Source organism: Amblyomma americanum, chromosome 8, assembly GCF_052857255.1.
Source record: "Amblyomma americanum isolate KBUSLIRL-KWMA chromosome 8, ASM5285725v1, whole genome shotgun sequence".
In the NCBI taxonomy this organism is placed as follows: domain Eukaryota; kingdom Metazoa; phylum Arthropoda; class Arachnida; order Ixodida; family Ixodidae; genus Amblyomma; species Amblyomma americanum.
Window position 1 is genome coordinate 21,351,689 of NC_135504.1, and position 71,227 is coordinate 21,422,915.

General features: G+C 48.3%; 3 protein-coding genes across 3 annotated transcripts in view; all 3 read left to right on the forward strand.

The window, feature by feature from the left end:
* The first annotated feature begins 3,471 nt into the window (after positions 1 to 3,471).
* LOC144100132 (protein argonaute-2-like) lies at positions 3,472 to 11,532 on the forward strand. Its single transcript, XM_077633165.1, has 3 exons — positions 3,472 to 5,270; positions 9,991 to 10,218; positions 11,192 to 11,532. Exons 1-3 carry the CDS (start codon positions 3,477 to 3,479, stop codon positions 11,504 to 11,506), a joined length of 2,337 nt encoding a protein of 778 aa, XP_077489291.1. The 5' UTR covers positions 3,472 to 3,476; the 3' UTR covers positions 11,507 to 11,532.
* A 9,857-nt stretch (positions 11,533 to 21,389) lies between these two features.
* LOC144102211 (protein argonaute-2-like) lies at positions 21,390 to 52,893 on the forward strand. Its single transcript, XM_077635523.1, has 6 exons — positions 21,390 to 22,714; positions 36,099 to 36,592; positions 44,196 to 46,226; positions 49,265 to 49,492; positions 50,469 to 50,821; positions 52,791 to 52,893. The coding sequence occupies exons 1-5, from the start codon at positions 21,463 to 21,465 to the stop codon at positions 50,781 to 50,783; spliced, it is 4,320 nt and encodes a 1,439-aa protein (XP_077491649.1). The 5' UTR covers positions 21,390 to 21,462; the 3' UTR covers positions 50,784 to 50,821; positions 52,791 to 52,893.
* Positions 52,894 to 70,583: 17,690 nt separating this feature from the next.
* LOC144101066 (TNF receptor-associated factor 6-like) overlaps positions 70,584 to 71,227 on the forward strand; it is a 1,715-nt gene continuing 1,071 nt past the window's right edge. The window contains exon 1 of the mRNA XM_077634075.1: positions 70,584 to 71,227. This exon is cut by the window's right edge and continues 1,071 nt beyond it. Within this exon, the coding sequence (XP_077490201.1) occupies positions 70,637 to 71,227 (591 nt within the window). The 5' untranslated portion in view covers positions 70,584 to 70,636.

Sequence of the window (71,227 nt, forward strand, 5' to 3'; positions counted from 1 at the left end):
GCCGCAGTTCAGGTCGTCCAGGCCTGTCAGGATGGCTTCGTGGCTTACGTTGTGAAAAGCTCCTTTGATATCCTGTGCCACTATACGTTCTCTCCGTCCCTAAGGACGTTACTTAGAACTCTTTCTTTGATTTGTAGAAGTACGTCTTGGGTCGACAGCTTCGCCCTGAATCCGAACATACGGTTGGGATAGAGTTCGTGATCCTCCATGTATTGCTGTAGCCTTAATGTTACCACTCTCTCGTACAGCTTGTCGAGGCACGATGTGAGGGAGATGGGTCTTAGGTTTTCGATCTGTAGCTTTTTACCCGGCTCTGGAATCATAACCACCTCTGCATGCTTCCAATCCTCGGGAACGGTCTCCGCTGCCCAGTGCTTGTTGAGGAAATCGGTTAATTCTGCGACTAGCTCGTCACTGAGGTTGCGGATGAGTGCGTTGTTGATTTTGTCCGCACCCGCTGCCGTATTCCTGGTTGTGGTCCGAATTGCTGCATAGACTTCTTCTCGTATGATGGGTCTATCTAGATTTGGATTTTCTTCCCCCCGATAATCTCTTGCATAGGTTATCGGGTTTGTGTCCCCGAAGCACTTGATGCGCACTTTGTCCAGGAGTTCCTCATCGGTTCCTTCAAACTGGTGGATTAATCGGTATATTGCTTTATTGTTTTCTCCTTTGGTTTTGGTCGGATAGATGAGCGCTTTCAGGATATGCCATGTCCTAGATGTGCTCAGAGTTCCGTTGAGGGAGTCATTGAATTGCTGCCAGTTCGTTTTCGCCAACTGTACTGCGTTCTCCTCTGCTTTCGTTACAACTTCTGCTATTTTAAGTTTGAGCTTCCTGTTGTGTTTCTGTTTCTTCCACCTCTTAATTAGAGCACGTCTGGCTTCCCATAGCCTAACGAGCCTGGCGTCTACTCCACTAGGGAACCTCTCTTCCTTTCTTCTTTCAGTACCTCGTTTATGCCTTCTCTTACGGCGCGGTTAAGGTGTCCAACAGTATAAGAGACAGATACGGTGCCATTTCATTTCCCCAAAAACCGATTATTATTATTATTATTATGGGGCCAATCCGCAACATTTTTTTTGGTGGGTGGAGGAAGAAATTGGCGCAGTAGCTGTCTCTCATATCGGCGGACACCCGTACCCCGCCGTAAGGAAGGAATAAAGGAGAGACTGAAAGAAGAAAGGAAGAAAGAGGTGCCGTAGTGGAGGGCTCCGGAATGATTTCGACCACCTGAGGATCTTTAACGTCCACTGACATCGAACAGCACATGGGCGCCTTAGCGTTTCGGCTCCATCGAAACGCAGCCGCAGCGGTCGGGTTCGAACCTGGGAACACCGGATCAGTGGCCGAGCACACTAACCACCGAGCCACCGCGGTGAGTGTATTGTCTTTTTTATTCACGCAGTAAATGCGCTTTTACTCCAAGCGAAATAGTGCACCGTCGAGCCCAAACATCCACTGTGGAAAACTGATGTTTCCTTGGGCTGCAGCTGTTGATTCTTATAAATTACGCGTCTGCACATTCTCAATTCACAGAAAAACTCGTGTGAATGTTGTTCACCTTTCGCTGTTAATGGGCAGCTGCGACGTCTTTTTTTGGCCTCCACGAATGCCGAAATTTCCACGGTAGTCCCTTGTGCCGAGCTTCGCCGCCGGGCGACGGATTGTTTCAGCACGAATAATTAAATTTTTCCAATTTTGTCGCCCCAATCGGGACGATTTCTGCGGGCGACCTTGCACGTGTGACGTCACCAGCTGCATGCCGTTCGATATTTGCTTGGAGTTTGCGCAAGAAGAAAATGAAGACCTTTGTTTTTGGTCATTTCAGACAAACAGTGGTCTGTCGCTTAGTCTCCAGTTCAGTCAGTCAACGCGCCGAACGTTTTTGTGACAGTATGCATGACGACAAGCTTCTGTCTTGACATCATTCTTTGGGAGAAACCCAGTTTTAGTTTCGGCGTTCTTTGCTTTTGCTGGTTTAAAGGGCTTCTACTCAGGATTTTGAAAAACGTTTTTAAAGGCACACAGAATTGACTCCCAAGAAACTTTATGCGAATAGGAACACAATACCACGTCTAAAACATTCAAACTCGCCCACAGTTGCCCTTTGAGTGGTTCAGAAACCTTGGAGGAAATACTTGAGCTCTTGGGCTATCATGGGCTCGGTTCGCTGAATAAATAAATTAAGGCACAGAAAGAACTAGCACTTACTGTCTCGCTTTTGATGTACACCACAACCACGCTGTCCGTTTCCTTGATTTTGCAATCGACCCGATTGTCCCTGTCATATGTGCTCAAGATAGAACAAGGCTTTGAAATACCTTCCGAGGAAAGTACAGGGTAGATCAAAAGTTCCCAGGCCATAGGGTCTGCTTTTGAGCTGTATAATCAGGCAGACATGACATACCCAAAGACTAAATATATCCGCAGAGGGCGGAAGAGGTATCGTTCTATACTCTGCGAACCTTGATAGCTTTAATCGCACCTTAAATGCCACGATATACCGATGAAGGAAGCAAGCCCTGTGGCCCCGGAACTTTTCACCAACCGCGTACATAACCTCGCTCAAGTACTACGAGCTTTCGTCATAAACACCTGAACCATATATTCCTACATTGAGCACAGAACCCACAATCCCGAGTGAAGGTTGGCGAGCTCTTTCCAGCGACTTTTTCACGCCCGCGCGTTTCTCCGCCTCGCGCTCCTGCGTATTTTTGTTGAGATGTGTCTGTCGGTTAGATTCAGAAGTATGGCAGCTATTGTGGCCGCTGCCAATAATAAGTGTCGTTTCGGCGGTTCAGGAAGCCCTCCCCCCCCTCCCCCCCCCCCCCATTACCGGGAAAATTCCCGAACGCGTCTGCAGCCGGCTGTGGGGCCGAGTGGGTAGGGCTGGCTGAAGAGCGCCGACCTGTGAGCATGAAAAGAGTGATGAAAGGAGATAGAAAGGCTAGAAGACGCTGAAATTTAGATATTAACTGCAGATAACTTCGCTTGCACAAAAAATTTAAAACATTCTCAGGAGAGGATATTAATGTTCAAGCGCCGTCCTTTAATAGGCTCGCTACAACACACGGGGTGCAGGAGGCTTTCCCCGTTAAGACTACCTGAACCGGTCCTCCACTATAGTGTAGATCTGAGACCATTCGGGCAAACTTGTGTGAAGCTCAACACACGAAACAGTGCGTGCATACTTACTTCTTCATGCCCTGCTCTAATTACCACCAATCACGGCGCAGGAGCTCGAGCGAACCATGCCCTCTCACTTCCCGCGGCGGCCCGCCCACGGCCAGCTGGGCCGGACCATACAACTTCTTGCCAACCACTTCAGCATTGAGATACCGACCGGCAGCGTCTACCACTACGACGTCGACATCTCATCGGAGACTGCCCAGGAGACCAAGGTTCCTGAGCAGAAAAAGTACCGATGCCTCAGTACAAAGATCAACAGGATAGTCATTGATCTCCTAGTAAAGATGTACCGGCAAGACTTGGCCAACTGCATCCCGGCTTTCGATGGCCGCAAGAACCTGTACACGCGCCGCCAGCTCAACTTCCGCGAGCGGACATTCACAGTCGACCTCGAGGAAGACCAGAGAAGCCAGAAGTTCATCATCAAGATCCAGTATGCAGCCACCGTGAACCTGGATGCCCTGCATGGCGTCTTCCAAAAGCGCGTGCAAACTGTGCCCCAGGAAGTCCTCCAGGCCATCGACATCGTCTTGAGGCACAGCCCCTCGATCAACCTTGCGCCGGTTGGACGCTCGTTTTTCAGACCGCCGGGACCCAACGAGCACAATGACCTCGGAGGAGGCCGGGAGGTGTGGTTTGGCTACTACACGAGTGTTCGACCCGCCCAATGGAAGCCCATGCTTAACGTCGACATGTCAGCAACAGCATTCTACGAGTCGCTTCCACTAGTAGACTTCATGTGCAGGTTCTTCGACAGCCGGCGTGTGTTGACACCCGCGGACTTACGGTCATTGCGCGACAACCAGTACGTGCGGCTGAATAGGGAGCTCAAAGGACTCCGCGTAAAAGTGACGCACCTTCCGTACCCGCGCAAGTACAAAGTGGTCAAGATCACGAGGGAAGCTGCGAAGGACATCTATTTTGAATCAGAAGGTAGTCAGATCTCCGTCGCTGACTACTTCCAGAGCCGCTACAGGCGCTTGTCGTACCCGAACTTCCCTTGCGTGCAGAGTGGCAGCCCGACGCATCCGGTCTACATTCCTCTGGAGGTGTGCGAGCTGGCCGAAGGCCAGCACTGTCGGAAGAAACTCGACGAGAGTCAGACCGCCGAGATGATCAAGCGCACGGCCAAGCCGCCAGCCAAGCGCTTCCTGAAGATTCGTCAGTCTGTGCGCGACATGGTCAGCACCTCGGAGAAGTACCTGCGAGAGTTCGGCGTCAAGATCAACACCGAACCCACTCAGGTTGTGGGCAGAGTGCTCGACCCGCCATCTCTGGTTTTTGAGAACAACACCATGTGCAAGCCACGCGACGGTACGTGGGATCTCCGAGGGCAGCGCTTCTACAAGGCGAGGTCCATGACACAGTGGATTGTTCTCAACGTGAGTCGCTTCGCGCACAAAGACTGCCTGGACAACTTCATCAAGATGCTGATCCGCATCGGCCAAGAACTGGGCATGCGCATTGCGCAGCCGCTCGCGGTCATCACGTTCGACACAAACCGCCAGCCCATGAGGGCCGTTCTCACGGAGCAGCGCCAGCAGTACCCGAAGTTGGAGATGGTTGTGGCTGTGATAACAAAAGCCACAAACTACGCTGAGATCAAGCAGGTGGCAGAGACTGAGCTCTCCCTGCGCACACAATGCATCTTGGACAACAACGTGGTCCAAAAGTGTAACGCAGCGCTCATCCAAAACCTGTGCCAAAAGATCAACGCCAAGATGGGCGGCATCAACAATAGTCTCCTGATGCAGGAGAAGCCAAAGCTATTACATTGTCCCGTGATTGTCATCGGAGCAGACGTGTCGCACCCATCGCCTGGAGACAAGGTCAGGCCATCCATCGCCGCGTGCGTCGGAAGTCTAGACCCTGTACCGTCCAAGTTTCACGCCACCATTCGGGTACAGATTGAAGACTCCAAGGCTAAGGCGCGAGTGGAAATTATCAAGGACCTGAAGGACATGGTCAAGGAATTGCTACTGGTTTTCTACCGCACCACCAGGTACAAGCCCCAGCGGATCGTCTTCTACAGAGACGGAGTGAGCGAGGGGCAGTTCTTGGAAGTCCGTAACCATGAGGTAAGCAACTGCGCCTACTACAATACTGTGCCCACTAAACGCTCATCTTGTTAAGACAGCTATACCGCATTCAATGCCGCTAGCGTCATTGGATAACCTTTTGTCTTATGACAAGCGGACTTGCTGTGCATATACGTAACGGCACCGAATAGATCTCCACAGCGCTATAATTTCAGGACATTCGGGACATTCATTTCTGGAGACGTCTTCTCGGTGTTAGTTGACGTCAGCTTGATCGTTTCTCTTCAAAAAGTGGTAAACATCCAAGACTGAGGCTTGTGGTTGGGTTTTGTCCTTGCCCGCTCCGTGTCTCACCACTTTTACGCACGGGCGATATTAATGGCTGTGCAGTTGACCGTCCGTTGAACTGAACGACAGTTATAGGTGCTATACCAGTGCCACAAGAACATGTTTAATGTCATTAATTACTTAGTGATCAAGTTTTAACGCCATCGGAACAGTGTCACGCACTCGTATTGAATGGCATTAGACAGACTAACTGCCGTTTGCGACCTACTGAGTTCGCCACAACTCATTCGCCCGAGCAGTGTATACTCTTGTCCCCATTCCGCATGCAGAAAGATATGCAACTTTTTTGTGAGAAGTTACTATCCTGTGGGTAATGGTTTATTCATAAAGAGCACCATTTTTACCAGCAATTCCGAAGTACTGTTAGCCTGTGAGCTGGCACGCGAGTTCTACTTTTGCAAGTTGTCAAGCAAGAACAGTGGCATTTTCTACAAATTTATTTTTATATTATATTTGAATGACATTCTGAGATACTGGCTCATTGACACTGTTTATTTTCAGGTGATTTTTTTTACTCCCTTGAAGGTGTTATCATCACCGTGAATTTATTTATTTATTTATTTATTTATTTATTTATTTATTTATTCATTTACAGATACCTTACAGTCCTGTGTAGAGGCATTGTGTGTGTGTGAGGGGGGGGGGGGTCAAATACTGAAATTTGTACAACATAGCTTAGAAATAAAAAAATCATATAGTAAAAGTACAGCAAAACACACAAAAAAACAGGTGAGTTCAGATAAGATATCGCAATTCACAAAGAGGGATAAAAGTGAAAACAACTCTGTGTCATGGAACAAAAACAGGGGAAATTCACAAAGAGGGATACAAAAGCATAAGAAAACATATCAGGCATAAATGAGCAAAGCTGTGCATCGACAGAACCAAAGAGGCAATAGTCCCAAAGCTGCTGAAAGCAAATTTATACGACCCGTGAGTATATAAATGACGTGCTAAGCGTTATCAGCGAATTGTTTGGGTAGATCTTCACAAAAGGTGTCATGATTAGCCTGCAGGGCGATGCAGTCCGGAAGATCGTTCCATAGACGGATGGCACGCGGGAGTGACGAGAAGTTGGAAGCATGTGTGTTGCCATAAATGCGGCATAGCTGTAGTTATTATGTAATCTATGTTATAAGTAGGAGGGAGGTTGCAGATGTGCTGGCGGTGAATCAGTGGCATGGACGTATTTGTGAAAGATAGATAGTAGTAGTAGCAGAAAACATTTGCTTCAAAAAGGTAGGATAGAGATAAAAGGGCAATATCGCGACGAATTTGCAACGGATGAAGCGAAAGTTCGGTCTTTAATTGGGGTTACACTGGATAACTGCAGTTTTGCGAAATGAGACGACAAGCCCCATTGTGGACAGCTTCCAACTTGTCTATTAGATATTTCCGATGAGGTGACCAGATGGATGAAGCGTACTCTAGCTGCGGTGTTACAAAAGTAATGTAGGCTTGTTCACGCATATCAGGGGTAGTGCATTGCAGGTTACGGCGAAGGAAAACTAGTGACCGGGAAGAATTAGCGAAAGTGGTGGTTATGTGTTTAGCTCAAGAAAGGTTTGGTGAAATATGGATGCCTAGATGCTTATACTGAGTAATCCGAGCCAATGTATCGTTATTATTGTGGTATGGAAAATTCGAAGTGACTGATTTTCGGATAAAAAAATTATCTTACTCTTCGAAGTGTTTAAAGTCATTAGACACGTTTTACACCAGTCGTTTATGCGATCGAGGTCACTTTGAAGTGTAAGGTGGCTATTAGTAATTTTTATTGGTCAATAAATAATGGAGTCGTCAGCAAATATGCGCACCCAAGATGAGATGTTTACTGCAGGTCATTAATGTAAATTAAGAATAGTAATGGACCCAGGAGGCTTCCTTGCACCATGCCCGATGCAACGTCGGAAAGACGAAAGGAACAGTTGTTAACAACGATGAACTGCTTTCGATTAGAAAGAAAATTACGGACCCATGACAATAATAATAATAATAATAATAATAATAATAATAATAATAATAATAATAATAATAATAATAATAATAATAATAATAATAATAATAATAATAATAATAATAATAATAATAATAATAATAATAATAATAATAATAATAACAATTGATTGGGGGAAAGGAAATGGCGCAGTATCTGTCTTATATATCTTTCGAAACCTGAACTGCGCGGTAAGGGAAGGGTAAAGGAGGGAGTGAAAGAAGAAAGGAAGAGAGAGTTGCCGTAGTGGAGGGCTCCGGAATAATTTCGACCACCTGGGGATCTGTAACGCGCACTGACATTGCACAGCACATGGGCGCCTTAGCGTTTTTCCTCCATAAAAACGCAGCCGCCGCGGTCGGGTTCGAACCCGGCAACTCCGGATGAGTAGTCGAGCGCCCTAACCACTGAGCCACCGCGGCGGGGCAATGACAGAATTAAAGAATTTAATTTGAGCGCACTAAGCTTAGATATTAGTGGGCAATGTGGTATGCAATCAAATGCTTTGGCAAAGTACAAGAAAGTGCAAGTCGGTAGTTTTCGTGCGAGTGTTTGTTGCCACTTTTGAAAACCGGTTCAACCTTTCCTGTTTCCCAACCGGTGGAAAGCTCACCTGTAGATATTATCTGCTTAAAGATATGAAGTAAGATGATGCTGGAGACAGAAATGACATTTTTTAGTAATTTTGAATTAATTTCATCAACACCAAAGGAAGAGGATACTAGGTTATTTATGAGGTGTACTAAGCCATCAAGTGTAATGTCAACTGGTGTCACGTAGGGGTGACAAAATCTGGTACATACGGGATGTCAGAATTGTCTTCTTGGGTGAAAACTTACGCGATAAATGAGTTAAATTCTTTAGGACCGTCAGCATCGGATTAGGTGGTGCTTTTTATGTCGTGTATTGAAATATCATTACTGACACTATTCTGACGTATTGTTTTCCAGGACTTGCTTCGATTTTTCTTAACTTGCGCAGGAAGGGCTTTTGAAAGATATTTATTTTATTTTGCGTCACAAAGGGCGGAACAATACAGTTTTAGGCAGGTTTTATATTTACTCCCCGCGCAGGGCGTACATTCGTGCTTTGCATTTTTGTACAACCGTTTTTTTCTTACTTCTCATGCGTTGATGCTTTCTTGTAAAGCAAGGGTTAGATTTATGATTTGATAGCTTGATGAGCGGGGCATGTTTGGTTACAAGTTCTGTGAGCTTGTCTCTAAATTGAACCCGCGGTTAACTTCTACGGACCTACATTGAAAAGAAGGCATCAGGATATTATCAGAAAACACTTGAAGTTCGTCATTTATTCGATTGTAATCTCCTCTTTTATAGTCGCATATCTGTGTTGTCAATACATCTGTCAATAATAATGTCATTTAATCTGGATGTGTAGCGCCAGCGCCGAAAATAGTGCCATAGGCAAACTTAAGGCTACAAACATCTGCGGTTATTTTTTGTGCGCATGTGGCACAGGTAATAAAAGGCAGCGCCACCTGCTGTCGAGATCTCAGCTCAGTAGGGGGTTGCAGTTAGACCAGTCTACTGACCCGCTGCATCGACCGAGTCGGAGGCATTTCCGGCTGCCACATCTTGCTATCCTGGCTAATATAAGTGCAACTAAAACTTCCATTATAGTCGGATACAACTCAAGAACCAAGCGGCTTTTCCCCCTGAAAGGACTCTCTTGCAGCCAATGGCGTAGACAAATTCTCATGAGCATGCTTGGGTAACCATGGAGGGAGCGGCAGATGAAATGGGTTTGTCTCTCCCCTCAGAAGGGAGACTATTTTCATTGTCACGCGCCGCTCGCTGCATTGTCAACCTTGAGGGTTTGTGAGAATAAGCCGACGCCATTGGCTGGAAGGGAATCCTTTTACGAGAAAAAAGCAGCTTCATCCTTGAGTTGCGTCCGACTTTTTCGAATTAGTTTTGCCAGAAAAAAATCCCGCAAAATGGCACCAGGAAAACAACGGCTGAGCGGTGAAACCGGACGTTCCTCTACTGAATTTTCTTGGCTCTCTGTGGTTGTCTACTGGCGGCCTACTCAAACGCCAAGCTTGCAAAGAAATTGCATAGGGAATCAATGCTTCGAGTTATGTATAAACCGATCACGTGATTAAGAATGTGAACCGCGTGAACTCAATTTAGCGGAGTGTGCTGTCTAAATGCCGCCAGCTGCTATTCATTTCAGCGTCAGTTCGAAAACCTTCACTTCCGTTGAACTGAATGGTAGCTGAAACTGCTAGTTTAACCAGAGTGTTACCTATAACAGCATTGCTAAAAAGTAAACGCTGCGTGAAGGTCCAAAGTTCTTTGTTTACATTATGAACCAGGTATATATCGTGATTTGTAGAATGGCCTTTAAACCCGGAGCATGTTTTTTTTTTGTTTCCGCTGTCGAATCTCTCAGGTGAGCGCTATCCGGCTAGCGTGTGCGGAAATGTGTCCCACCGAGACCTACGAGCCACCACTGACGTTCATTGTGGTCCAGAAGCGGCACCACACGAGGTTCATGCCCGCCCACGACCGCGACGGCGTGGGCAAGTGTCGCAACGTCCCACCAGGCACGACCGTAGACTCGGTTGTCACGCACCCGCTGGACTTCGACTTCTTCCTCTGCAGCCACTTCGGCATCCAGGTAGGCGACCTCTTCTCCGCTCTTGTTGCTATTGTCAGCGGGAAGAAATGGTCTGCGGTGTTTTCGTTTATGAATTTGCGGAGGAAATAGTCCGGGCGCCGGCGTCACCACAGTCGCGTCGCGTCTTCAGTGCGCTACAAATACCAGGAACTCCTGCGTTGGAGGCCTTCCGCAGCTTGAGAAAATGGAAGCATCGCCTCCGAGGTCACCGCGACACCGTGACGGAAGCATTCCACTTCACGTTAAGGCTACCAGGAGCGCAGTGAGTGACTGTAACGTCATCGTTCGACCTTGAGGAAGCGGTATCGGAAGTTGCGCACGGGGGGCCTTATGTCCAGTGCGGATTGATGCTGTCATATGGATGTGGTCAATAGTTTTTCTTTTAAGGATGGCGTCTGCTGTGACAATGAATGCATGGGGTTGGGTGATAAGAGAAGCGCTTGATGCTCGGCTGGGCCTGGTTGCTCGTACGTTAAAGCGGGACGCGGCTCTGCAGTCTCAAAAAAAGGGCCAAAAAACTGATTTTTTTAAGTAGTCCTGTCGGCTTGTATGCCTCGTTTTTTTTATGCTGTACCGAAGTCCGGACTGCGACATAGATGGAGATGACCGACCAATGCGCTGATCACAGCCAGCCAAGAAATAGTAGTTATTCACGGTATTTATCGGCGCGAGGGCATCTAAGGCCAAATAAAGAGAGAAACATATTGTGCATGCAGCATTAAGAGCAAGGCGAGCACGTGCTGTGCTCATAGGCACTGCCAGTTTTTGTATATTGCGTTTAAACACTCTCCTTCCCACGTAATGTGTGCTAATAAAATAAGTGTATTCAAACCGCACACACCACCCCACGTCACATCGCACCACAAGAAGGACCACACCGCACCACCACATACCACGATGCGAAGCGACCCAGCCCGACATGGCACTCGGAATCTGGGCATGTGATTAACTTTACTCCTGTGCGCACCCGCAGGGCACCAGCCGACCGGCCCACTACTATATCGTGTGGGATGACTCCAAGTTCAGCGCGGACGACCTGCAGAAGCTCAGCTTCTACCTGTGCCACACATACTCCCGTTGTGCAAGGAGCGTGAGCATCCCGGCCCCTGTGTACTACGCGCACCTGGCCGCCTTCCGCGCAAAACACCACATCGCCAGCAAGCTGGAGACGTCTGGCGTGGTCAGCCAGTCGTCTGAGGGCGGCGGGGACGCAGTGTTGACCACTGCCCAATACGTGGAGGCTGTCAAGGTGCTGCAGGAACTGCAGGCGTCCATGTACTTCGTCTAATGAAGGAGGTTCTCCGCTGCCCCTGCATTCCGGTTACGGTGAGCCTGGAGGCGTACCACTGACGTCATACCAAACAGTTCTGGAGAGAAGCATTTTCCAACAGGAAAGCGTTTAAAGGCATTAGCAGGGAGGGTGTTACATAGGTTATAGGGAGGGTGTTATGAGCGCAGTGTTCCTCATATATTGTAAGATTCTACTACAACGATCAATATATCCCCAACCTCCCGCCTGCAGGCTTGCATTTTTTGCTATTAACGCTTTTGCTACCGTCCAAAGTGTTCCTCATTGGTTTTCTATTACAGTCTTAACTGCTCGACGCGAGCAATGGAAACAGTATAAAAGGAAGGTTCTTCCAGATATCGGAAGAATGGACCTTGAATATTTCAATACCAGAATCTTACAGTTTCCCAAATTTCATTTTTTTTTGTCCAAGAATGTTGGACATGTGCGCAACACGTAGAGGACAAGATATACGTGACACGAAGTGGACATCTTCTCCCGTCCCTCTTGGCGTATAGCAACAATTTTTAATGCGTTTTGTCGGAGTGAGAGACGACTTAACTGTGAAGTGCTGCTCTGCTCACAGTCAGGACTGCTGCTTCGAATTCCTCCACGAGGAAAAAAAATTAGTCGGTTGTAAATTCTTTTTGTGTTACCTAAACAAGAAGTTTACCAGCAGACGAAATTAAAAACGAGAGAATTTGGATCCAAATTCTATGATCGAAGTTTAAAGTGTTTCAGTTTGGTTCATTGTAAGCTACACGTACATCGCAGAGGCGCAACTGAACAGGGATATGAACACACAGCGCCTGCCCTGTGTTGTGTGGCTTTCACGTGTTTGTTTAATTGCGCTTAGTTCGTCTGTACATCTTTTATGAGCGCACAACTAAAATTTTGCGTAAAATGTAAATGCGCCTAATATGCTTTTTTTTTGTCTTGTCCTAACAAAATGTTATTGACCACTGTCCGGCGATATTTTCTCTCTTTCTCGCTGCCTGCGCCCCGACTTGCTATACTCATATATGCTGTATGTATTGAAGGCAGAGAAGAACCTGAAATAAATTTAACCGGATTTCTGCTGCTTGAGAGCATATCGTAGCTGCACAAAAATGCGATCCAACTTTAAAAAACCGCAGCCTTCGCGACGTTCAACTGCATAGCCGTCAGCTAGTTGTCAAGCCCCGCGTGTGTCCCTTTGCGATAGAGAGAGGGAGAAGCCCTTTAATTTAAACAAGAAATTTTAGCTCGCATGCTACACTCTAAACACAGATATACGCCCATATGGGAGTAAATAAGAGTGTAAGCTGCCTTCTAGCGGATAGGACAGCTTACTCCCCTTTCTTACTCCCTTTTTACTCCTTTCTTTTTAGAGCATACTCTGCGTGGGAAAGGGAATTGGGGCGATAATGTCTCAAGGAGAGAAGCCCAGAAAATGTCTTTAAAGAAGTAAAAGAATAAAATACAATAAATATGAACAAGGCATAAATGGGCAGTTAATTTGGACTGAGGTGCATGGACAAGTAACGCTACAAGATATTAAATGGTGATGCGCAGTGTGTCCCACGAAGGGGCTGACAGTGTTCACTGCCTGAATAGAGCATAATGGTGAGAGTTCAATTCATAGCGGTGATTTGTTTGCTATTTGCCTATTTAGATGTCATTGGCCTTTTCGAGCGGAAGCATGGATCTCGGAGTCCGTTCTGTGAGATTGCTGTATGTGCCACTTGTCACTGTTTTGCAGCATTCTCTATAGACACCAATCTGACGAACATAGAGATAAAAAACCGTTCTTTGCGATCGGAAACAGTCTCAAACAATCGGAGACGATGAAATAAGGGGTTTATTTTCTTGGAACAAATGCATGATCAGTATATTTCAGTTGTAGTTTCTCGAGCCTGGTATGAGCAACTACTAATCGGTGGTTTTCGTGTTTAGAGGTTCGGGCTTGCTTTGATTCAAATTCGACGGAACAATTTCGAGGTTAGCGTGAGTCAGCCACGCCGACACTAATTGCACCTTTTGTTTTCTTGCAGGCCCCCAAGGCGAAGGATTTCCTTGGTTATGTTGTTTCATGGGCTGTCCGAAAGGTGCGGGTGCCAACATTGTTGTTTGTTGTTTCTGTGCCTTGAAATTTATAATTTGCAATAAAAAAAATTGGACAATAAAGTTGGCCATTACATGAGGTTTCCTTGCTTTGCAGTCACTGGCGCTTGCATTGGCCATGCGTTGGCCGAAGCCGGTTTGTTCTGCTACAACACATGCTGAAAAAGTGATCGGGTTTCGAGACGTAGCTAAACCGAGTAGACGTGTGAAAGCATGTGTTTAGCTTGGTTGGCTCATGGTTTTGCTTTCCTGGATGGGTTGGTTTTTGGCCTCGGACGCCGAGGCGTGCGGACGTGTCTTGCGTGCGCTCCCCGGTTTTTCGATGTTCCTGGCGGATTTATGCTTGTGCTCAAGCCAACTTCGATTGGAATCATCAGCGGAAGTCGCCAGGATCAACTGGATACCAAAATTGCGGAGAGTGGATCTAATTTTGGGCTATTTTTCGACTTCCACGCGTCGTCCCGGCGGCTGCCTTCGACCTGGCGTCGACTTCGACCACTGCCCGCCGGCCAACCGCCGGGGCGCGTCGCCGCCGACCCCTGGGGCTTAGCATGGCCGGATATTTTCGGCGAAAATGCAGGTTGTTGTTCAAGGGGAGGATATTTCTCCGGAAGAATTTCCCGAAAAGGTCGGTTGGTTCACGATCAACACAAACCAGCAACGCGACAGCCAAGATGGCGGCCGCGAGGGAGAAGGCCAAGGTGTCGGCTCGGACCGAGGAAGGAGACAAGATGGCGGCCACGTGAGCACCAAATCAATCAAGATGGCGGGGAGGAAGTTGGCTCTGCGTTCTTATAGAGGAAAAACGCTGAGGCGCCCGTGTGTTGTGCGATGTCAGTGCACGTTAAAGATCCCCAGGTGGTCGAAATTATTCCGGAGCCATCCACTACGGCAACTTCCTCTTCCTTTCTTCTTTCACTCCCTCATTTATCCCTTCCTTTAGAGCGCGGTTCAGGTGTCCAACGATATATGAGACAGATACTGAGCTATTTCCTTTCCCCCAAAACCAATTATTATTATTATTACTTTGATTTTTATTTTGGTGTGAACTTATAGCACATTTAGTTTACTGGTCCACCGCCACATTACATTTACCTAAGAGCATTTATTCGTTCATCTGCATTGCGACTTAAGTATGTTCACCCTGGCAGTTTGTGTAACATATTGAGCACTTGCTTTGATGTTCTTCCTGGTTGTTTACTTCCCCATCTGTTCTTAATAATTAAACATTAGCCAGTTTGTTTTGGTTGCAGTTTATTTGGTTTCGTGAGTGTTGCAGTTTTTGCGAAAGAGCCAACGGTATCCATTATTTTTGATGAAGTCAGGCCTATAATATTTGGCTGGGATCTTTTTTTTTTCGAAGGATAAGCGTGAAAGTTTCTTTGCCCGTTCCTCGCGGTGGGCTGAATCCCAATATTTCTAGTCGACAAGATTCCAGCACTGATGGGAGTCTCCGTAAAGGGCGCTGGTTAAAGGTGTTCCTAATGCGAACTGTTGCGAGTGTATTACACGGCATGTGTCGTTGAGGTTCAGGGTGCGTGTACTGGGTGGGAATTGACTGATACAATCCCATATTCATGTCGTCCGCTTCCATGTAACTGTTATTTGTATCCAGAAAACGTGCAATCTCAATCATTTGTGTAGGCACATTGCGGGGCCGTATAGTAATTGCCTGCGCTCCCAGCGTTAGAATCGTCTAGGGTAGTTCGGCTGCCTTGCTCTCTAGCGTAAAGCCTCTATTCTTGCATGCAGGGGATGGTGCTTGGAGCAATTACAGAAACTGGTGCATATTCAATGCGGTTGTTTTTGCAGTAAAACAGGCTTTGCTGCGAACAACGTTTCATCACAGTGAATGAGCTAGGCTATTTCTAGTGGGCTGTCTTGACCAAAGGTTGTGTGAAATAAATCCCTGTGAAAATCTCGGCGTGTGCAGTGTGGTGGTTAATTAGAAAAACGTGCAACACGTATTAGAGAGAGAATCGAGATGACGGACGCATTTGGCACCTTCCGACTGTTTACTGGCAGCATCGAGACACGTATGCTGATAGCGACAAGGTCAAGAGCACCTGCAAGATCCGACAGATTACTCGAATAGGGGGACCGAGCGCCAGTTTTGGGCACATTAAAATGTTTTCATCATCATCACGCCCCAGCATCCTCTTGGCGAACTGTTCTTTTTCTCTCGCCCTCTTTGGAAGCCATAAGATCCGAGGATGTGCGCATCCACGGCCAGGCCTTGCCGTAGGCGTAGAAGGTGTGTCACGACGTCAACTCAGGATCGTGGCTATAGCAGACGCAAGGTACCATTGGTTTTCTCATCACCAAACAAGGTGTACATTACTTTGCCGTCGTATATATTGCGAAAATGCAGGTGGTTGCAAGACAAGGCGAGACATCGCTCATGTGTGTCACTATAGAGAAGTGGTTCGTGCTATCGCCCGCACTTAGGCGATATATTCTGTGCAGGACAAAGAGCGGTGCTTAAACGACCGCCTAAGGGCGCCGACCAGAAAGTAGATGAAAATTCTCTTATAGTGATGTTTTAACGGAGTTAGGATGGTGACAATGCATATAATCTCAGTGTATAATAGGTCTAATAGTGATGCCGTAACGGAGTTAAGATTGTGACAATGGACATAGGCTTAGCGTACCAAGGCTATTGCTAGTCGTCTTTGTCTGGAAACCATCAGTTGTGGTGGCCTGGTGATGGGGATGGTGTTGGTCCAAATGGATGCTAGAGGGTAGCTGTTGCTAGAGCTGGTGGTTAAAGACCGAGCGAACACATCTTCATTGACGATAAAGTTTTTTGGTTACCCTGAGTGGGACGCCTAGTCCAGCAGTCCCGCGGTGGCTGCTGTGACGTGGGATGTTTGGACTAGTCCCTATTTTGGGCCAGGGTCCTCGCTGAGCAGAAAGGCCTGACACTGCTCCTCTGAGGGATTTGAAATAGGCTAGAAGGTGGTGTTGAATTGGAACGCCCACACTGTGTGAAATTATGTGGCTTTTGCGCCACAGCGTGGGCATTCTGGGCCCTAATTAAGGCATATCGTTCTACTGGTGTGATCCGGCTGTTGTATAAAAGTGAGTTCATAATCTGCGGAGAATACATTCCTCCTCCTGGGCGAGCGATTCATGAGGCTCTGGGTGTACCTGTCTTGACTTCCTGTGGGAATGAAGGTATTCAGCGTGAGAGGTTGTCGGCAGCGTTGTATAAGTCTCTTCCTCCTTTTATAGGGGTGTTACTCGGTGCAAGAGAGCACGGGCATGCCCAGGGGCGGCACTGTTCCCCCGTGTGTTGGTCCCATGCGACTTGGGAACCCGAGTACTGAGGCTTGTCATCAAGACTTTTTTTAATATTTAAAAATCTTTAAATAAATTGTAAATGATCGGTCCGCTTTTGAGGTCGTGTACGCGGCATGAACACTCGGTGGCCTGTACTGTACATAATGCAAACGTATTATAGCCAACCTCAAGCGCCTTTTTCACGGACCCTGAAAACGGAGCGGTCGATTGCAAATATGACTGTGACCTACGTTATTGAACATTGAATATATTTTTGCTACGCTGCGGCGGACTGCAAGCGTTTCCCGTTTGATCGTGTTCTGTAAAGCGCGGTGATGTTATTGTTATCATGATATATTAAGAGTTTCTTACGAATCGTGCTGCATTATTTCGGGTGGATTCCAACATGTTAGCAGGGTGAGTCAGAGTACTACGCCGCAGCTACATACTCTCAAAATAAAACACACTTCTGAAACGTGTAGTACCTCTGTGACCATTCCATGTCCAGCTTTCTCGGGGAAAAGTTTGAAAATATCGAAGGCATTCTTCTGATATGTAGTAAAATATTTCCTTTACAGTGTGTCAATCGATCACATCGAAAAGGTAAGACTGCAATAGAATACAATGGGGAATGCTCTTGACGATAAGAAAAAAACGTGAATAGAAAAAAAAGAGACTGCCGTCGGCTGATCTGCAGATATATTGATCGTTGTAGTGAAATCTTGCATTATATGAAAAAATTTCTGTGTTAAACGGTTTCCCCTTCAAATATGCTTTTGTTCGGAATTGCTGGGTATGATCATGGTTGATCTCTTTTATCACCACATACTCACCCATGACGACCCTCTTTCTTCTCCTCTTTCCCTTCCCCGGGGCAGATTAGCAGGCCTAATATTCATCTTTCCTGCCGAACTCTCTAGGCGTTTAATCAGTAGACACTTATCTCTCTCTTGGTTTCCTGAAGTTTATATAAATCAATAATTATACTGGGCCAGCTTTCTGTTGTTATGTTGTCTGCATTACTATTTCAGTTTAGTTATGTTCCGCCTGTTATATTTGTCTACGTACTCTCGCTTCCCACAAGCCCGCATGTGAAAAAACTCGCACTACTTACTGTCACATGCCAATTTTGACAGAGCGCAAAAGTGCGGCTTAGCTGACTGCTATACAGTGGCGTCTTCGTGATTATCAAAATCCTTATAATGCATTGCGATCGCCAGCATGTAATTCATTCTGTCCTGTCATATCGAAGCTTATGTTTAAATATTTGATAAAACTGAAATTCGATACAAACCCCGACGGGGCACCTGACAGGTTCGACATTACTTCTGATTGTATTCGATTTATTACAATTTTATTGTTTAATTTTGCCAAATGAACTTGAAGCTATGCCAGTATACCATTCGGCAAGCCAAGCTAGGAGAGTTTTAAAAGAAAAAGAAATGAACCCAGAACCGCGCCAAGGCCATTCAGAAAGTCTACCAACATGCTGTCGCCTTGTCTGTCGGAGAAAAATGTAATGTAAAGAAATGTAATAGGTAAACTGAAATCAGTTGTGTCGCGCTGGAGTGGCATGCCCTGAAGCCGTGGTGCGAATTCGGGTGAGAAATAATTTTCCGTTTTGTGGAGTAAATGCTGGAAGATATTACGTATTCCGACAACATAGCGAAGAATGCGCTCTGGCCATCAAATGATGTCTTCACCTTCATGCATGCTTCCATGTCCCATAGAGTTCTAGAGTCTTGAGAGTCCATTGAGTCGTCTTTGGGTTGAGCCTTCGCTTTTCTTGAGCTATGCAGAATTCAGTCATGCACTTGGTAGCGAAATGCCGGGAGTGTAATTTGAAAGGAGATATTGAGAACCATTGTGTTTTGTACTGGAACAATGTAATGTGTTTTACAATCTGACTGCAGTTCTTATTTCTGGGACAGTTCGAATGAGACAACACGAAATTTTACAACAGTAGGCGTACAGGATTTGAACACATGAAACGCAATGCCATCAGGGCCGGAGACAGAGTTTCACTTTCATCTCAGACAATAGTTTGTGTTCACAATTCTACAATAAAGCTGGCTTTGTAGGAAAATCATAGCTAACCACTCCTAAAGCCGGATTAGTGTCGGGGGTGCAGGAACTGATCTGAAAGAGGATTTTACAACACCTCGCCTATTCCACGCCATCAGGAATAAAGAGCTTTAGTAAATGTTAATTAGCTGAAGGCAGAGTGCGTTAATATCTTCGCGCTAACTTACAATATTATTTACAATAAATTAGTTCGTTACAGTATATTCCTTACAACTTACATTATATTATTACAAGTTCCTTACAACTTACAATATAATAGTTCCTACAGTAATAATACAATATTTTCAACCTGGTTACGGCAGAACAATTTATATCAGTTTTACAGAACCTTAATAACAGCAATGACTGCGACATTGGTGGCATTCAAGTCAGGCCTTTCAAGCATATTGTAGCAGTTATTTCCCCTCTTCTTGCGAATATATTTAATTCGCCTTTACTACCGGTACATTTCCTGACAAAATGCAAACAGCCAAAGTAACGGTTCTGTATAAGAAAGGTGACCGTGACGTTTTGGGAAATTGTAGACCAATATCTATAATCCCTATCTTTTCGAAGGCTCTTGAAAAAGTGCTACATACAAGGTTGTCTCATTTCATTTACAAGCATAACCTTTTGTCTCCAAATCAATTTGGATTTTTTAAAAATAAATCAACCGAATTAGCGCTACTCGAGCAAAGTGAATATATGCTAACATCGTTTCAAAATAAGGCCTTCGTGATTGGTGTCTTCGTAGACTTTTCGAAGGCATTTGATGTAGTCAACCACTGTATACTCCTAAAAAAACTAGAGTGTTATGGTATTCGAGGAGAGACCCCGACGCTTCTGAAATTATATCTATCGCGCAGAAAACAAGCTGTATGCATAGATAATATGAAATGTGAACTGAAACGGATTAGTTCTGGTCTCCCACAAGGCAGTATATTGGGATCATTACTTTTTAATAGGTATGTAAATGATATCTCTACCATCAACTCCGCTGCGATATTTATTATCTACGCTGATGACACAAGAATTTTTTTTACTGGAAATGATGTTGATATCCTTGTTCAGGAAAGCAATGACACCATGACTAAATTGCAAAAATGGTTTGAATCCAAATGTATGCGTATAAATGATAAGAAAACACAAGCTGTTATTTTTCGTCCTAAAAATAAAGTGCTTTCTTCCTCCATCAGAATTACACTAGGCTCGCGGTGTATAGATTTGGTTGAACAATTCAATAGTCTAGGAGTAGTTATTTCTTCCAACATGACTGGCAATCACCACGTGCACCTTATAGCAACGAAGCTGGCTCAACTAACCGGGGTCATAAGTCGGCTGAGTTATGTTATTCCTAGAAAAATAAAGCTACTCCTCTATAATTTCCTTTTCTACTACTGTCTAACGTACTGCCACTTAGTGTGGGGCACAGCCACGGATAGCTGTCTTCAACGTGTCTGTATTCAGCAGAAAGATTTGCTTCGTTTTATTTACAATGCCCTCTGGGACTCGCCAAGCACGGATCTCTTTTTACAAAGTGGTGTGGTAAAAATTTACAACTTGTATAAATATCGTCTAAGCATACGGTTTTAACTTGAAACAGGTAGGAATGTAAACAATATACGTAGCCTTGCTGAATTAATGCCCGAGAAACCAGCTACACGACCAGGTATGCGGACACTTGGGTGGTGCCGACTCCTCGAATAAATTCATGTAGAGAATGCCTACAATTCATTCTTCCTTCCCTGTTAAATACTTACGCATATAATAATTTTGTTCGTGAAAAAAATCTTTGCGTGGTATGTACGTAGAGATGTAGAATATGTTTATTCTTTTCCTTCGCTATCTGTGTTTATCGAGTGTGAATGTCGATTTAATATCGTATAGTGGTGTCTCACTTTATTTTGTAGTTTCAATATTGCATAATTGTTAATACGTTGACCAATTGCATTTCTTTTATAAGCCATGCTGTCAAGTCGCTGCCAAGCGAAATGGGCTGCGGCTTTGTCAAGCTCAGTCTTACAGCTTTTTCTGCGCCTCCGCTTTCTGCACCTTTTGAAGGCAGACATAAATTTGATTTGAGTTGATTGGATATGATTTGAACTCGAGATTTTCGCGGTGAATGACAGGTGTCACTCGCCAGCCGCTTCTTACCCGTTTTCATGAGGGTCCCCGAACTTTTTCTCCCTTTCTAAGTGCCTGTGCTGCGCATCGTTTAAAAACGACCTTTTTACAGCCGTCATGTTAATTATGAAAAAAATCCGAAGTACTGAATATATTGTGTAATTACTGCCAATGCATCCCATACGCGCTGCTGTAGTCATCGACCCGTTCGCTCCATACCACGTGGATTGTTTTGCAATCGAGCGTTCCTTCTCCTGCGCCCTTTCCCGTATCTGATATGAACAACGGAATATTTGATAACTGTCGCTGAAGGGCAGACGGCACACTCAGTCTGCTGTGAGAGAGACACTCGAACGTGGGGCACCTGTGAGTGGTCTCCAGCCATGGCACCCGCTAGCGCGCAGACAGTTTTCGGTTTCGGCACCGGTCTGGACTGGCGGCCGACGTGTTTCGTGAACCCGTTCCCGCCGAGCAGAGTGTGCAGTGTCTGTGGTCCAGTTCCCTCCTCGGCGGCCATGTTGGCCTGTCGCCACCTCCTCTGTCAGTCCTGCTACGACGGCGTCGGTGCCAAGCGCAGCCACTGCCCACTGGACAAAGAGCCATTCCAGGAGGATGACGTGGCGTGGACTGCCATCGGCAGGGAGAGTGTCCTCAACCGAAAGGTACGCTGCTGGAACGCTGAGCACGGCTGCGACAACGAGGGTGTGGCGTCCGCCATGTTGGAGCACTTTACCAACGCCTGCCAATTCCACGCCGTGAGCTGTCCCAGGTGCAGCGAGGAGGTCTTGCATCGGGACATTGCGGAACATCTGGAGTGCGACTGTGTGTCGTCCCGCCCACAGGAACAACCGCTGGACGACAACTTTGCCAAGGCCTTTATGGAAGTAAAAGAAGCGCTGGGGAAAATATTGGAAGGCAATGCTTCCGTGCGTAGGAAGCTGGATTCATTCGAGGACCGCCTTCGACCTGAGGCCGGTAGCACCTTTGCAACGCAGTCCACCAGTACAGCCGATACAGCGATAGTCGCACTGGAAAATAGTATTCCGGTGCTTAGGGCCCAGACCGAGGCCACTTTTCCTGAATACCGTGCAGTGCAAGCAGCGTTGAACAAACTCTCGGAAGAAAATGCCATTCTGCATACCGAGCTAGACTTGCTGGAGGAACATCTCGACATGGAAAATGCGATGGCGACGTTGTCCACAATGGTGTCTGATGCCCTCAGTACCGCAGTGCTGAAAACTGCGGCTGTGTGCCGGGCGGAAACCGAGGCAGCATTAGATAAGCGCTGGGGTGAAGTCACTACGGAGATCAGACAAACGATGGCGGGAAACGTGCGGGCCGTGAAGGGGGTGATCATCCGGGAGTGTCAGCGGAACGTCCTGGGTCTGAATGCGAGCATCGTGGAAGCCTTGCGTGACGACCGCAGGCTCGCTGATGCCGGAGCTTCATCTTCGGAGACAGCCAAGAAGCTAACGGAGATAGTAGACGACGAAGTGAAAGCTATGGAACTTTTGGTTGTAGCGTCTCTCAATAGCACTAACGAATTCCTGAACCAATCCGTACCGTACGAATGGACCATAGAAGACTGGACTGAATTTTGCGCGAAAGCACCACTTTCTGCCCAGTATTTTACAGGTAACGATGGCCGACCTAGCTACCAGTATGAGTACCTTATTGTACCCAGGTTATGCCTTAGTGACTCGAAGGTTTGGCTTCGTGTATATATGATCGAAGGCTTGTTCGTCAGGTTCCTTAAGTGGCCCATGGAGAAAAAGATTAAGCTGCTTTTCATCAACCCTTGCGACAGCACAAGGGAACTGGCTATAGAGAGTGCAATTTCGCAGGAACTAACTAGACCTCTTGCCGAATATCGTAAGAAAGTTGTGTTTTTAGAACGGTCAGATAAGATACCTGTTCAGAAACTGGGCGAGCATGGCTTGATCGGTAGCCACAAACTCCGCCTGAGGCTCGAATTTATACCGTAGGTCTCTCCATTTTGTGTGTGTGTGAACTAATACATTGACGTGCTGTTTCGTACGCTACTGTTTCACGTTAATAAATGGGTTCGATGGAAGCGCTTTAGAAAAATATTTATTTTTTTCGTCACAAAGGGCGGAACAAGCCGCCGCGGTGGCTGAGTGGTTATGGCGCTCGGCTGCTGGCCCGAAAGACGTGGGTTCGATCCCAGCCGCGGCGGTCGAATTTCGATGGAGGCAAAATTCTAGAGGCCCGTGTGCTGTGCGATGTCAGTGCACGTTAAAGAACCCCAGGCGGTCGAAATTTCCGGAGTCCTTCACTACGGCGTCTCTCATAGCCTGAGTTGCTTTGGGACGTTAAACCCCCATAAACCACGAACCAAACAATGCTTTCGACTTTTGCTGTCGCTTGCATCTAATGTGAACGTCGAAGAATGTTTGTGAAAACAGTAGCGAAGTTTTTTCCCGTTTGTTTAGCTTCTTCGGCGTGTGTTCTACATTTCCACCAATAAGCCACAGGCTATCCGTGAGTTTCAATCCGTGCACTTCAGTGCAGGCGGTGCCTTTCTTTTTCCGCTGCAATCAGGAAATTTAGTGTTCAGATAGGTGCGTATGTGGGGTTCAACTTTCCGCATCGCCATACGGGCTAGGAGGGACGCCGTGGTGGAAGTCTCCAGACTAAATTAGACCACCTGAGGTTCCATCAAAATTCCGCCACCACGACCGCGGCATTCGTTCCCGCTACCTTGGGATGAGCAGCGGACCGCCAATGCCACAAAGCCGACGCGACGGTTCATGTTACGTGCGCAGTATATGGGTGAAATCCCCTTGCTCTTACCCACAGTTAGCCGTGGCTGATGATATGACTTCAGAGAGCACGCGATCTACGTGGTTGTACATATACTCATAAGCTTCCAACAGGAGCAGTGTTACTGAGTGGTGCTTCTCATTGCTCTGTAAACCATGCAAGCTACTGCAGCATAATGCGACTATTCTTGCATGAGGAGCTATTGTGTTACGCAGTGAATGTAGCTGGTTCTCAAATAATTCGCCTATTTCATGGCAGTCCCAATCACTTCACTGCAAACAGCGTTCTTCGGCGCTGCCTGAGACAGGTCGTTCCTACGCGTGTTGCACTAAAGCTCATATCAAAATAACCCCAACAAAGTGGTCGCCTTCTGATCGACGTGGAACAGTTTGCTGCGATTCCATCTACTGCAATTTATTAACGCAGTGGCATTAAAGGCCCCGTTCGGCGGGAAAGCCGGCGTCGGCGTTGTGAAAAGAAAGTCCGGATTGGTTGACGGTGCCGTATCGTTGCACCAAAACCACATGACGTGACCATATAACCAATTTGATTTCTTCTTTAAGGGATCGCGTTTATCACCGAAGCGGTCAGTCAGTCATTATCAACACACGCAAAGAAAGACTTGAAGGGTCGTTTTTTTTTGTGTGTGCTCAGTACCCTTTGTTAACTGATTCGTTTGATAGAACTCAAGGAGTAGAGACTGCACACTTTTCAAGTTCAGTTTTCATACTGACAACTGTGCGCCGGGCGCTATAGGGCTCCATGTCTAGAGTCTGACGGAAACCTGTCTGGTCGGAATGGTACATGACGAAAGGAGAAGATGCCGACCAAAAGAAAGGATGGGATGACGTTTCGGCTCCCCCAGGGGAGCTCTCGTGGGGGAGCCGAAACGTCATCCCATCCTTTCTTTTGGTCGGCGCCTTCTACTTTCGTCACGCGCTATAGGCTTACACAATACGCCGGGGACAGTAGGGAGCCATGTCTCTTCATTATAAGCTTCAGAGAGTTGGCTAAATGAATTACAAAACATGTGTCGTCGATGTACATGCGTACCAGAGGACAGGAGATGATAAAACAATGGACAGATGGGGCGTAGAAAGCTTCGCGACGAATAATCCTCACTGTCGACCGATGGTATTGTTCTTTCCTACACCTCATCCAGTGTTTGTTCTCATAGCTACAATGTCTTTTTTTCAGCGCTATCTTGCGAGGCATCGCGGAAAAAAAAATTGCAGTGACTTAACTTCGCTAACCCTCGAATTCAGCGAAAAGCAGGGACGCTTGCTAAGCGTCTGAGGCTCGTCCATGACAACTCCGCTACGCGCTCGGGACAGCCGTTATATTTATGTACCCACACGACCGCGTGGTTATGACTTGGTACCACATGGTCTTACGACACGCCCATCGGATATCATCATAGGCTTCCATCACCCCATCGGTTGTTCTTAAGATCAAAGATCAACCCAAAGATCAGAGGTCAACTAAAGGTCATGGGTCAAGGTCAGGGGTTAAGGGTTCGGCACTATAATTGTACCGCATATGGTCATACACGGCTAAAGCGGTTGGGCTGAAGGTCGTTCAGGGTCATTCTCTGGCCTACGCGACGACTGCTTTACCTGGCGTATATAGTGAATCTTTTCGCTTTAAATAAAAGAAAAAAAAGAGAAAGCAGTGTTTATCTCTGTACCTCGAGTAAAATTATTGCCGGAATATGGACAAACTCTCACACCGACCAGTGACTGTGGGTCTTAGAAAAGGTCATTTTCACCCGTCTGATACTGTGCTTTCTACCAGGCTTACCCTGCTTGCAATGGTTCGTCATGATTCTTCTAGAAGACAGAAACTTTTTAACAGCGAAGAGAGTTTTGATCCCCCATGTCATGCGACCAGTGAACCTTTCATTTTTAGACGCGGGGAGAGGTAGCTCTAAGCGGCGCTGGCGCTTGTACCTCTTTAGGGATGCAGGAAGTCAGTAAGCTAAATCACAACACTTTGAGCGCCTTTCAAGTTTCCAGTCTTTTGAGGGGCATATGCCTGCCAGCGCAATTTTCACTGACCCAATTTTCTGCCCGCACTCTGCGGCAAACACTTCCATTTGCACTTTCCAGCAACAACTCTAAAAATAAAATCCGTGCAATCATCATAAGTGTTCATTGTATAGACGGCTGCGTAGCATATACAGAAGGGTTGAATGAGAGATAGGAATTATAACACGACATAAATCACCGCGTTTCGCTATGAGTGCAAGCTGGTCATATTATCCAGGTGACCTTGGAAAGAATGTTGTCGTCGTTGCTGTTGTTGTTGTCCTATCAAAAGATGGCACATACCCACACTAGGGGATCGGCCAAGAATCAGAGGCAGAGGTTGCTATTCACCCGTACTCGGTAAAAGTAAAAGAAAAGCACGCGGGTGTGAAACACCGATGGATTCTAACTCAAGAAAGGCATGAACTGAAAAGGGATGAGTTTTTACGTGCAAAAAAATGTAGGTGTTAAATAAGAATAATTAATTACAAAATTAATAGTGGATAGAAAAGGAAATGTTGCAACACTTAACAAGACAGTCGATGAGATTGCAGCAAGAAATTTTAACAACGGTACAAACGTGTGCATGTACCCAAGTGCGGTGGCGCCCAATGGTAGCAAGAGCGGGGTGCTCAAATTAGGGCCAGGATGCTGCAAGGGCTCGTCCAGAAACCTTCTTCTCAAGGAGGTGAAATGGCGACAATAGAAGCGATTTATTATTATTATTATTATTATTATTATTATTATTATTATTATTATTATTATTATTATTATTATTATTATTATTATTATTATTATTATTATTATTATTATTATTATTATTATTATTATCAATAGATCCAGGCTCACGGCAAAATGCCCAGAGGGGAAACAGCGCCAAACCAGACCTTCGAAGAAACGCACAGTTGAAAGTGGCTTACTGTAGGTTTCACCAACCGGGGGACGGGAGACCTCTCGGGAGCGGATGCCCCCGCCGAGGCGCCTCCCCCGTACGCGGAGGTTACAAACTGTTATCGCGGACTAAGTTGCACGTATCCCGCTCCTCACCCCGACCTGGACAGGGCGCAAGCCGCGGCACTCACACGCCTACTAACAAAGGCCATTCGTAGCCCCTACCGGTTATGTTTAATCACCAACGGTCAATATGACCCTGCATGCGCGCACTGTGGTGACGGGACGCATGCCACACAAGACCATATATTACGGGAATGCGTTAGCAAACCCGCTCTGACGACACTCTTGCCTGCATCCTCGGCGGAGGAATGGGTCAAGCTGTTGGTCACTTAAAAAAAAAACACCGCTGGCCCTCATCACGCGAGCTCAAGAGGTCGCCCCCGGCTTGCTGCCACCCTGGGCTCGCACCAGCCCCAACTAGTTCCTTCCATTTTGTGGGAATTAAGTTGTAATCACCACCTTATTGTAGTAGAACGCTACGGCGGTACCAACGCTTATATTTTTGAATTGACGCTGGACTGAAATCGGGTTGTTCCACCGAGAAGTGAGACGATTACTTAATAATAATTGCTTTTTTTTAGAGGGGGGGGGGTGGTGGAAGGAAATGGCGCATTATCTGTCTCATATATCGTTGGACACCTGAACCGCGCCGTAAGGGAAGGGATAATGGAGGGAGTGAAAGAAGAAAGGAAGAAAGAGGTGCCGTAGTGGAGGGTTCCGGAATAATTTCGACCACCTGGCGATCTTTAACGTGCACTGACATCGCACAGCACACAGGCGCCTAAGCGTTTTTCCTCCATAAAAACGATTACTTCGCTGTTTCCTTTCTGGTGGTAGTGGTTTTTTATTAAAATAATAGTAAAAAGGAAGGAAAAGATCTTTGCTAGCCCCTGCATCTGCCATCAATAATTAAGCACCTGAGCTGGGGCGGCGGAAATAAAGGATAGCAGACAGAATTGAGAAATGAAATGAAAGAGGTGAGGGGAGAGGAAGAGAGGATAGGGAGACCGTTTCCTTTTTTCAAAAAATTTTTCGTAGCGGCATAGGGTCTCACCACTTTGCGAACTACAAGACATCGAACAGAAGCGGTCTGGAAGGGGGTTGCGGTAGCCTAATACTGCGCCATTGGAGATCCACCCTTATGTAGCGTTCCTAACGTCAAAATGAAAGCATTGAATCAACGCTGCGGCAACGGTGTAAAACCATAATATATTGCTCCTAACAGTTAAAAAATAAAGAAAACGTTGTCGCGTGGCGTTTCTTTGAAGCTGGCGTTGCTGTGGTAGGCAGCATTGTAGGACCCAGCGGCGCCTCTTTCCCGAACACGAGGTAACGCCCATGTGCTGTGAAATTTCAGTGCTAGTTAAAGGTCCACCCGCCGTGGTGGCTGAGTGGTTAGGGCGCTCGGCTACTGATCCGGAGTTACCGGGTTCGAACCCAACCACGGCGGCTGCGTTTTTATGGAGGAAAAACGCTAAGGCGCCCGTGTGCTGTGCGATGTCAGTGCACGTTAAAGATCCCCAGGTCATCGAAATTATTCCGGAGCCCTCCACTACGGCACCTATTTCTTCCTTTCTTATTTCACTCCCTCCTTTATCCCGTCCCTTAGAGCGCGGTTCAGGTGTCCAACGATATACGAGACAGATACTGCGCCATTTCCTTTCCCCAAAAAAAACCAATTGTAATATATAAAGGTCCCCTGATGGTCAAAATAAATCCGGAACCTTCCACTACTGGATTTCCTTCTTGCTTTCTTTTCGCAGTCCCTCCTTTATCCCTTCCCTTACGGCGCGGCTCAGGTTTCCGCCGAGATTTGAGACATACTGCACCATTTCCTTTCCCCAACAGCCAATTTTCAATTTTCATGGATTGGATTGTAAAAAATTTATTGCGTCGAGAACAGATTGCAGGAGACATACTAAATGGCCGCTAGCGCATGGCTAGCGGCGACCTCATTGGCTCGCTGGAATGCCCATACTTGAATCTTGGGATCCGACCTCACCAGCGCGGCGTCGCATCGCTCAGGAGAAGGGAGCTGTATCAACTCCGCCTGAAGCGGATGATTTGCGCAGTTTCACGGAATGTGGTCGTATGTGGCCTTTTCACCGCATTTATCTCAGTTTGGGTCGTACTGGCCGTGGGTCCTTGAGGGGAAGCACAGCCGGATTCAGAAGGGAGCGTGTTAGCAGTCGGCGCCAGGTAACTTCCTGCGCTTTTGTTTACAATTTGTGGGGAGGGGCATAAGCGCGCCTATCCAGTCTAAAGTGATTGGTGATGTCATGAAATGAGATCAATCCGTCCCTCGTGAAATTCGGGTCGGAGGGCGCGCTCACTGCCCGAATGCGATTGCCCATCCTCTTCGATGACATCCTTGCCACCTCTCTCGGCGAAGGAATGGGACAAGCTCTTGGCCAGTTCAAGAAAAGAACTCAGCTGGCCATCATCACGCGAGCTCAAGAGGCCGCGCCCCCGACTGGAGGCCACACTGCCTCGCACCAGCCCCAACTAATCAATTCCATTCTGTGGCAATAAAAGTGTAACCACCACCCTAATGTAGCAAAACGCTACGGTGATACCAGCGCTTCTATTTTCGAACGGGCGCCGGTTTGAAAGCGGATTGTTCCACCGAGAAGCGAGACAATTACATCGCCGTTTCTTTTCTTATAATAATAATTGGTTTTTGGTGGAAAGGAAATGGCGCAGTATCTGTCTCATATATCGTTGGACACCTGAACCGCGCCTTAGGGGAAGGGATAAAGAAGGGAGTGAAAGAAGAGAGGAACAAATAGGACCGTAGTGGAGGGCTCCGGAATAAATTCGACCACCTGGGGATCTTTAACGTGCACTGACATCGCACAGCACACGGGCGCCTTAGCGTTTTTCCTCCATAAAAACGCAGCCGCCGCGGTCGGGTTCGAACCCGGGAACTCCGGATCAGTAGTCGAGCGCCCTAACCACTGAGCCACCGCGGCGGGGCGGTTTCTTTTCTTCAAAACCAATTTTTCGCAGACCAGCGCTGCGGCACCAGGTCTCAGCGCTGTGCGAACTACACGACATTCGATCAGAAGCGCTGATGAAGAGTGTGGCGGCAGCACAACGCTGCAGTAACGGAGTTCCATTATCATCTAGCGTTCCTGACATCAAAAAAAAGGAAGAAAACGTTGTTTGGTTTGCTTTGAGGGGTTCAACGTCCCAAAACAACTCAGACCATGAGAGACGCCGTAGTGAAGGGCTCCGGAAATTTTGACCACCTGGGGTTATTTAGCGTGCTCTGACATCGCACAGTACACGGGCATCTAGAATTTCGCCTCCATTGAAATTCGACCGCCGCGGCCGGGATCGAACCCGCGTCTGTCGGGTCAGCAGCCGAGCGCCGCAACCACTGGGCCACCGCGGCGGCTAAACGTTGTCACGTGGCGCTTCCTTGAAGCTGGCGTGGCTGTGGTAGGCAGCAGTGTTCGACCCAGCGTGGCCTCTTTCCCGAACACGAGGTACCGACAAGCGTTTAAGCTAAATGTTTAAACTACACTTGTAGTTCGCGCTCATCAAGCGAAACGTGGCGACTGCATTGCCATTCTACTCGGCGCTCTGCCTGAATTCGATAGCCAGCATTAAACACAGGTTGAAGTCAAACGTGGCCGTCGTATAGGGGGGTACTGCAGTAACTTCGAACACACAGGGTTCTTTAAATAATTTCGCGTATACATCGAAACGGCGCCGTCGCTCTTAGACTTTGTTCCCACGTCCTCTGGCTAAGGCACCTAACGCCTAACCACGCTAGCACGTGGGAATAAAATGAATTAAACGGATGCATTAATAAATATATAGATACATAGGTAAAAGCCAGAAATGTTGACAATTCGCTGCACTTCTTTATTCGCCGCTTTCTGGTAGCTCGGTCATGTGGATGGATCTCTGAGCTGAAACCACGGACTTGCACAAAATGGGAAATGAATGCTAACAGCGCTCGTAACTTTTTCTCACTTTGTACGTCCGTGACCTTGCTATGCGCCTCTGTATTTTCCGAACTAGACCCTCTCAGCCAAGTAGCTTCTAGGACTACTTGGGTTTCGAAGCGGAGTTACCCTCCACTTGCAGTCTTCGAGTTCCACAGCGCGCGTGTTCGAGACGCGCCGCCGCTGTCGTTCCCATAAGGTGAAGGGGTAACGCGGTATCGTACGACGATTCCCTTTGATTCCATACAGTTTTTTTTATTTATGCGTTCTTGGAGGCTGAAGCGCCGGCACGCGCATGACGTCTCCAAGAGCAGCCAATGACGACGGAACACGTGCAGCTCGTGCCGTCGCATATGAGCCAATCGCGGAGCGGAAAAAGGTCACTATAAAAGAGTAACAACGCCGCCTTTTTGCCTTTCTCCAGTGGCACGGCAGGCTGTCAAGACGTCCGTTCCGGTTATTGCCATTTGTGTTTGTGGCCCGCTATCTAAATGGGGAAAGGAAAGCGCAAAGACAAGAAGAAAAACGACTCAGCTGGTGGACCTCCAGGTGCGTAGCGAATTTCCTTTCGGTTCTGTGGCCTCCGCCGCTGTCGTTTGGGCGCTCGATCCCTTTGTTCATCTGGCGTCATCACATGGTGGTCGCTTTAGGCCTAACCTCATGGGCTATGATGATTGTGTTCTAAAGCATTAAATTTTTGCGAGAAGGCTGAACGAAATTCACGAGCTTCGTTACCCGTTTGTTTTCGCTATTATGCACCGTCATTTTTATTTGAGCGTGAGTGACCGTGACTTGAGAGAAAAAAAAATGCCTGGTTTGGTTGAGCCGAAGCGACCTCGAGAGCCTTTATATCGCGTTAAGGTTGGTTCACGTGCAAGCGACTGAACGAATATAGCGATTGAGCAGCCCGTTGCAACGAATAATTTAGATATTTTTGGAACCTCTTCACTTTGGCCGCTTCCCCCGGCGCGATGGCTCGAAACGGCTTTGTGCGCCGTGGCGGCAGAAATCAATAGCGTTTCCGCTTGCATGTGAAGTATAGCGTTTGGATTGCGTACGTCGCAAGAGCTTCGGGTTCGCGCGGCCCTTTGCGCGTCTCCGGTCCTCGTGGTTCTTACAGTGTCGCCATATGCAACGCCGGCAATGGGCGCGATGACCTCGTGCTGTGAAGACTCTTGCCTTGCTTTGTCCGAACAAAGCGCGCATGCTTAGTCAAATGGCAAAGCCTTCAGCTTGCTCAAGCTAAAACCTGCGTTGTGGACAATGCACTGTTTCGATATCATTAATATTAGTATCTCTTGTTAAGACCACCGTTTTGCATTGATGCTGCAGTCTAGGGAATATACAACCTTGCGGTAGCATTGCTACACGACAGAATGGGTTCGCAGTGAACAAAATTACTAACATCCAGGGATGCTACCAACGTCAGTGCTAACAGGTTATGTGAAATACCTGACCGAAGCGCATAACCCAATACAAAGGATCGCGTCGCTTCGCATCACGTCGTTTTTTTTTTGATAGAACAAATAAAAGGCGGTCCAGCCAAGCCGCGCATTTGTGACCGGCGGCGCGTTCCTGCCGAGAATGCCTTTCCGAACGTTCGCCTTGCGCATGCGCACTGTGCGTCTCGCCGCACCTCGAGCACGCGCTTCTGCACGCGTCGCCCGTGAGCCTGTGTGTTCCGGCCATGCTGATGACCTGACACGGAGCAGGTGCTGTGGAACGCTCTTCCGCTTGGTCAGTGCCTTGATCCACGGCACGTTTCCGAGCGCTGCCGTCTGGTTTTAGTCCGTTCTTGGTGCATAGCAACACCTCCGCAGCTCCGCACCCTAATCCCCTAAGCGCATTTACGATTTCTTTATGGTTTATTTGGGTTTAACGTCCCAAAGCGACTTAGGCTATGAGAGCCGCCGTAGTGAAGGGCTCCGAAAATTTCGACTACGTTGGAGTTCTTTAACATGCCCTGACATCACACAGAACACGAGCCTTTTGAATTTCGCCTCCATCGAAACTCGACCGCCGCGGCCGGGATCGAACCCGCGTCTTTCGGGTATCGCTTTTGATCGTCCTTAATCTGTTTCCACTGCATTTTTGCTTGGGTTATCCGGATTACCCGCCGCGGTGGCTCAGTGATTAGGGCGCTCGGCTGCTGATCCGGAGTACCAGGGTTCGAACCCGACAGCGGCGGCCGCGTTTCGATGGAGGCGAAACGCAAATGTGCCCGTGTGCTGTACGATATCGGTGCACGTTAAAGATGCCCAGGTGGCCGAAATTATTCCGGAGCCCTCCACTGCGCTCCTCATTTTTTTTCCTTTCTGCTCCCAGTCCTTCTATTCCTTCCCTTACGGCGTGTTTGAGGTGTGCGCCGCGATATGCGAGACAGTTACTGCGTCTTGTTTTCCTCAAAAAGCAATTTTCAATTTTCAGCAAAGGTCTGTCTTTCCCCGGATTGTGGTCGCTGTTTATCGTGACTGCGCGTCTCTTGTTTCTAGGTAAGAGTGCGCACTCTATGGGCCTCTCGGGTGAAGTCAAGCCGGCTTAACAGCTTGGCGTCCCGCTGTGTGGTGCGATGAGTGGCAGGGTTTTGTTGTTGTGGTTGCGACTTAGGGAAGAATGAAAAGCAACCCGACCACCAGCTCAAGCTGATCCACAATCGCCACCACGGGCAGACAGTAGTAGAGTTGAACGAGATATGAGAGGAAAGATTGGAAGAAAGGACTCGCAACAGCCGCCTCATCAGAATTGACGAAAATGGTTTAGCAACAGGTACCTCCCGTGACAAGGAGCCGTCGCCACATGTGCGAGAGCGCCTACATCGCAGCTCAGTAGGGATAGGCAGCCACCGCATCGTCCCCTTCCCGTGAAGCGAAGACTTTTCTACTACCCTCCGCACCTTCTTCGCCGTGTACGCGAGTTTGACCTCGAACCGAGGAGAAACCACTTGACAGCTATGACGTCACGCAGCCGCCACTGTCGCGTTAATTGTGATCATTGGCATTGGCGTGGAAGATGTTCTGGACTCCGTCGATTTCGAGGAAAGGCAGGGATAGGGGGAAACGTTTCCCACAACCAGCATGTGTTGACATCCTCCGTGACAGCAAGCGTTATCAGCGGTACGAAAGGTGCATTCTTTACGCCTGATATATAAATGAAAAAAAATTGATGCCCCATTATAGTTGTCCGGACCCGTGGAGTATCTCTTACGGGTCCAAGTTGGACTTATTTTTGGAAATGTGGCGGGGAGTTTGAAGGATGCTTCTTTCCCGCCACCGTTTGGCCCGGTATTGCACTACCTCTGGGATCGGCCTTGTCTTTAGCGCGTCTTTACTATCCTGTCTTTCTGTCCCATCTTTCAACTCTCCTACTATCTGCACGTGGTAGCGATTGTGGCTCGGCTTGAGCCAGTGAGCAGGCCTGTGCACTTTCCTTTCTTCCTGGCAGTAACAGACAGACAGACGACCCATTACGACAGACGGTAAATCGGAATTAGAGCGCAGCTCTTCGCAAGCCGCTTGCTACCGCTTGGCAGGTTCCTGTTGCGTTGCTAGCGACCCTCCGGCATCGTCCTGTAGCAGCCGCCTTCCGGCTGTCCATTCCTCTCGCTGTGTCATGTGACGCTTCGCTCTGCTACTACCTGCCAACACGTTACCTGTCACACTGAGTAACACGTCACCTGTCAAGCAGCATATGTTACACCGACTACGACGCGGAACGCAGGAACGGGCTTCCCTTTAAAAGTAGGGAAACTAAAGAAGTCACTGCAGTGGAACACGAAGCGAAAAGCTTCACCACGTTTGGTAAAGCAGTCGTCGCATAGGCCGGAGAATGGCCTCCAATGACCTTCAGCCCAACTACGTTAGCCATGTATGACCGTACGTGGTACAGTTATGGCGTGGAACTCTTGACCTCTGCCCTTGACCCATGACCTTTTGTTGACATCTGATCTTTGGCCTTTGACATTGGGTGAGATTTGGGTTCACCTTTGACCCTAAATACATTTGATGGGGGTGTAAGACCATGAGATACTACGTCTAAGCCACTTGGTCGTGTGGGTACATACTATAGAACGGCGGTCCAAGCAGGCGCTGCCGTGGACGAGCCACAGACGCTTAGCAAGCGTCCTTGCTTTTCGCTGAATTCCAGGTTTAGCGAAGTTAAATTTAAAATTGTTTTTTTTGTTGTTCTCAAGTATACAACTAGACGGAAAGCGTGCGCGTGTGTCGAAAATATATTGAATGCGCGGTGGGACATTTGTTGCTTCTTCGTTGCTGTGGGGGGAAGGCCGATCACGTTTGTGTGAAAATTTAAGACCCTGTGCGACAGCTAGGGCCTCGCACTCAGTTCTTCAGTGCAAAGGCTATACGACGCTGTTTGGGGGCGCTGCGTGTTTAGTCGTGTGTAGTCACGGAGCATACCATTGTCGGCTTGCACATCTGTCTTAGTTGGGACGGCTATTGTGACGTATGCTCTTGCCCACAGTATACTGAATTTTCGGTCCCTGACCATGTTAGATATGTTAGCTGAAGTCAGCTGACCACATTCACATGGTCAGTAAACCGAAGATTTATTCTGCTGACCTGACCAGACGGCATTCCGTCAAATCCTCGACTAGGTACTCTATACCATCTGTGTTTTACCGTTGAGCAGACAAGGGAAGGGACAAGTGGTGCTCGTTATGAGATACATGACGGAGGCCAACAGTGACAGAACCAAGAAGCATGAGGGATGTTTTCTTTAATAATATGTGGTGTTCATCCGTGGGCGCTTAATTCGGCAAAAACTTGTTAAAGAGTCCGGGTCCTTGGAGTACGCCTTCATCGCAGAGGACAGCTTTGAAGGCACCTTTAAAGTTCTTGAAGGACTCAGGACTGAGTGCAAGATTGTGAACAATCAGTTTGTGCCCTGTGTACCCTGCAAGTAACGGCCGACGGACACGTGGAAAAGTGATCATATCCCTTTGTTCTCTCTCTTTTCTATCTCTCCCTCCGTTTCTCCTTCCCACGTGTAGGGTAGCATACCGGGTGTTGCCTAGTTAACCTCCCTGCCTTTCCGTCTTTCTCTCTCTCTCTCTCTTTTGTGACGTTACACCCCCATGAAAAGAAAACGAAACTTTTTAAAGATAATTGATTATAAAGCAGAAGGAAACCAACCACATGCCGCCGATGGGATCCGAAACCCACGACGGCTGTCCAGTCTTCTGCTTTCGGCGGTGTATATATGCGTGTCGTAACCATCGCTATCATTGCAAACGCAGCAGATTTATCATGCCGACGTTAAATGGGTATTTTCGGCTCGCAGCGGTGCCTTCGGCCAGCGGTGGCAATCAAGCCACCGCTCCTGCTCCGTCGCCCGCCGGTGCCACCGCTCCTGCTCCGTCGCCCGCCGGTGCCACCGCTCCTGCTCCGTCGCCCGCCGGTGCCACCGCACCTGCTCCGTCGCCCGCTGGTCCGTCGCGGGTTTCTTTCGCGCAAGCACTGCAGCAGGGCGCCGCGGCCAGCCTGCAGCCGCGCGCCGTCAGCCGCGGCCCGACCCCTGCCGTGGAGCCCAGAGCTCAGCCCACCGCTCAGCCCAGCGCCTCCCGTCCCAGCTACGGGGCCGCCGCCGCCGCGGGTTCCGCCAACGTAGCTGCCAGCAGCCAGCGGCCTGCATCCGCAGCAGCCGCCGTGAGTGGCAGTCAGCCGGCAGCAGCTGCCCTACCACCGTCGCCACCATGCACGCCGCCCGTTGCGGTGACAGAGCAGACCCCTGAAGCTGGCGACCAGGCCACTCCAGGCGACGATGTCAGGATCAAGGTGCGTACTGTTTGCCCAAAAGGGCTTCATCTTAAGCAATGCCATGTAGCTCGTGTAAGCTCGTTATAGCGAAGCTGAAAGTTCTTTCCAGGCTGTTGCTTTGTTATATGCAGTGTTAACCGAGCTTCGTAGGGGAATCGTAATTCCTTCGTTATATCCATTATTTCGTTATAAACCATGCTGTGCAGCTTGTTATGCCAGCGGTCCATATACAGTTGGACCTTTTTAAAACGGTTGAACCTCTTTACCACGAAGTTGAAAGTTTCCGGCGATAACTTCTTTGTAAGCGTAGCTTCATTATAGCCCCTGTTGGCTGAGCTTCCACGTGCAATCATAATTTGTTCGTTATATCAGTTGTTTCGTTATAAACCGCTTCGTTACAATGGGGTTTAACTTTTAGCTTCAAGGCAAGAGGAAACATCACCTTTCCAAAACATCGACTTGCACAGACGGTACGAGAACCAAACCCCCGTATAATACAACTCAAGAACGAAGCAGCATGTTCCTCTCGAAAGAGGCCCTCCAGCCAAAGGCGTCGAGTGGTTCTCATGACTTCATGGTTAGTCAATCCTGTTGGACCTGCGTGACATCACAGGGAGTGGCATATGAAAGGAGATGAACCACCGTTTAATCAGATCGGGGGCGGCGTCCGGAGTTCTGTGGGTAGCAAGCATCGTGGAAGTGATTGACGTAAGTGCGCTCTGGAAGTGAAACATCAGATTTAGCCTCTGACAAAGTCAAGATAAAGAACAACGTTTGAGAACCGCAATGGGTTCCTTGGTCAACAATGAGATAGACAAGGCGAGTGGGCGAAATTTAAAACGAGAGTTTGTGACGTAACGACCATATCTAGATGAGTGGTTCAAACCCGACCGCGGCGGCTGCGTTTCGATGGAGGCGAAGCGCTAAGGCGCCCGCGTGCTGTGCGATGTCTGTGTATGTTAAGATCCCCAGGTGATTGAAATTATTCCGGAGTCCTCCACTACAGCACTTCTTTCTTCCTTTCCTCTTTCACTCCCTCCGTTTTCCCTTCCCTTATGGCGTGTTTCATGTGTCTGCCAATATGTGAGAAAGATACAGCGCCATTTCCTTTTCCCGAAAATCAATTTTCAATGTTCACAGTTTCTTCTGTGAGGTTCAGGGCCTCAGTCGTCGCCTGGATAAAGGGTGGCTCAAGCAATTGGTGCGTCGTCAGGTTTAGTCTTTGGGTTCAGTACTTACGCACCAGCGGCCGAGTGTTGTGTTGCCAGCGTGTGAAATGTTTTTTAAAGCGGAAGCTTTACTGGCCACAGGTTGCGCAGTTTCGCATGATTCCTGGAGAGACGTGCTGCGCATGCACGAGGAGCAGTGACGACACACGGCGCATTTCTCTCTCTCTCTCTCGATCCCTACTCACTACTGCGCATGTGCCACTAGTAGCACCAAGCCACAGGTGTTCAGCCACAGCGCACCGCCGCACATTTCCTTAAAATCCAACTTTAAATTTAGTTTCCTCTTTCCCTCCCTCCTTTATCCCTTCCTTCACGGCGCGGTTCGGGTGTCCACCGAGATGTGAGACGGTTACTGTGCCATTTCCTTTCCTCAAAATCCGAACAAGTGTTCCGATGGCGTTCATAGAGTTCATTGGCGTTGACAACTTTGCAAAGACCGTTCATTTTCACCAGAGGAAATGCGCACTAACGGCTCCGTGGGTCCGTGGAGAACTCAATCTCGCTTTTCGCTTTGTATATCCTGGATTAGCGGAGCTAATCGAACCCGCCGCGGTGGCTAATTAGTAAGGGCGCTCGGCTACTGGTCCGGAGTTCCCGGGTTCGAACCCGACCGCGGCGACTGCGTTTTTATGGAGGCTAAACGCAAAAGCGCCCGTGTGTTGTGCGAAGTCAGTGCACGTTAAAGATGATAGCCTTAGTTGCTTATACGCCGTACAACTCAATACAACGCACTACAATACAATGCTCCGTACCAGATTTTTTTATATAGCGCAGTACGTGTGAATTCATAATAAATATTTCCATGATTACTAGATCCCAAAACTCATCACGCGGATGAAAATTTTCATTCTTGATATCAAACCATTCACGGCTTAAACCTTGGCTGTATTAAATGATTTGTGCCGGAATTCTGACCCACTGAGGTGGCTCAGTGGTTAGGGCGCTCGCCTACTAATGCGGGGTTCCCGGGTTTGAACCCGTCCGCGGCGGCTGCCTTTTTATGGAGACAAAACGCTAAGTAATAATAAAAATGGGCTTTGGGGGAAAGTAAATGCGCAGCATCAGTCTCATATATCGATGAACACCTGAACCGCGCCGTAAGGGAAGGGATAAACGAGGGAGTGAAAGAAGAAAGGAAGAGAGAGATGCCGTAGTGGAGGGCTCCGGAATAATTTCGGCCACCTGGGAATCTTTAACGTGCACTGACATCGCACATAACACGGGCGCCTTCGCGTTTTGCCTTCATAAAAACACAGCCGCCGCGGTCGGATTCGTACCCGGGAACTTCGGATCAGTAGCCGAGCGCGCTAACCACTTAGCCCCTCGGCGGGTAAACGCTAAGGCGCCCGTGTGCTGTGCGATGTCAGTGCACGTCAAAGATCCCCAGGTGGTCGAAGGAAGGAAGGAAAACGTTTATTGAGCTCTAGAGAGTAGGTGAGCAATTTGGCGGAGTCAGGTGTGTCGTCCGTCTTCTTAGCAATGGTCGTCTGCCCCTAGTCCAGGGCTCCGCTGGATGCCTCTGCCAGCTGTGCTCGCCGGATTAGCCCAAGTTGGACGTCCTGACGGTCGCTGGAGAGCATTCCTTCCTTTTGCTCCGCACTCGGGTTTGGTATTTTTGGTGCCACCTCTATTTTCTGGCAGGCCCACGTTGTGTGTTAGAGCTTGGGTGTTTCATGGCACCATGGGCATTTGTCTGTGTATTTTGTGGGTTGTATTTTGTTGAGTGTATTTAGATTCGGGTATGAGCCCGTCTGTAGCAGCCTCCAGGCGACGGCGTCTTCACTGGAGAGAGATTTGTGTGGTGGGAGTACCGTTTCCTGCAGCCCTTGTAGTGGTTTAAGATTGCCGAGTAATCTCTAGGGACAGGCTCGGCTTCCTCGAGGTCGCTTCTGGGGGGAGCTCGGTAGAAAGTGTACCCTCGAGCTACCCTCGAGGGTACACTTATCGTATGTTTTATTGGTTCTTCTGTGCTTTGTTTGGGTCGGTCCCCAGAGCGGAGTACGCGGAGCGCTCTGTGAGCTATTCTGCCTAACATGAAGTTTCGGCATGCCGATTGAGAGTCGGTTAGTATTGTTAAGGATTGCTTAGTCCGGTAGCCCTCCGCTGCCGCTAGAGCGACGGCCACTTCTTCAGCCGTTGTTGTCTGGCGGGCTAGTGATTTTTGAATGTACTCGGCTCTCGCCTTTCTGCGTTCTTCGTGTAGGTTGGGGTCCATGTTCTTGGGGATGGGGGTCACTCTAATTGTGCCCCGTATGCCGTCTGGGATAGCCGCGGTTCGCTGGATTTCTTGTATTTGTTCGTTGCATCCCAACTTCTGCAGAGGCTCCCTGCCAGACGGAGTCTGATGTAGTCTCTGCAACTGTGCGACGTGTTGTGCCTCTCTCAGTTCTTCAAAGTTGTTATGAAGTCCAAGTGCTAAAAGCTTCTCTGTGGATGTGCATTGCGGTAGATGGAGTGCTGTTTTGTATGCTTTGCGTATAATCGCATCAATCTGTTGGATTTCGCTTTTAATTGGGTTGTAGTATGGAAGACTGTAGGTGACTCAGCTGATCACCAGGCTCCTGACCAGATTTGGCGTGTCTTCTTCTCGCATCCCCGAGCGTTTATGGGAGACGCGCGTGATCATGCGGGCAACTTGTAGGGTGGAAGCTTTGAGTAGAGCAAGTGCATGTGTACACCGTTGGTTTGATTGTATCCACATGCCCAAGATTCTTATGCGTGTTTTCTCCGGTATGGGTTTTCCCTCTGGGTAGACGTTGAGCCTAAGCTCGTCGTTGTTCGGGACTGTGCGGTTTTGTTTCCCTCTCCAGACTCTGAGCAGTTCTGATTTTTCGGTGGAGCGTGCTAGCCCTATCGCGTTTACGTAGTTCTCTACGCAGGTCGCTGCTTCCTATAGTATTTCTTCCTTTTCTTTTAGTGAGCCCGTATTTGTCCAGATGGTGATGTCGTCGGCATACATGGCATGGTGTATTCCTCCGACTTCCTTAAGTTGTTTTGCAAGGCTGATCATTGCAACGTTAAAAAGCGTAGGTGAGATGACCGAGCCCTGGGGAGTTCGCTTGTTAGGGGTGTGGAACTTCTTCGAGCGGAGTTCTCCCACCCCTATCGTCGCTGTTCTATCTGAGAGGAAAGCTTTGACGTAACCGAAGACCCTCCTGCCGCAGTTCAGGTCGTCCAGGCCTGTCAGGATGGCTTCGTGGCTTACGTTGTGAAAAGCTCCTTTGATATCCAGTGCCATTATTATGTTCTCTTCGTCCCTAAGGACGTTACTTAGAACTCTTTCTTTGATTTGTAGAAGTACGTCTTGGGTCGACAGCTTCGCCCTGAATCCGAACATACGGTTGGGATAGAGTTCGTGATCCTCCATGTATTGCTGTAGCCTTAATGTTACCACTCTCTCGTACAGCTTGTCGAGGCACGATGTGAGGGAGATGGGTCTTAGGTTTTCGATCTGTAGCTTTTTACCCGGCTCTGGAATCATAACCAACTCTGCATGCTTCCAATCCTCGGGAACGGTCTCCGCTGCCCAGTGCTTGTTGAGGAAATCGGTTAATTCTGCGACTAGCTCGTCACTGAGGTTGCGGATGAGTGCGTTGTTGATTTTGTCCGCACCCGCTGCCGTATTCCTGGTTGTGGTCTGAATTGCTGCATAGACTTCTTCTCGTATGATGGGTCTATCTAGATTTGGATTTTCTTTCCCCCGATAATCTCTTGCATAGGTTATCGGGTTTGTGTCCCCGAAGCACTTGATGCGCACTTTGTCCAGGAGTTCCTCATCGGTTCCTTTAAACTGGTGGAATAATCGGTATATTGCTTTATTGTTTTCTCCTTTGGTTTGTGTCGGATAGATGAGCGCTTTCAGGATATGCCATGTACTAGCTGTGCTCAGAGTTCTGTTGAGGGAGTCACTGAATTGCTGCCAGTTCGTTTTCGCCAACTGTACTGCGTACTCCTCTGCTTTCGTTATAACTTCTGCTATTTTAAGTTTGAGCTTCCTGTTGTGTTTCTGTTTCTTCCACCTCTTAATTAGAGCACGTCTGGCTTCCCATAGCCTAACGAGCCTGGCGTCTACTCCACTAGGGAACCTCTCTTCCTTTCTTCTTTCAGTACCTCGTTTATCCCTTCTCTTACGGCGCGGTTAAGGTGTCCAACAGTATAAGAGACAGATACGGTGCCATTTCATTTCCCCAAAAACCGATTATTATTATTATTATGGGGCCAATCCGCAACATTTTTTTTTTGTGGGTGGAGGAAGAAATTGGCGCAGTAGCTGTCTCTCATATCGGCGGACACCCGTACCCCGCCGTAAGGAAGGGATAAAGGAGAGACTGAAAGAAGAAAGGAAGAAAGAGGTGCCGTAGTGGAGGGCTCCGGAATGATTTCGACCACCTGAGGATCTTTAACGTCCACTGACATCGAACAGCACATGGGCGCCTTAGCGTTTCGGCTCCATCGAAACGCAGCCGCAACGGTCGGGTTCGAACCTGGGAACATCGGATCAGTGGCCGAGCACACTAACCACCGAGCCACCGCGGTGAGTGTATTGTCTTTTTTATTCACGCAGTAAATGCGCTTTTACTCCAAGCGAAATAGTGCACCGTCGAGCCCAAACATCCACTGTGGAAAACTGATGTTTCCTTGGGCTGCAGCTGTTGATTCTTATAAATTACGCGTCTGCACATTCTCAATTCACAGAAAAATTCGTGTGAATGTTGTTCACCTTTCGCTGTTAATGGGCAGCTGCGACGTCTTTTTTTGGCCTCCACGAATGCCGAAATTTCCGCGGTAGTCCCTTGTGCCGAGCTTCGCCGCCGGGCGTCGGTTTGTTTCAGCACGAATAATTAAATTTTTCCAATTTTGTCGCCCCAATCGGGACGATTTCTGCGGGCGACCTTGCACGTGTGACGTCACCAGCTGCATGCCGTTCGATATTTGCTTGGAGTTTGCGCAAGAAGAAAATGAAGACCTTTGTTTTTGGTCAATTCACACAAACAGTGGTCTGTCGCTTACAGTCTCCAGTTCAGTCAGTCAACGCGCCGAACGTTTTTGTGACAGTATGCATGACGACAAGCTTCTGTCTTGACATCATTCTTTTGGAGAAACCCAGGTTTAGTTTCGGCGTTCTTTGCTTTTGCTGGTTTAAAGGGCTTCTACTCAGGATTTTGAAAAACGTTTTTAAAGGCACACAGAATTGACTTCCAAGAAATGTTATGCGAATAGGAACACAATACCACGTCTAAAACATTCAAACTCGCCCACAGTTGCCCTTTGAGTGGTTCAGAAACCTTGGAGGAAATACTTGAGCTCTTGCGCTATCATGGGCTCGGTTCCCTGAATAAATAAATTAAGGCACAGAAAGAACTAGTACTTACTGTCTCGCTTTTGATGTACACCTCAACCACGCAGTCCGTTTCTTTGATTTTGCAATCGACCCGATTGTCCCTGTCATATGTGCTCAAGATAGAACAAGGCTTTGAAATACCTTCCGAGGAAAGTACAGGGTAGATCAAAAGTTCCCAGGCCATAGGGTCTGCTTTTGAGCTGTATAATCAGGCAGACATGACACACCCAAAGACTAAAAATATCCGCAGAGGGCGGAAGAGGTATCGTTCTATACTCTGCGAACCTTGATAGCTTTATACGCGCCTTAAATGCCACGATATACCGATGAAGGAAGCAAGCCCTGTGGCCCCGGAACTTTTCACCAACCGTGTACATAACCTCGCTCAAGTACTACGAGCTTTCGTCATAAACACCTTAACCATATATTCCTACATCGAGCACAGAACCCACAATCCCGAGTGAAGGTTGGCGAGCTCTTTCCAGCGACTTTTTCACGCCCGCGCATTTCTCCGCCTCGCGCTCCTGCGTATTTTTGTTGAGATGTGTCTGTCGGTTAGATTCAGAAGTATGGCAGCTATTGTGGCCGCTGCCAATAATAAGTGTCGTTTCGGCGGTTCAGGAAGCCCTCCCCCCCCCCCCCCCCCATTACCGGGAAAATTCCCGAACGCGTCTGCAGCCGGCTGTGGGGCCGAGTGGGTAGGGCTGGCTGAAGAGCGCCGACCTGTGAGCATGAAAAGAGTGATGAAAGGAGATAGAAAGGCTAGAAGACGCTGAAATTTAGATATTAACTGCAGATAACTTCGCTTGCACAAAACATTTAAAACATTCTCAGGAGAGGATATTAATGTTCAAGCGCCGTCCTTTAATAGGCTCGCTACAACACACGGGGTGCAGGAGGCTTTCCCCGTTAAGACTACCTGAACCGGTCCTCCACTATAGTGTAGATCTAAGACCATTCGGCCAAACTTGTGTGACGCTCAACACACGAAACAGTGCGTGCATACTTACTTCTTCATGCCCTGCTCTAATTACCACCAATCACGGCGCAGGAGCTCGAGCGAACCCTGCCCTCTCACTTCCCGCGGCGGCCCGCCCACGGCCAGCTGGGCCGGACCATACAACTTCTTGCCAACCACTTCAGCATTGAGATACCGACCGGCAGCGTCTACCACTACGACGTCGACATCTCATCGGAGACTGCCCAGGAGACCAAGGTTCCTGAGCAGAAAAAGTACCGATGCCTCAGTACAAAGATCAACAGGATAGTCATTGAGCTCCTAGTAAAGATGTACCGGCAAGACTTGGCCAACTGCATCCCGGCTTTCGATGGCCGCAAGAACCTGTACACGCGCCGCCAGCTCAACTTCCGCGAGCGGACATTCACAGTCGACCTTGAGGAAGACCAGAGAAGCCAGAAGTTTATCATCAAGATCCAGTATGCAGCCACCGTGAACCTGGATGCCCTGCATGGCGTCTTCCAAAAGCGCGTACAAACTGTGCCCCAGGAAGTCCTCCAGGCCATCGACATCGTCTTGAGGCACAGCCCCTCGATCAACCTTGCGCCGGTTGGACGCTCGTTTTTCAGACCGCCGGGACCCAACGAGCACAATGACCTCGGAGGAGGCCGGGAGGTGTGGTTTGGCTACTACACGAGTGTTCGACCCGCCCAATGGAAGCCCATGCTTAACGTCGACATGTCAGCAACAGCATTCTACGAGTCGCTTCCACTAGTAGACTTCATGTGCAGGTTCTTCGACAGCCGGCGTGTGTTGACACCCGCGGACTTACGGTCATTGCGCGACAACCAGTACGTGCGGCTGAATAGGGAGCTCAAAGGACTCCGCGTAAAAGTGACGCACCTTCCGTACCCGCGCAAGTACAAAGTGGTCAAGATCACGAGGGAAGCTGCGAAGGACATCTATTTTGAATCAGAAGGTAGTCAGATCTCCGTCGCTGACTACTTCCAGAGCCGCTACAGGCGCTTGTCGTACCCGAACTTCCCTTGCGTGCAGAGTGGCAGCCCGACGCATCCGGTCTACATTCCTCTGGAGGTGTGCGAGCTGGCCGAAGGCCAGCACTGTCGGAAGAAACTCGACGAGAGTCAGACCGCCGAGATGATCAAGCGCACGGCCAAGCCGCCAGCCAAGCGCTTCCTGGAGATTCGTCAGTCTGTGCGCGACATGGTCAGCACCTCGGAGAAGTACCTGCGAGAGTTCGGCGTCAAGATCAACTCCGAACCCACTCAGGTTGTGGGCAGAGTGCTCGACCCGCCAACTCTGGTTTTTGAGAACAACACCATGTGCAAGCCACGCGACGGTACGTGGGATCTCCGAGGGCAGCGTTTCCACAAGGCGATGTCCATGACACAGTGGATTGTTCTCAACGTGAGCCGCTTCACGCACAAAGACTGCCTGGACAACTTCATCAAGATGCTGATCCGCATCGGCCAAGAACTGGGCATGCGCATTGCGCAGCCGCTTGCGGTCATCACGTTCGACACAAACCGCCAGCCCATGAGGACCGTTCTCACGGAGCAGCGCCAGCAGTACCCGAAGTTGGAGATGGTTGTGGCTGTGATAACAAAAGCCACAAACTACGCTGAGATCAAGCAGGTGGCAGAGACTGAGCTCTCCCTGCGCACACAATGCATCTTGGACAACAACGTGGTCCAAAAGTGTAACGCAGCGCTCATCCAAAACCTGTGCCAAAAGATCAACGCCAAGATGGGCGGCATCAACAATAGTCTCCTGATGCAGGAGAAGCCAAAGCTATTACATAGTCCCGTGATCGTCATCGGAGCAGACGTGTCGCACCCATCGCCTGGAGACAAGGTGAGGCCATCCATCGCCGCGTGCGTCGGAAGCCTAGACCCTGTACCGTCCAAGTTTCACGCCACCATTCGGGTACAGATTGAAGACTCCAAGGCTAAGGCGCGAGTGGAAATTATCAAGGACCTGAAGGACATGGTCAAGGAATTGCTACTGGTTTTCTACCGCACCACCAGGTACAAGCCCCAGCGGATCGTCTTCTACAGAGACGGAGTGAGCGAGGGGCAATTCTTGGAAGTCCGTAACCATGAGGTAAGCAAGTGCGCCTACTACAATACTGTGCCCACTAAACGCTCATCTTGTTAAGACAGCTATACCGCATTCAATGCCGCTAGCGTCATTGGATAACCTTTTGTCTTATGACAAGCGGACTTGCTGTGCATATACGTAACGGCACCGAATAGATCTCCACAGCGCTATAATTTCAGGACATTCGGGACATTCATTTCTGGAGACGTCTTCTCGGTGTTAGTTGACGTCAGCTTGATCGTTTCTCTTCAAAAGGTGGTAGACATCCAAGACTGAGGCTTGTGGTTAAGTTTTGTGCGTGCCCGCTCCGTGTGTCACCCGTTTTACGCTCGGGCGATATTAACGGCTGTGCAGTTGACCGTCCGTTGAACTGAACGACAGTTAGAGGTGCTATACCAGTGCCACAAGGTCATGTTTAATGTCATTAATTACTTAGTGATCAAGTTTTAACGCCATCGGAACAGTGTCACGCACTCGTATTGAATGGCATTAGACAGACTAACTGCCGTTTGCGACCTACTGAGTTCGCCACAACTCATTCGCCCGAGCAGTGTATACTCTTGTCCCCATTCCGCATGCAGAAAGATATGCAACTTTTTTTGTGAGAAGTTACTATCCTGTGGATAATGGTTTATTCATAAAGAGCACCATTTTTACCAGCAATTCCGAAGTACTGTTAGCCTGTGAGCTAGCTGGCACGCGAGTTCTACTTTTGCATGTTGTCAAGCAAGAACAGTGGCATTTTGTACAAATTTATTTTTATATTATATTTGAATGACATTCTGAGATACTGGCTCATTGACACTGTTTATTTTCAGGTGATTTTTTTTACTCCCTTGAAGGTGTTATCATCACCGTGAATTTATTTATTTAGTCATATAATTATTTATTTATTTATTTATTTATTTTTTTATTCATTTACAGATACCTTACAGTCCTGTGGAGAGGCATTGTGTGTGTGTGAGGGGGGGGGGGGGGGTCAAATACTGAAATTTGTACAACATAGCTTAGAAATAAAAAAATCATATAGTAAATGTACAGCAACACACAAAAAAACAGGTGAGTTCAGATAAGATATAACAATTCACAAAGAGGGATAAAAGTGAAAAAAAACTCTGTGTCATGGAACAAAAACAGGGTAAATTCACAAAGAGGGATACAAAAGCAAAAGAAAACATATCAGGCATAAATGAGCAAAGCTGCGCATCGACAGAACCAAAGAGGCAATAGTCTCAAAGCTGCTGAAAACAAATTTATACGACCCGTGAGTATATAAATGACGTGCTAAGCGTTACCAACGAAGTGCTTGAGTAGATGTTTGCGAAAGGTTACATGATTGGCCTGCTGGGCGATGCAGTCCGGAAGATCGTTCCAGAGACGGTTGGCACGCGGGAGTGACGTGAAGTGGAAAGCATGTGTGTTGCCATAAATGCGGCACAGCTGAGTTATTATGTAATCTATGTTATAAGTAGGAGGGAGGTTGCAGATGTTCTGGCGGTGAATCAGTGGCATGGACGTATTTGTGAAAGATAGATAGTAGTAGTAGCAGAAAACATTTATTTCAAAAAGGTAGGATATAGATAAAAGGGCAATATCGCGACGAATTTGCAACGGATGGAGCGAAAGTTCGGTCTTTAATTGGGGTTACACTGGATAACTGCAGTTTTGCGAAATGAGAGGACAAGCCCCATTGTGGACCGCTTCCAACTTCTCTATTAGATGTTTCCGATGAGGTGACCAGATGGATGAAGCGTACTCTAGCTGCGGTGTTACAAAAGTAATGTAGGCTTGTTCACGCTTGTCAGGGGTAGTGCATTGCAGGTTACGGCGAAGGAAAACTAGTTATCGGGAAGAATTAGCGAAAGTGGTGGTTGTGTGTTTAGCTCAAGAAAGGTTTGGTGAAATATGGATGCCTAGATGCTTATACTGCGTAGTCCGAGCCAATGTATTGTTATTAGTGAGGTAGGGAAAATGCGAATTGACTGATTTTCGGCTAAAAGTAATTATCTTACACTTAGAAATGTTTAAAGTCATTAGACACGTTTTACACCAGTCGTTTTTGCAATCGAGGTCACTTTGAAGTTCAAGGTGGCATTAGTAAATTTTATTGGTGAATAAATAATGCAGTCGTCAGCAAATATGCGCAATAAGATGAGATTGTTGCTGGCAGGTTATTAATGTAAATTAAGAATAGTAATGAACCGAGAAGGCTTCCTAGTGCCGCGCCCGATGTAACATGACTTTCTTGCAGCCAATGGCGTAGACAAATTCTCATGAACATGCTCGGGTAACCAAGGAGGGAGTGGCAGATGAAATGGGTTTGTCTCCCCCTCACAAGGAAGACTATTGCCACTATTGTCATTGTCGCGGCGCTCGCCGCAATGTCAACCTTGCAGGTTCGTAAGAATAAGCCGACTCCATTGGCTGGAAGGGGGGGGGGGTCCTTTTACGGAGAAAAGCGGCTTCATTCTTGAGTTGTATCCCACTGTATTCGAATTAGAGTAGCCAGGAAAAAAAAACACCGCTAAGTGGCACCAGGAAAACAGCGGCTGAGTGGTGAAGCCGGGCGTTCCTCTACTGAATTTTCTTGGCTCTGTGTGGTTGTTCACCGACGGCATACTCAAACGCCAAGCTTGCACAGAAACTTTAGTTGAGTCAATGCCTAGAGTTATGTATATAAACCGATCATGTGATCCAGAATGTAGACCGCGTGAACTCATTTTAGCGGAGTGTGCCTGAGTAACTGCAGCTGACTGCTGTTCATTTCGGCGTTGGTTGGAAAAGCTGCACTTCCGTTGAGCTGAACCGTTGCTGAAACTGCTCGTTTAACCAGATTACAACCGATAATAGCATTTCTAAAAAAACGCTGCTCTTCGCCATAGAGGTTTTCCCAAACGACAATTATATAAGATATGAGAGCAGGGTTCGTGAAGGTCTAAAGCGTTTTGTTTACATTCTGTACCAAGTATATATCGTGATTCGTCGAATGGCCTTTAAACCCTGACCAAGTTTTTCTTTGTTTCCGCTCTCGAATCTCTCAGGTGAGCGCCATCCGGCTGGCGTGTGCGGAAATGTGTCCCACCGAGACCTACGAGCCACCACTGACGTTCATCGTGGTCCAGAAGCGGCATCACACGCGGTTCATGCCCGCCCACGACCGCGACGGCGTGGGCAAGTGTCGCAACGTCCCACCAGGCACGACCGTGGACTCGGTGGTCACGCACCCGCTGGACTTCGACTTCTTCCTCTGCAGCCACTTCGGCATCCAGGTAGGCGACCGCTTCTCCGCTCTTGTTGCGATTGTCAGTGGGAACAAATGGTCTGCGGTGTCTTCGTTTATGAATTTGCGGAGGAAATAGTCCGCGCGCCGGCGTCGCAACAGTTGCGTCGCGTTGTTAGTGCGCTACAAACACCGCGAGCTCCTGCGGTGGAGGGCTTCCACAGCTTGAGAAAACGGAAGCATGGCCTCCGAGATCGCCTGCCCGCAAGAGCGTGACGGAAGCTTTCCACTTCACGTTGAGGCCACCAGGAGCGCTGTGAGTGACTGTGACGTCTTCGTTCGACCTTGAGGAAGCGGTATCCGAAGTTGCGCACGGGGGGCCTCTATGGCCAGTGCGGAATGATGCTGTCACGTGGATGTGGTCATTAGTTTTTCTTTTCGGGGTGGCGTCTACTGAGACAAAGAATGCATAGGCTTGGGTGAAAAGAGAAGCGCTTGATGTTCGGCTAGGCCTGGTTGCTCGTACGTTAAAGTGGAACGCGGCTTTGAAGTCTCAAAAAACGGCCAAAAATATATATTTTTTAAATAGTCGCGTCGGCTTGTATGCCTCGTCTTTTAAGCTGTCCCGAAGTCGGGACAGCGACATAGATGACGATGACCGACCAATGCGCTAATGACAGCCAGCCAGGAAATATTAGTTATTAACGGTATTTATCGGCGCGAGGGCATCTAAGGCCAAATAAAGAGAGGAACACGTTGTGCATGCAGCATTAAGAGCAAGGCGAGCACGTGCTGTGCTCATAGGCACTGCCAGTTTTTGTATATTGCGTTTAAACACTCTCCTTCCCACGTAATGAGTGCTAATAAAATAAGTGTATTCAAACCGCACACACCACCCCACATCACATCGCACCACAAGCAGGACCACACCGCACCACCACATACCACGATGCGAAGCGACCCTGCCCGACATGGCACTCGGAACCTGGGCACATGAATAACTTTACTCCTGTGCGCTCCCGCAGGGCACCAGCCGGCCGGCCCACTACTATATCGTGTGGGATGACTCCAAGTTCAGCGCGGACGACCTGCAGAAGCTCAGCTTCTACCTGTGCCACACATACTCCCGGTGTGCAAGGAGCGTGAGCATCCCGGCCCCTGTATACTACGCGCACCTGGCCGCCTTCCGCGCAAAACACCACATCGCCAGCAAGCTGGAGACGTCAGGCGCGGTCAGCCAGTCGTCTGAGGGCGGCGGGGACGCAGTGTTGACCACTGCCCAATATGTGGAGGCCGTCAAGGTGCTGCAGGAACTGCAGGCCTCCATGTACTTCGTATAATGGAGGAGGTTGTCCGCTGGCCCTGCATTCCGGTTACGGTGAGCCTTTAGGCGTACCACTGACGTCATACCCAACAGTTCTGGAGAAAGCCTCTTCCAACGGGAAAGCGTTTAAGGGCCTTTGCAGGGAGGGTGTTACATGCGGTATAGGGAGGGTATTATGAGCGGATTTTTCCTCATATATTGTAAGATTCTACTACAACGATCAATATATCCCCAACCTCCCGCCTGCAGGCTTGCATTTTGTGCTATTAACGTTTTTGCTACAGTCCAAAGTGTTCCTTATTGGTTTTCTATTACAGTCTTAACTGCTCGATGCGAGTGATGGAAACAGTATAAAAGGAAGGTTCTTCCAGATATCGGAAGAATGGACTTTGAATATTTCAATACCAGAATCTTAGTTTCCCAAATTTCATTTTTTTGTCCAAGAATGTTGGACATGTGCGCAACACGTAGAGGACAAGATATACGCGACACGAAGTGGACATTTTCTCCCGTTACTCTTGACGTATAGCAACAATTCTTAACGCGTTTTGTCGGAGTGAGAGACGACTTAACTGTGAAGTGCTGCTCCGCTCACATTCAGGACTGCTGCTTCGAATTCCTCCACGAGGAAAAAAATTAGTCGGTTTTGAATTCTTTTTGTGTTACCTAAACAAGAAGTTTACCACCAGACGAAATTAAAAACGAGAGAATTTTGATCCAAATTCTATGATCGAAGTTTAAAGTGTTTCACTTTGGTTCATTGTAAGCTACACGTACATCACACAGGCGCATCTGAACAGGGACATTAACACACAGCGCCTGCCCTGTGTTGTGTGGCTTTCACGTGTTTGTTTAATTGCGCTTAGTTCATCTGTGCATCTTTAATGAGCGCAGAACCAAAATTTTGCGTATGCTTTTTTTTTGTCTTCTCCTAACAAAAAGTTATTGACCAATGTCCGGCGATATTTTCTCTTTTCTGGCTGCCTGCGCCCCGACTTGCTATACTCATATATGCTGTATGTATTGAAGGCAGAGAAGAACCTGAAATAAATTTAACCGGATTTCTGCTGCTTGAGAGCATATCGTAGCTGCACAAAAATGCGATCCAACATTAAAAAACCGCAGCCTTCGCGACGTTCAACTCCATAGCCGACAGCTAGTTGTCAAGCCCCGCGGGTGTCCCTTTGCGATAGATAGAGCGAGAAGCCCTTTAATTTAAACAAGAGATTTTAGCTCGCATGCTACACTCTAAACACAAATATACGCCCATATGGGAGTAAGGAAGAGAGTAAGCTGCCTTCTAGCGCATAGGACAGCTTACTTCCCTTTCTTACTCCCTTTTTACTCCTTTCTTTTTAGAGCATACTCTGCGTGGGAAAGGGAATTGGGGCGATAATGTCTCAAGGAGAGAAGCCCAGAAAATGTCTTTAAAGAAGTAAAACAATAAAATACAATAAATCTGAACAAGGCATAAATGGGCAGTTAATTTGGACTGAGGTGCATGGACAAGTAACGCTACAAGATATTAAATGGGGATGCGCAGTGTGTCCCACGAAGGGGCTGACAGTGTTCACTGCCTGAATAGAGCATAATGGTGAGAGTTCAATTCATAGCGGTGATTTGTTTGCTTTTTGCCTATTTAGATGTCATTGGCCTTTTCGAGCGGAAGCATGGATCTCGGAGTCCGTTCTGTGAGATTGCTGTATATGCTATTTGTCACTGTTTTTCAGCATTCTGTATAGATACCTAGTGTGATCAACATAGAGACCAAAAACCGTTCTTTGCGATCGGAAACAATCGCAAACAATCGGAGACGATGAATTAAGGGGTTTATTTTCTTGAAAGAAATGCCTAATCAGTGTATTTCAATTGCTGCTCCGCGAGCCTGGTATGAGCAGTTATTAATCGGTGGTGATCGTTGTAAGAGGTTAGAGCTGGCTTTGATTCCAATTCGACGGAACAATTTCGAGGTTAGCGTGAATCAGCCACGCCGCCACTAATTGCACCTTTTGTTTTCTTGCAGGCCCCCAAGGCGAAGGATTTCTTTGCTTTTGTTGTTTCATGTTCTGTCCGAAGAGAGCGGATGCCAACATTGTTGTTTGTTGTTTGTGTGCCTTGAACTTTATTAAGTTGCAATAAAAAAAATGGCCAAAAAAGTTGGCCGTCACATGAGGTTTCCTTGTTTTGCAGTCACTGGCGCTTGCATTGGCCATGCGTTGGCCGAAGCCGGTCTGTTCTACTACAACACATGCTAAAAAAGTGATAGAGTTTTGGAACGTAGTTAAACCGAGTAGACGTGCAAAAGCATGTGTTAAGCTTGGTCGGCTCATGGTTTTGCTTTCCTGGATCGGTTTTGCTTTGCTGGGATATTGGACTCAGGTTAAGCTCTGATCGAGGTTAAGCTGATCTGATCTCTTCGTGCCGCAGATGGAAGTTGATATGGACGACGATGTGCAATGCACAGCACGAGCGAGTGTGGTTTTTTGACCCGAGGTGTGATCGACTGCGGAGATAGCACAGTGCTCTCGCGCCATGGCCAGCGAAGCTGATCTGTTCGGGCCTCCGAGGGTTCATCGCCCAGTCGCAGCAATACTGACATTTTATTTCTTTATGCGCCAACGTTGGCACTCAAAGTCAAGCTCCACGCAAACTCGGTCAGCCGATTAGACTTCGTGAACTAGTCCCTTCCCAAGCAGCGCAGGCAAACGGGCCAATTTTGGGAATGACTGGTTTCACTCCGGTGATCAAAATTTGCCAGTATATTCCCAATATTGGGCCGATTAGTTGTGCTGCTGGGTGTCACTACTTCGCGCACATTTGTGTGCGCACCGAGACACCCTTAGAGCGTGTGGGGGTAGCGGTCTCGGTCACATAGATGCCCTTGACTCAATGCGGAAAGCTCAGCCGAAGACCAGCTACCTAGAGACAAGGGGGTTGGTCGTTTGGTGCCCAGCTTTCGCCGGTCGCAAGCCAGAGAATGGGTCGGAGCCAAATGTTCACAAAACAAAACGAAGCTTATACAGCAAAGAGACGACACAGAGGTATTCGCAATTATTCGTGCGAGCACATACAAAGTGGTTTACCATTACAGTGCAACTCATGCAAAGTAACAATCGAGAGAGAATACAATTCAACAAAATGTTTGCATTTAAAGTGCACTAACACAGAGACACACAAAACACAATTTGTTCCCCGAGCACTGCGACAGTCGACGACCTGAGGAGCACGACGGGGCTTATCCGCAGACTGGCGCACGTTGCCTCGCTGGTCCGTGGCTAGTCGAGTGGTGTTCTCCCGGGAGTCGAGCGGGCGCGCTTGTCAGGAGCTTAAACGGCGGCTCGGGCTGACAGACAGCGGTTAAAGCTCTCATTTATAGGTGCGGTCCGCGTCTGTTCGTTCTTTGCCTCAAGGCAGGCGCGCACATACATGCGGTATCAACTGCCCAATTTCCTTCACCTTCTCGCGCCGGGCGCGCGACTCCATTGGTCGAGCGTGGAAACCGCCTTCCAGAAAACTCTGGGTCCTTCTCGCGATGCGAAGACTCCGGTGCGAGAGCGAAAAACATAAGGTATCAGTTTAGCGCGGTCAGGGTTACGCCTCGGCAATGAGTAGAAACTACTAGGACATTGCATTCGGTCCACTCGCAGCCGCGCTGTGAGCTTTGTAGTATAGCCTACTTTTTACGCCCCTACCTTAACAGACAGACAGAATAACTTTATTGAGCAAGTGAGTTTTAGACCCAGCTGGGTCCCTGGGCCACTGCGCGGTCCCGCACTGCCTCAAGTAGGTCATGCCGGGACATGACGTCGGCAGCCCGAGTCACCGCAGCAAGCAGCGATTGAGGTAATAAGGGCAGACAGGACAAGGACGACTGAAAATTTGATAACGGTCGCCCAGACAGGCGGCAGTCTCAGCTGAGTGTGCGCCGGATGTTCTCTCTCAAGACACTTGACTACATGCCTCAGTCCGTAGCGTCCGCATGCATGCCGATAGCGTTCGGTTTCGGCACCGGCCTCGATCGACGGCCGACGTTCTTCTTGAACCGTTTCCCTTCGAGCAGAGTGTGCAGTCTGTGCGGTCTCGTCCCTGCTTTGGCGGCAGAGTTGCCATGCCGGCACTCCCTATGCCAGCCCTGCAACGACGGCGCCGGTGCCAAGCGCAGCCACTGCCCACTGGACAATAAGCCTTTCCAGGAGGGAGACGCGGCGTTCTCGGCCGAAAGGTACGCTGCTGGAACTCTGAGCACGGCTGCGACGCCAAGTACGTGGCATCCGCCATGTTGGAACACTTCGCCAACATCTGCCAGTTCCACGCCGTGACCTGCCCCAGGTGCAGCGAGATAGTCCTGCACCAGGACATTGAGGAACATCTGGAGCGCGGCTGTGTACCATCTCGCGCACGCGAACCAGACTATAACTTTGCCAACGTTGCCATGCAAGTAAAAGAAGCGTTAGGAAAAATACAGGAAGAAAATGCTGCCCTGCGCATGAAGCTGGATTCATTCGAACAGTGTCTGCGCCCTGAGACCGAGAACACCGTAGCATCTCAGTCCACGATTATCGCCAGTGCAGTGACAGACGCTCTAGGAAACAAGATTTCGGGGCTTAAAACCCTGGCCGAGACGGCATTAGCTGAACACCGGCGCCAAGTCGCGTCGGAAATCACGGACGCAGTGGCTGGAAACGAGAGGACCATGAAAGAGCTAGTCAGGCGGGAGTGTGAGCGGACAGCGCTGTGTAAGAAGGACACGGTCGTAGAAGCCTTGTGTGAAGATCGCACGCTGGGAGATGCCGGATCTGCAGTTTCGGCGGCGTCAGCTGGAAAACAGGCCACGTCAGTAGACGACGAGGCCAAAGCTGAGGAACAGCCGATCATCGCTTCCCTGAACATCGGTGATGATTTCCTGGACAAGTCAGTTCCTTTGGAATGAACGATAGATGACTGGGATGAATTTCTCGCCTAAGCACGTTCTTCGCCATAACGCACCAGCAGAGATGGCCAGCCTAGCTACCACTACGAATACCTTATAGTTCCGTGTCTTTGCTTTGACGGCCTCCGTGTTTGGCTTCGTGTTTACATACTCGAGGGCTTGTTCGACAAATTTCTGAATTGACCCATGGATAAGAAGGTTAAGCTAGTTCTCATCGATCCTAGCGACTGCACGAGACAATTAACTGTAAGGAACGCAATTCGACCAGTCCGCCGCTGCGCTTGTATGCCTCCTGCCTTTGCCAACTGCATCAAGTTACCATGCTTTGCAGTGGGAATATACTATCGTTGTAAGAGTAAGCATTCCGTATATTTAGTGACTGAAATCTCCTACGGAACTTGGGCAAAATACCCTGCCCCTAAATGTCAGCGCGCTAGAGGACAGCTTACTTTGTTCTTACACCTTTATCGGCTTATTCGTGTATAGATTGTGGCAGCTATATATGGCACATCTTCGGAGCTACCGACAGGGGCGTATTTATGGGAGGAAAGCCACCCCCCCCCCCCCCCCCCCCCCAGCTCGGCTGGACCACATTATCTGGACGAAAAAAAGTCCAATAAATACGCGGTTCAAATGCGACCAGCATTTCCAAGAGGAACACATGAATCTGCCCCTTGTTACCGACTCGTATCTCTGTCCACGAAAAGCCTTGCCTCGTTGTGACGTGAGCACTACGCCAACACGCTTTTTCGGCTGTCGTTCCATGCGGATGAGTGAAATACGGCGAGGGGTGGGTGGGCAGCAGCAGGAAGCAGTGGGGAACCCGGAAGAAAAGCTGTACGGGAGTGCGAGCTTATGTGACTTTGATCCTTCAGCTTGATCCTAATGCGGCCGACCCTGGTCAATTAAAAAAATTGCAGAATAATCCGTGCTACGCCTATATTACCCCTCTGCGGGAATGCATGCCTACTGTTCATTGTTTTGATCTCATCCACACGCAAGCAACAACACAAGAAAGATTGTCAGCGTAGAAATCTTTATGCACTTGTATCGTTATCAAGGTGGGACTACTTTTAGCACAACACATGAAGGGGACAATACAGGCGCGCTAACTCAAACTCTTTATTCACAAAGAACGCGCGTGCAAATATACAGTCATGAAGTCATCCATCATAACAAAATCTTCACAATATTAAGCACGACTCCACGAGAAATGATTTTTCGTTTCAAACGCACTGAAGTGTCGCTCATACACGTATCAGCCTGTTATTCTGATAAACGCTACCTGTAGTTACCGTGCCACAGTGTGACGACTTCTGCCTAGAATCTTTGTTTTGGTCAACTTTGGTTTGCATTTACAATTTTTGCACTGCTTTGGATGTTACGTCGCTTGTAAGCATTCAGCGATGATGTAGGGTAATTATCGCCTGTCATCGGCGGCTCGGCACAAGCATCTTTTTGGTACGCCAGGACTGAAACCCCCAATTTCAGATGTCGCTGACACATGTCTGTACGAAACCTTGAGTTTTCTCGGTAAGAGAAACCTGGGTCGCGCAAACCTCACCGGTGGCAGCACCTGCCATCGCAGAGCTGAGGCGTATCGCTTAATAGCTGCACCACTTCGCCAGCAGCGGTGTAAGGACTACTAGCGATCTATGAATGAAAAGTAGAGAGTGACCAATTCCACATACATGGGCATCAGCCCATTAATGCCAGCGCGTCACATCCTTAAGGCGGAACTTAAGTCCGATTTCGCCCACCTTTGTCTGAGGCGAATGCTTGACCTTGATAACTGAGCCTGGAACCTAAATCGAAGTGAAAACCAAAGTTCTAACAGACTTAATTCGCATTTGGCCTAATCCCGCCAAATCATCCGCCATTTCTTTTAGTTTCATTTTCTTTGCAATGTTGTCATGCGCACTAGGTGAGGTAGACCTATAGGATTCAAAGAGCCAGTACGCTATTGTTGACACAAGCACACTTACAGCCAATTTGTGCACCCGACGAGCCAACCAGACCCACAAAAAATCGCTCACGCGAAAGAACGAACGCGGGCACTGTCCCCCAGTGTAGAAAAACACGTGATCGCTTAGTAAAAGAGCACGTACGAGGGAGTTGAGGAACGGGTGCTCGAACGCAACGGAGTACGCATCACAAGAAGACACTGCGCATTGTAAGGTTTCTGGCGACAGCCGGTGGTCCGATTCAGCTGCGTATTCGGCCAGGACACCTGCAGCCGGGGTCCCTGCACGGCGATAGGCATCTGGGTTCCCACGGCCGGTCCTCGCGAGGTTTATTGGATTCGAGACGGCGGATTCCACTGCCGTTTGAAAACAACATTCTTCCCGGAAGATCGACCGTGCGGCACGGAGGCAGTTAGCGACCGCCAGAACCGAGCAGGGGGTGACTCACCCCTTCAACTGTGCCTGCTCGCCGGCGCCTCGCCCATTCGGACTTCCCGGAAGACGTGTCCGCCTGGAGCGTGAGAACTGTCGTTCGGACGCGAAGACAACGCTCTCTCGTGGGGGCGATTGTCCACCGGCACCCTCTTTCTCCGGCGAGGCATGTGACGGGGCCGTGTCCCTATGTGAAATGGTGTGTGTATGTGTGTGTGTACGACAGCGCAAGTTAGGCCACGCCCAACCTGGCGAAGACATTCTCGGACCTGGGGAATCCTAGGGACCGGACCCTTTTTAAACCGGACGACGAGTGCCGTGAGAAGGAATTCTCGATCATCCTCAGATCTTCTCAGATCCTCCGACCTTCCCCCATCACCCTCCAATGGGTTCCAAAATCTTGTAAATAATGTAAAATAAACCCCCTGTACAGTTTCCTTCATAACCAAGTCCGACAACGTCATTCGGAGAAGGGACCTGCGGCGCTGAAAGAGTCAGCTCACTCAAGGACCCCTCGTCCCCAACAGCATTTTAAACGGATGTAAAGAAACAGTGCTGTCTGTCACGGATCTCCCCAGAGAACACTCGGACCGAAAGAATGGACTAGGCGACAGGTGTATCCACACAAATGCACATTTAATACACCCTAACTGACACACACACTAGCACACAAAACTAACACAAAACACAAAGATTAAAAATACACACGACACGGGCACACTGCTACCAGCGTCTACTACTAGCGTTCTGTACTGCTAGCGGTCGGCGTCGTGCCCACGGTTAGTTCGGTGCGGCTGCGGCGTTGTATCGGTCCAGTAGCCGGCGTCGAGGTGGCGTTCGACATGCTGCGGCTGGCGTGGCTGGCGGCGTCGTACAAGCTCCCGGTCCAACTGCCCGTGGAGCTGATGCCGGTGCTGTTGGCGTTGGGGGCACCACCCGGATGGGTGGCAACAGCGCCGGAGACATCCTTGACCGTAGCAGGTGGTAGCGTCCTCAGTTAACTCCCGTAACGGGCTCAGGAACGGCAGGATGTCCACGATGCGAAGCCGTAGAACGCGAGCTCACCGGAGCAGTGGCCGGCGTCGCTCTCTTCCAGCCGAAGCGTCCATGACCCGCCGGAGCCTCTGCATCTCCGTTCTTCCCCACCGTGCCTCGCTCACCCTCGCCCTTTTATAGCCTTCGGGATCGTCCACGTAAGGCTTGTCGTCTTCTCCTTCTTCTCTTCTCCACCGATCAGCTCTCTCCACCTCACCGAATGCTTCTCCACCAGTCATCTCTCCCCATCTCACCGAATGCTTCTTCATCTTCTTTATTCTTCGGTTAAACCACGCCGTCTTCTTCACACCTCTTTCCTTCATAATTTTATTCTAGACTCATTATTATATGTGACACTGTCAAGGAATACCTTTAGTTATCTCGTGAAGATAGTGTGCAATCATAAGAGGACAGAGAATATCTCGTATAAGTTCTCTTCTATATAAATTCCTGCTATCCCCGTTGTACTTCGCTGCATACGAAATTAGCCCGTTTATAGCTGCGCTGTTGTGGTTCGTGGCGCATGAACTGGATGCGAACTCTTACATGAGGAAGCGCCCGTTGTATAAGCGTCAATGCTTAGCCAGGTCAAGGTGGCAGCAGCGCCGTCTGCTCGCGTCGGCACAAGCGACCCTACCGCACGGCGTTGCATTACCCACATTGGCGCCTCAAAAGTGCAAGTTCGAATCCCAGTCGGACATATCTGTTTGCACAGTTTTTATTTGCTCGAGCTCTCTCAAGCTGAGGACGGACGGACGAACAGATAGAGATCGGAGGACAAAGAGAGGTGAAAATGTAGCCGTTAAAAAACCCGTGGTCCCGTGTTAGGTGGCGGGCCGCTATAGCAGCGCATGGTTCGAGTCACGGACGCCCTTGCACTGCAGCCCTGAAAGAGACTGTTCGTCTCCGTATGGGTTGCAAGTAGATATAAGGATAGGCGTGGCAGCCGCCTTACAGTGGGTTGACACCTGGGCCCTACGTTGATAAAAGGCGAATGAGGAAAGGAGGGTCGGGGGTAGGGGGGGGTCAACACGAGCCCATGCAAAGCATCTACCACTGTTGTGATTCCCATTGACTGAAAACGCACCTTCAAGCCTTGAAAAACCGGTGCTCAGGGCTACCCCTTGGTGACGCCCCAGACCTCTTTCCTACCTCGAGCCCGCTAGCGATTGTAGCGCCACCTCGGTTGTTTGTAAACATTCAGGAATTCTACAGCTGTTAAAAGCAGCTACACTAGTCTCCCCTGAGAGGTCTTCTCAACGCGAAGTCAATGTATTATCTTTATGACCGTCAAATTATACGTATAAAAAATTTTAGCGACGAAAGACAATGAATTAGAGTCACACGTCAGGGCATGAGACGAGTAGCATTTATAATAAGCCAAAGCCTCCGAGATCGGGTCTCAAGACAAGGTTTGCTGAACTGACCTGACGCCGGTGACACCAGCTATAGTCGGATACAACTCAAGAACGAATCGGCAGACGCCCGTGAAAGGAGACCCTCGAGGCAATGGCGTCGACAGGTTTTTCATGACGCCACAGTTAATCCGATTTAGCCGTGGTTATTTCCCATCTTTCTGCCACCCCCTGCGATTTCACGCTGGCAGCTTCGAAGGGAACGATGAAGGAGAGAATCGGTCGACACCATTGGCCGGAGTGACTCCTCTTAAGGGCATATGTCGCTTTGTTCTTGAGTTGCATCCGAGTATAGTTCAAGAGTAACGTTGCCTGCCGCCATGGCACGAGGTATTTTCGTTTGCTCAAGGTGGGATCAAAGCCCCATTTTTCCTAGAATTTCACCCTTATTAAGCCTAGCAACAGGCCAGGGAAAGCTTGTACCCTTTGTATCACCGCTTGGTACCCAGCGACACTGGAGAACGAACCTCACACCTCCCGCATGCGAGGCGGATGCTCAGCCTCGTGACTGTACGCTTGTAGCAACGGTTTTCGCCTCGACTAGCTACACCACAGATCCTTCCTTAGGCTTTATCGTGGAGCACATGTTTCCTAATCTAGTACAACTGGTAGCGTTGTTTCATGAAACTGTGGACAAATTTTTAGGCATGAAAAATTTCTCTTAGCTCACGAGACGTTGCCTTTCAGAGCGCGGGGTACTTCGCCACTGCTGCAGCGGATGCGTTGCCTTTATCGTCGTAGAGCTTTAACCCTAGACAGCCGTCAGAAATGCTCAAGGTAATGAACAAAGTTCATCAGAAGAACTCAATATGGCGGTGCTCTAGCACTGCCTTGTACAATTGAAGCCTGGACAACGGAAGGTTCCCACTGGAACACCGGAACTAAACAGACGCTACTCGCCCATCCCTACCGAAGGCCATTTTTTAACTCCATTCGAGCGTCATCCACAGAGATAACAACTACACGTTTAATGTAGTGGCATTTCGAAAACGTTTCCGGTCATTCGCAGCTCTCACTTTTCAAACAAATATATATGTAATCAACTTACCATCCTACCGGCTTACTCCGCTGTCCACGCAATTTAGATCAACAAGCGCCTTCTTCCGTTGCAATGTCCTAAGACAAAGCATTGTTCTCCTCAACGCAGTTTCGATTCCCAAGTTCGCGCCGTGTCTTGATTTCCGCAGCACACACCAGAAGTCGCCAGCTGTTCCATGTTCGTTTTCGAGACAGATTGACGAAAAGAATTCTGCTGAGGGAGTAGCTGTGGCCAGCGAGGCAGGTGAAAACGACCTACAGAAGAACGTCGCGTTTCTCATCAGGTAAACCGGGTAGATATAATTTCTTGGAAATATTGACAACGCAGTGCAGACCGGCTGGGATTCCCTCTGACCGTCCGCTGCCGCGCGCAAAGCTTCGCAGTCTAGTGTTTTCTCTTTTTACACCATACCCTGTTGTGATCAGGACGGCGGAAACGTGATAACATTCGCACACGCAGGCTGCATCCTCAGCCGACTGTGGGCGAGACGCTGCATGTTAGGACGCTTGAGTGCGTGCCTCCAGCGATGGCGCCCGTGAGCCTGCAGACAGTGTTCGGTTTCGACAGCGGCTTCGATTGGAGGCCGACGTGTTTTGTGAACCCGTTCCCACCATCTAGAGTGTGCAGTGTCTGCGGTCTTGTTCCTACATCGGCGGCGATGTTACCCTGTCTTCACCTGCTCTGCCAGTCGTGCTACGAGGGCGCCGGTGCCAAACGCAACCACTGCCCCTTTCACAAGGAGCCCTTCCAGGAAGAAGACGTGGTGTGGTCAACCTTCAGCAGGGACAGTATCCTCGGCCGCAAGGTACGTTGCTGGAACGCTGAGCACGGCTGCGACGCGGAGGACGTCGCATCCGCCATGTTGGAGCACTTCGCCAACGCCTGCCAGTTCCACGTCGTGAGATGCCCCGAATGCAGCGAGAGTGTCCGACACCGAGACATTGCGGAACATCTGGCGTGTGACTGCGAACCACCGCGCGCACGCGACCAAGCATCAGAGGACAACTTTTCGAACGCCTTTATGGAAGTCAAAGGAACGCTGGCAAAAATATTGGAAGAAAATGCTGCCCTGCACACGAAGATGGATTCGTTCGAGGACCGTCTGCGCACTGATACGAGTGGCGCCTTTGCAGCGCAGTCCACCAGTATTGCCGACGCAGTGACAGCCGCCCTGGAACGCAAGTTTTCGGAGCTGACGACCGGAGCGGAGGCAGCGTTGGCTCAAGACCAACGCGAAGTCACCGCAGAGGTCAGGGACGCACTGGCTAACATCCAGGGGACCATGAAAGAGAAGAACAGCGAAGGGTGTGAGCGGAACGTGTCGCGTTTGGAGGACAGGGTTGTAAAAGCCGTTTGTGAAGAACGCACGCCGGCAGATGCCGGATCTTCACTTTCGGAGATGACAGCAGCTAAAAAAGAGGCGGCTTCAGTAGAGGACGAGGCGAAAGCTCTGGAACTGCTGGCCGTAGCGTCTCTCAGCATCAGAAGCGACGTCCTCAGCAAGTCCGTTCCATACGAATGGACCATAGATGACTGGAATGGGTTCTGCAGGAAATCGTCTGATCGTTTGCATTATTTCACAGGCAACGATGGCCGGCCTAGTTACCACTATGGATACCTGGTAGTTCCGAGGCTATGCTTTAGCCGTGTCTATGTTTGGTTTCGTGTGTATATAATTGAAGGCTTGTTTGACAAGTTCCTGAAGTGGCCCATAGAGAAGAAGGTGAAGCTACTTTTAATCAATCCTTGCGACTGCACAAGACAACTGGCATTAAGCAGCTCACTTTCGCCACTCCCAAAACATCCCCTTCCTGGTTTTAGTAAAGAAGTTGTGTTTGTAGGGAGTTCTCACACTAACATTACGGTTGACGCATTCAACAAACGTGGTTTGATCGGAAACAACAAACTCCAGCTCCGGCTCGAATTTGAATCATAAGCTACTGATCCAGAGTTCCCGGGTTCGAACCCGACCGCGGCGGCTGCGTTTTTATGGAGGCAAAACGCTGAGGCGCCGGTGTGCTGTGCGATGTCAGTGCACGTTAAAGATCCCCAGGTGGTCGAAATTATTCCGGAGCCCTCCACTACGGCACCTTCCTCTTCCTTTCTTCTTTCACTCCCTCCTTTATCCCTTCCCTCACGGCGCGGTTCAGGTGCCCAACGATATATGAGACAGATACTGAGCCATTTCCTTTCCCCCAAAACCAATTATTATTATTATTACTTTGCTTTTTATTTTGGTGTGAACTTATAGCACATTCTGTTTACTGGTCCACCGCGACGATACATTTACCTAAGAGCATTTATTCGTTCATCTGCATTGGGACGTAAGTATGTTCACCCTGGCAGTTTGTGTAACATATTGAGCACTTGCTTTGATGTTCTTCCTGGTTGTTTACTTTCCCATCTGTTTTTATAAATAAACATTAGATAGTTTGTTTTGGTTGCAGTTTATTTGGTTTCGTGGATGTTGCAGCTTTTTGCGGAACAGCCAACGGTATCGATGATTTTTGATGAAGTCAAGCCTTACTATTTGGCTGGGATCGTGATATTCTATTTGTGCGAAGAATAAGCGTGAAAGTTTCTTTGCCCGTTCCTCGCGGTGGGCTGAATCCCAATATTTCTAGTCGACAAGATTCCAGCACTGATGGGAGTCTCCGTAAAGGGCGCTGGTTAAAGGTGTTCCTAATGCGAACTGTTGCGAGTGTATTACACGGCATGTGTCGTTGAGGTTCAGGGTGCGTGTAATGGGTGGAAATTGACTGATACATTTCCATATTCATCTCGTCGGCTTCCTTGTAACGGTTATTTGTAGCCGGAAAACATGTAATATGAATCATTAATGTAGGCACATTACGGGGCCGTATAGTAATTGCCTGCGCTCCCAGCGTTAGAATCGTCTAGGGTAGTTCGGCTGCCTTGCTCTCTAGCGTAAAGCCTCTATTCCTGCATGCAGGGGATGGTGCTTGGAGCAATTGCAGAAACTGGTGCATATTCAATGCGGTTGTTTTTGCAGTAAAACAGGCTTTGCTGCGAACAACGTTTCATCACAGTGAATGAGCTAGGCTATTTCTAGTGGGCTGTCTTGACCAAAGGTTGTCTGAAATAAATCCCTGTGAAAATCTCGGCGTGTGCAGTGTGGTGGTTAATTAGAAAAACGTGCAACACGTATTAGAGAGAGAATCGAGATGACGGACGCATTTGGCACCTTCCGACTGTTTACTGGCAGCATCGAGACACGTATGCTGATAGCGACAAGGTCAAGAGCACCTGCAAGATCCGACAGATTACTCGAATAGGGGGACCGAGCGCCAGTTTTGGACACATTAAAATGTTTTCATCATCATCACGCCCCAGCATCCTCTTGGCGAACTGTTCTTTTTGTCTCGCCCTCTTTGGAAGCCATAAGATCCGAGGATGTGCGCATCCACGGCCAGGCCTTGCCGTAGGCGTAGAAGGTGTGTCACGACGTCAACTCAGGATCGTGGCTATAGCAGACGCAAGGTACCATTGGTTTTCTCATCACCAAACAAGGTGTACATTACTTTGCCGTCGTATATATTGCGAAAATGCAGGTGGTTGCAAGACAACGCGAGACATCGCTCATGTGTGTCACTATAGAGAAGTGGTTCGTGCTATCGCCCGCACTTAGGCGATATATTCTGTGCAGGACAAAGAGCGGTGCTTAAACGACCGCCTAAGGGCGCCGACCAGAAAGTAGATGAAAATTCTCTTATAGTGATGTTTTAACGGAGTTAGGACGGTGACAATGCATATAATCTCAGCGTATAATAGGTCTAATAGTGATGCCGTAACGGAGTTAAGATTGTGACAATGGACATAGGCTTAGCGTACCAAGGCTATTGCCAGTGGTCTTTGTCTGGAAGCCATCAGTTGTGGTTGCCTGGTGATGGGGATGGTGTTGGTCCAAATGGATGCTAGAGGGTAGCTGTTGCTAGAGCTGGTGGTTAAAGACCGAGCGAACACATCTTCATTGACGATAAAGTTTTTTGGTTACCCTGAGTGGGACGCCTAGTCCAGCAGTCCCGCGGTGGCTGCTGTGACGTGGGATGTTTGGACTAGTCCGTATTTTGGGCCAGGGTCCTCGCTGAGCAGATAGGCCTGACACTGCTCCTCTGAGGGATTTGAAATAGGCTAGAAGGTGGTGTTGAATTGGAACGCCCACACTGTGTGAAATTATGTGGCTTTTGCGCCACAGCGTGGGCATTCTGGGCCCTAATTAAGGCATATCGTTCTACTGGTGTGATCCGGCTGTTGTATAAAAGGGAGTTCGTAATCTGCGGAGAATACATTCCTCCTCCTGGGCGAGCGATTCATGAGGTTCTGGGTGTACCTGTCTTGACTTCCTGTGGGAATGAAGGTATTCAGCGTGAGAGGTTGTCGGCAGCGTTGTATAAGTCTCTTCCTCCTTTTGTAGGGGTGTTACTCGGTGCAAGAGAGCACGGGCATGCCCAGGGGCGGCACTGTTCCCCCGTGTGTTGGTCCCATGCGACTTGGGAACCCGAGTACTGAGGCTTGTCATCAAGACTTTTTTTAATATTTAAAAATCTTTAAATAAATTGTAAATGATCGGTCCGCTTTTGAGGTCGTGTACGCGGCATGAACACTCGGTGGCCTGTACTGTACATAATGCAAACGTATTATAGCCAACCTCAAGCGCCTTTTTCACGGACCCTGAAAACGGAGCGGTCGATTGCAAATATGACTGTGACCTACGTTATTGAACATTGAATATATTTTTGCTACGCTGCGGCGGACTGCAAGCGTTTCCCGTTTGATCGTGTTCTGTAAAGCGCGGTGATGTTATTGTTAGCATGATATATTAAGAGTTTCTTACGAATCGTGCTGCATTATTTCGGGTGGATTCCAACATGTTAGCAGGGTGAGTCAGAGTACTACGCCGCAGCTACATACTCTCAGAATAAAACACACTTCTGAAACGTGTAGTACCTCTGTGACCATTCCATGTCCAGCTTTCTCGGGGAAAAGTTTGAAAATATCGAAGGCATTCTTCTGATATGTTGTAAAATATTTCCTTTACAGTGTGTCAATCGATCGCATCGAAAAGGTAAGACTGCAATAGAATACAATGGGGAATGCTCTTGACGATAAGAAAAAAACGTGAATAGAAAAAAAAGAGACTGCCGTCGGCTGATCTGCAGATATATTGATCGTTGTAGTGAAATCTTGCATTATATGAAAAAATTTCTGTGTTAAACGGTTTCCCCTTCAAATATGCTTTTGTTCGGAATTGCTGGGTATGATCATGGTTGATCTCTTTTATCACCACATACTCACCCATGACGACCCTCTTTCTTCTCCTCTTTCCCTTCCCCGGGGCAGATTAGCAGGCCTAATATTAATCTTTCCTGCCGAACTCTCTAGGCGTTTAATCAGTAGACACTTATCTCTCTCTTGGTTTCCTGAAGTTTATATAAATCAATAATTATACTGGGCCAGCTTTCTGTTGTTATGTTGTCTGCATTACTATTTCAGTTTAGTTATGTTCCGCCTGTTATATTTGTCTACGTACTCTCGCTTCCCACAAGCCCGCATGTGAAAATACTCGCACTACTTACTGTCACATGCCAATTTTGACAGAGCGCAAAAGTGCGGCTTAGCTGACTGCTATGCAGTGGCGTCTTCGTGATTATCAAAATCCTTATAATGCATTGCGATCGCCAGCATGTAATTCATTCTGTCCTGTCATATCGAAGCTTATGTTTAAATATTTGATAAAACTGAAATTCGATACAAACCCCGACGGGGCACCTGACAGGGTAGACACAACTTCTGATTGTATTCGATTTATTACAATTTTATTGTTTAATTTTGCCAAATGAACTTGAAGCTATGCCAGTATACCATTCGGCAAGCCAAGCTAGGAGAGTTTTAAAAGAAAAAGAAATGAACCCAGAACCGCGCCAAGGCCATTCAGAAAGTCTACCAACATGCTGTCGCCTTGTCTGTCGGAGAAAAATGTAATGTAAAGAAATGTAATAGGTAAACTGAAATCAGTTGTGTCGCGCTGGAGTGGCATGCCCTGAAGCCGTGGTGCGAATTCGGGTGAGAAATAATTTTCCGTTTTGTGGAGTAAATGCTGGAAGATATTACGTATTCCGACAACATAGCGAAGAATGCGCTCTGGCCATCAAATGATGTCTTCACCTTCATGCATGCTTCCATGTCCCATAGAGTTCTAAAGTCTTGAGAGTCCATTGAGTCGTCTTTGGGTTGAGCCTTCGCTTTTCCTGAGCTATGCAGAATTCAGTCATGCACTTGGTAGCGAAATGCCGGGAGTGTAATTTGAAAGGAGACATTGAGAACCATTGTGTTTTGTACTGGAACAATGTAATGTGTTTTACAATCTGAATGCAGTTCTGATTTCTGGGACTGTTCGAATGAGACAACCCGAAATTTTACAACAGTAGGCGTACAGGATTTGAACACATGAAACGCAATGCCATCAGGGCCGGAGACAGAGTTTCACTTTCATCTCAGACAATAGTTTGTGTTCACAATTCTACAATAAAGCTGGCTTTGTAGGAAAATCATAGCTAACCACTCCTAAAGCCGGATTAGTGTCGGGGGTGCAGGAACTGATCTGAAAGAGGATTTTACAACACCTCGCCTATTCCACGCCATCAGGAATAAAGAGCTTTAGTAAATGTTAATTAGCTGAAGGCAGAGTGCGTTAAGATCTTCGCGCCAACTTACAATATTATTTACAATAAATTAGTTCCTTACAGTATATTCCTTACAACTTAAATTATATTATTACAAGTTCCTTACAACTTACAATATAATAGTTCCTACAGTAATAATACAATATTTTCAACCTGGTTACGGCAGAACAATTTATATCAGTTATACAGAACCTTAATAACAGCAATGACTGCGACATTGGTGGCATTCAAGTCAGGCCTTTCAAGCATATTGTAGCAGTTATTTCCCCTCTTCTTGCGAATATATTTAATTCGCCTTTACTACCGGTACATTTCCTGACAAAATGCAAACAGCCAAAGTAACGGTTCTGTATAAGAAAGGTGACCGTGACGTTTTGGGAAATTGTAGACCAATATCTATAATCCCTATCTTTTCGAAGGCTCTTGAAAAAGTGCTACATACAAGGTTGTCTCATTTCATTTACAAGCATAACCTTTTGTCTCCAAATCAATTTGGATTTTTTAAAAATAAATCAACCGAATTAGCGCTACTCGAGCAAAGTGAATATATGCTAACATCGTTTCAAAATAAGGCCTTCGTGATTGGTGTCTTCGTAGACTTTTCGAAGGCATTTGATGTAGTCAACCACTGTATACTCCTAAAAAAACTAGAGTGTTATGGTATTCGAGGAGAGACCCCGACGCTTCTGAAATTATATCTATCGCGCAGAAAACAAGCTGTATGCATAGATAATATGAAATGTGAACTGAAACGTATTAGTTCTGGTCTCCCACAAGGCAGTATATTGGGATCATTACTTTTTAATCGGTATGTAAATGATATCTCTACCATCAACTCCGCTGCGATATTTATTATCTACGCTGATGACACAAGCATTTTTTTTTACTGGAAATGATGTTGATCTCCTTGTTCAGGAAAGCAATGACACCATGACTAAATTGCAAAAATGGTCTGAATCCAAATGTATGCGTATAAATGATAAGAAAACACAAGCTGTTATTTTTCGTCCTAAAAATAAAGTGCTTTCTTCCTCCATCAGGATTACACTAGGCTCGCGGTGTATAGATTTGGTTGAACAATTCAATAGTCTAGGAGTAGTTATTTCTTCCAACATGACTGGGAATCACCACGTGCACCTTATAGCAACGAAGCTGGCTCAACTAACCGGGGTCATAAGTCGGCTGAGTTATGTTATTCCTAGAAAAATAAAGCTACTCCTCTATAATTTACTTTTCTACTACTGTCTAACGTACTGCCACTTAGTGTGGGGCACAGCCACGGATAGCTGTCTTCAACGTGTCTGTATTCAGCAGAAAGATTTGCTTCGTTTTATTTACAATGCCCTCTGGGACTCGCCAAGCACGGATCTCTTTTTACAAAGAGGTGTGGTAAAAATTTACAACTTGTATAAATATCGTCTAAGCATACGGTTTTAACTTGAAACAGGTAGGAATGTAAACAATATACGTAGCCTTGCTGAATTAATGCCCGAGAAACCAGCTACACGACAAGGTATGCGGAGACTTGAGTGGTGCCGACTCGTCGAATAAATTCATGTAGAGAATGCCTACAATTCATTCTTCCTTCCCTGTTAAATACTTACGCATATAATAATTTTGTTCGTGAAAAAAATCTTTGCGTGGTATGTACGTAGAGATGTAGAATATGTTTATTCTTTTCCTTCGCTATCTGTGTTTATCGAGTGTGAATGTCGATTTAATATCGTATAGTGGTGTCTCACTTTATTTTGTAGTTTCAATATTGCTTAATTGTTAATACGTTGACCAATTGCATTTCTTTTATAAGCCATGCTGTCAAGTCGCTGCCAAGCGAAAGGGGCTGCGGCTTTGTCAAGCTCAGTCTTACAGCTTTTTCTGCGCCTCCGCTTTCTGCACCTTTTGAAGGCAGACATAAATTTGATTAGAGTTGATTTGATATGATTTGAACTCGAGATTTTCGCGGTGAATGACAGGTGTCACTCGCCAGCCGCTTCTTACCCGTTTTCATGAGCGTCCCCGAACTTTTTTCCCTTTCTAAGTGCCTGTGCTGCGCATCGTTTAAAAACGACCTTTTTACAGCCGTCATGTTAATTATGAAGAAAATCCGAAGTACCGAATATATTGTGTAATTACTGCCAATGCATCCCATACGCGCTGCTGTAGTCATCGACCCGTTCGCTCCATACCGCGCGTATTGTTTTGCAGTCGAGTGTTCCTTCTCCTGCGCCCTTTCCCGTATCTGATATGAACAACGGAATATTTGATAACTGTCGCTGAAGGGCAGACGGAACACTCAGTCTGCTGCGAGAGAGACACTCGAACGTGGGGCACCTGTGAGTGGTCTCCAGCCATGGCACCCGCTAGCGCGCAGACAGTTTTCGGTTTCGGCACCGGTCTGGACTGGCGGCCGACGTGTTTCGTGAACCCGTTCCCGCCGAGCAGAGTGTGCAGTGTCTGTGGTCCCGTTCCCTCCTCGGCGGCCATGTTGGCCTGTCGCCACCTCCTCTGCCAGTCCTGCTACGACGGCGTCGGTGCCAAGCGCAGCCACTGCCCACTGGACAAAGAGCCATTCCAGGAGGATGACGTGGCGTGGACTGCCATCGGCAGGGAGAGTGTCCTCAACCGAAAGGTACGCTGCTGGAACGCTGAGCACGGCTGCGACAACGAGGGTGTGGCGTCCGCCATGTTGGAGCACTTTACCAACGCCTGCCAATTCCACGCCGTGAGCTGTCCCAGGTGCAGCGAGGAGGTCTTGCATCGGGACATTGCGGAACATCTGGAGTGCGACTGTGTGCCGTCCCGCCGACAGGAGCAACCGCTGGACGACAACTTTGCCAACGCCTTTATGGAAGTAAAAGAAGCGCTGGGGAAAATATTGGAAGGCAATGCTTCCGTGCGTAGGAAGCTGGATTCATTCGAGGACCGCCTTCGACCTGAGGCC

What these genes read in the sequence shown, in the direction of transcription:
- LOC144100132 (XM_077633165.1), top strand. Translation starts at nt 3,477, where the DNA reads ATGTACCGGCAAGACTTGGCCAACTGCATCCCGGCTTTCGATGGCCGC. An exon ending in TGGAAGTCCGTAACCATGAG is followed by an intron (nt 5,271 to 9,990) that starts GTAAGCAACTGC and finishes CGAATCTCTCAG; the next exon opens with GTGAGCGCTATCCGGCTAGC. An exon ending in GCAGCCACTTCGGCATCCAG is followed by an intron (nt 10,219 to 11,191) that starts GTAGGCGACCTC and finishes GCGCACCCGCAG; the next exon opens with GGCACCAGCCGACCGGCCCA.
- LOC144102211 (XM_077635523.1), top strand. Translation starts at nt 21,463, where the DNA reads ATGGCACCCGCTAGCGCGCAGACAGTTTTCGGTTTCGGCACCGGTCTG. An exon ending in GCGACGATGTCAGGATCAAG is followed by an intron (nt 36,593 to 44,195) that starts GTGCGTACTGTT and finishes ATCACGGCGCAG; the next exon opens with GAGCTCGAGCGAACCCTGCC. An exon ending in TGGAAGTCCGTAACCATGAG is followed by an intron (nt 46,227 to 49,264) that starts GTAAGCAAGTGC and finishes CGAATCTCTCAG; the next exon opens with GTGAGCGCCATCCGGCTGGC.